The 72,089-nt window shown below is 44.4% G+C and overlaps 1 protein-coding gene across 1 annotated transcript; it reads left to right on the top strand.

The window, feature by feature from the left end:
* Nucleotides 1–14,190: 14,190 nt before the first annotated feature.
* INSYN1 (inhibitory synaptic factor 1) lies at nucleotides 14,191–61,128 on the top strand (the record flags this gene model as incomplete). Its single annotated transcript, XM_083371691.1, has 2 exons — nucleotides 14,191–14,352; nucleotides 60,427–61,128. The coding sequence occupies 2 exons, from the start codon at nucleotides 14,191–14,193 to the stop codon at nucleotides 61,126–61,128; spliced, it is 864 nt and encodes a 287-aa protein (XP_083227817.1).
* Nucleotides 61,129–72,089: the final 10,961 nt, after the last annotated feature.

The following is a 72,089-nucleotide window of genomic DNA, read 5'->3' as shown; positions in this document are numbered from 1 at the left end:
AGAAACTGGCCAACGTAGGGATGTTGCCCCATAGCCGACTCTCTACTGCCCTTCCCCATCCCTGTGCTGCATAATGCACAAATGCACAAATGCCAGGTTGTATCTCCCTCGCTTTGCACCAACTGTCTCTGCCTTCCAAGTGTGACAAGCAGCTCCCACACTATCAAAGGCTGGGCAAAGCTGTGATTAGCAAGCATGAGCTGGAGTTTATTGATGTGTTCCAGCTAACAAGGCAATGATGATGATAAATACGTTTGGCACCAATGGGCAGAGGTGGTGGGGGTGTAAAAGATCATACTGGAGACCTGTTTAAAAAAAGAATCAGAAAAATCTGTGGGAAACCACTGAGTGGAATTAAGGCAGACTCCCTGTGCAGAACTTCTGAATCAGTTACGAGATTGAAGGCAAAGCCAGAAACCAAGGGCTTCACTTCCATAGATGTTGTCAGCCCAAAAGCTCAATTTCCCGAAGAGATGGATTTTAATGACTCAATTATTACATAGTTAACCAATTTTAGTCACCATATCGTGAAAAAAGTTGTTGGAAAAATTTTAGAGAAGAGCAATAAAGAGGATCCAAGGCCTGGAGGCTAAAACATACGAGGAACGGCTGCGGGACTTGGGTTTGGCTAGTCTAAAGAAAAGAAGAAATAGGGGAGACATGATAGCAGCGTTCCAATATCTCAGGGGCTGCCACAAGAAGAGGGGGTCAAATTATTCTCCAAAGCACCAGAGGGCAGGACAAGAAACCATGGTTGGAAACTGACCAAAGAGAGAAGCAACCTGGAATTAAGGAGAAACTTCCTGACAGTGAGGACAATTAACCAGTGGGACAGCTTGCCACCAGAAATCGTGGGTGCTCCATCACTGGAGGTTTTTAAGAAGAGACTGGACAGTCACTTGTCTGAGATGATATAGGTCCTCCTGCTTGAGGTGGGGGCTGGACTAGAAGGCCTCCAAGGTCCCTTCCAGCTCTTCTCTTCTATTCTATAAGGTAAATTTATCCAGACTAACTTCTTCTGGCTGCCCTGCTCAGACATCTCAAGTCCAGAGCAAGCTGGGATTCCCCTGCGCTTAGACAGCATGTCCTCTACTATCTGAAAGCCCAACCAGGCTTGTATCTGCCCCCAGAGGACCCCTTCCGAGCTGTGCAAGAGTGGCGCTACATTTTTAACAAGGCAGAAGAGGCCAAAAGGATTCGACCCAGCTTCAGACTTCCTGCGTTGTGCATCTTTCATTTTAATCACCTTGGAAATAAATCCAAACTGCGCATTCTGGGATTTCTCCTAGCCTTTGCCCACTGGCGTAGGAAGGGCCGGCCACTCCACAGCCTTCAGCCCTCTGTTTTAACAAGGGCTAGCGAGGAAATTGGTTTCATCTGCCGCCTATCTAGCTTGTATACACTATTAAAACTCTCCTGTCTGTTTGTCACCTTTAATTAGCCAAAACGGAGCATCGCAGGACGACAATTTTTGGAGCAAGCTACTTCAGATGGTCTAATTTAAAGGACGCGCACAAGCTCCAGGACCTGTTGCTCCTGTGGAATTAAAATTTCAAGGATTTTTCAAACCAGTGTGATAGGAAAAATTGTGGGCAGTGCCGTATCACCATGCTGCTTTGGTCGACCATAGTTGTGTGATCGTGATTTCCAAGTCTTCCTGCCAGCTTCCCACAAGCAAAGTCAATAGGGAAGCCAGCAGGAAATAACAACAACAACAACAACAACAACAACAACAACAACAACAACAACAACAACAATAATAATAATAATAATAATAATAATAATAATAATAATAATAATAATAATAATAATAATGTTGGAAGGGACCTTGGAGGTCTTCTAGTCCAACCCCCTGCTCAAGCAGAAAACCCTATTCCATTTCAGACAAATGGCTGTCCAGTCTCTTCTTTAAAACCTCCAGTGTTGGAGCATTCACAGCTTCTGGAGGCAGGTTGTTCCACTGGTTAATTGTTCTAACTGTCAGGAAGTTTCTCCTTAGTTCTAGGTTGCTTCTCTCCTTGACTAGTTTCCATCCGTTGCTTCTTGTCCTACCTTCTGCTGCTTTGGAGAATAGCTTGACTCCCTCTTCTTTGGAGCAGCCCCTGAGATATTGGAACACTGCTATCATGTCTCCCCTCGTCCTTCTCTTCATTAAGTTTATTAAACTTAGAAATCCTTTCCCACTGCTTTTTCCCCCTACTCATGGTCATTCCATTTATCTCTTTGTTGTTATTTTAACCATTTAATCGTGTCTCTCTCTTGGTGAGTGTGTAGGCATGTGGGCTCCATGCGACTCTGTCAATCATAGCATCTTTCACAAGAAGCGCCTCTGAAGAAGAGAGAACTGAAGAAGCTTTTTGGATGAGTAGCAAAACCTCTTCAAGGGAAAACAAAGTGCCTTTTGAAAAAGCACCTTCGGGACAAGCCTTATCTGGATGACTGAGGATCTTCATAGACACTAGCACCCTTGCCTTCTCCGATGAATTTGCAAGCAGGACACGGCCCAAGTCAATCAGACATAGCCTTATGATTTTAGCTTCTGGTGATGTGTCTGTTTCTCTACTTTATCTCTTCTGGTGAGTAAATATTGAACAAGAGATGATCCAAAGGGTCGTAGGCGGTCTGGTTTCACTTAAAAATTAAAAAGATTCCCATGGAGAAGCTGGGAATTTCCTTTGCAGAAATGAAGCTGTGAACCCAGCCTGGCCAAGAGGTTGAAAGAGATACAGTATGTACATTGGGTTTTATTTATTTATTTTTAATCCAAATTGCCCTCCGGCTAGGAACTAACCAGCCTTGGCCCAGATAACCCTGTTTGTTTTTACTTCCATTTCCAGAGTTTGCATGAGAAAAACTCCATTGAACAAGAGCTGGGGCAAAAATCTTGAGTCTCTCACGCAGCCGGGTGATTAATAGAGCTTCTTGCTAAAACAAAAGGCCATTAAGAGCTTTTAATATTTGCTCTCTTTCCTCCCTGCGTACTTCATTTCATAGTTCAATGCAAATTCTATGTGTTTTTCCCACAGTGAAGAATTAATATAAGCGAGGGAAAAGGACGTTGGCTTTAGACTTCTTCCCTTTTGTATTTTGCAATATTCGCCTTCCCAGAATTTGGGCTGAGAATCACACGGCTCTTGGAGATGGCCAAAGTCTTATGTGCTTCTTCTCAACCATCACAGGTGAGGCCTCACGGTCACCCCAGAGAGAGCATTTATTTGCTTTGCCAGGTAAAATATCTTCTTTTCTCCTGAGGAGGAAGGGGAAGATACATTTATCTAAGGATTCAAGTAGAGAAGCAACCTAGAACTAAGGAGAAATTTCCTGACAGTGAGAACAATTAATCAGTGGAACGACTTGCCTCCAGAGGTTGTGGGTGCTCCATCAATGGAGGTCTTTAAGAAGAGACTGGACAGCCATTTGTCTGAGATGGTATAGGGTTTCTTGCCTGAGCAAGGGGCTGGACTAGAAGACCTCCAAGCTCCCTTCCAACTCTGTTAGCATTTCATTCAGTATCGCCCCATTTGGGAACATTATGTCTTAAAGACAGGAACATATACTTCAGGATTTTTCTCATCCTACCGCCGCGTCCCAAGGCCTTTGGAAGCCATCTTGGTCCAGACCAGGCAACTGACCTGCTTAGCCCAAGAGCTGGCAGACTGTGGGACCTATAGATTTCTGAATATTTGATGGCTACTGCCAACAGTTCATGGGATTGAGACCACCTAGAGGAGAGAGGGACCAGCTCTGATCAGCTTCCATCAGCCCTCATCCACAGCTACTCATCTTCTCAAAGTCCAGGGTGCAGGATTCTCCATATCTTTATGGAAGGAAGGCCTATGTTAGCATCCTTAGCATCCACAGGGAAAGGGCTGTTTACCCCGGGGAGGTAGTTCAGACAAGAACCACACCTAGAAGTAATATCTCTAATGTGAGATTACATGAATAGAATCTTGCAAGCTGAAAGCACACCTCCCCCTCCCCTTTACAGACCAGGAAATTAGGGAAGGTCTCTTCTGATGTCTGCCACGCCTACATTCCTTCCATAGGCTCAGCTGCCCTTCTCTGTTGTCTAGTCTGCAATTCTTCCAGCTGTCCCAAGGTGATTCCCATATGCCATTACAGGACCCCAGAAAATAGCAAACTATAATGCAACACAGCAACACACTTTGGCACGTTCCCTTTGATGTTCCCTAATCCACTGATTTTTCGGGAGCCCCTTCTGTCCTATTTGAATATTTGTGCAATACTCCTCAAACATTTATCGATGTTCCTTCCTTCCTGCCCACCTGCCTGCCTGACTTCTTACCTTGCTTTCCTCCCTTCCTCATGTTCTAATCCTTCCTTCCTTCCTTCCTTCCTTCCTTCCTTCCTTCCTTCCTTCCTTCCTTCCTTCAGGCCTCCCTCCCTTCCCCTTTCTCCTTCCTTTCCTTCTTCCTTTCCTCCCTCCCTCCTTTCCCCTTTCCCCTTCCTTCCTTCCTTCCTTCCTTCCCTCTCTCCCTCCTTCCCTCCTTCCTTCCTTCCCTCCCTCCCTCCCTCCCTCCTTCACTCACTCACTCACTCACTCACTCACTCACTCACTCACTCACTCCCATATAGAATTTGAAAAACACTGTTGCCAAAATGAAGTTTAATAAATTCTGGGATGGGAGAACTTCAACTGAAAATTCAGCACATGGGAAAAGACGAGAGAGTAACTCCCAGGGGAAGCTTTATCAGTCCCACAAAGCTTAGTGGAACTTCATTCTGATCTGGCAACCTAAAGATACCCCTAAGTTTGGGATTGTCACGTAAATGTAGGAACTGCTGCTGAATAAGCCCATTTGTATCAGGATTCACATGGAATTAAGATGCTCAGAGCACAGCTGCAGGGATCCGTTGTGCTCCTGAAGTTGAAATTGAAGTAGGTATGTCTACGCTTCCACATTTTTCAAAGATAATCTTCTGGGACTGGAGACTTGACAAATTCATGACAGAGTGACTGGCGTTGAAATACAAAATACGAAAGGGAGAGAGAAAGAGAGCAAAGAAATATATCACTCAACAAATAATTGTGTTTAATTAGAAATTATGCCTAGTCTAGTGACAGGTGGCAAAAGAATATGTGCAAGATTACACAGTGATGTATCAAGCGCCACAAAAAGGGAACGACAGCTGTGAAGGCAAAAGTATACCAGAATCCATCTTAGAGATATTGCTACTTTCAAGCATCTATTTTTACTCTTTGTTGTGGAGATCAGGATTATGCCTTCTGATGTTTTGAATTAATGTCCTCTGCTGGCTGGAAAACTAAAGTCTAAATCAGGGGTCTCTAAACCTGGCAACTTTAAGACTTGTGGACTTCAACTCCCAGAATTCCTCAGCCACCCCTTGCTCAAACAGGAGACCCTAAACAATTTGAGACAAGTGGCTGTCCAGTCTCTTCTTAAAGGCCTCCAGTGACGGAGCACCCACAGCTTCTGAAGGCAAGTCGTTCCATTGGTTGATTGTCCTCACGGTTAGGAAGTTTCTCCTTAATTCCAGGTTGCTTCTCTCTTTGATCAGTTTCCAACCATTGTTTCTTGTCTTGCCTCCTGGTACTTTGGAAAATAGGTTGAACCCCTCTTCTTTGTGTCAGCCCCTCAAATACTGGAATACTGCTATCGTGTGTCCCCTCCCCATCCCTAGTGTTTCTTTTCTCTAGACTGGCCATACCCAAATCCTGCAGCCGTTCTTCATATGTTTTAGTCTCCAGGCCTTTAATCATCTTAGTTGCTCTTCTCTCCACTTTTTCCACACAGCCCGGTTGAGAATAGGCCATGATTGCAAATAGGCCACGGCCCATGGGTTGAGGACCACTGCCATAAAATCTCAACATCTTTTTTGCAATGTGGTGACCAAAACTGAACGCAGTGTTCCAGGCGTGGCCTTACTAAGATTTTATAAGTCAACATAGCACAACTGGCTTTGTGCCATAAGGCAGTGGTCCCCAACTTTTGCGGCTTGGCCCAGCTTGGGAGGGGGGAAGAAGGGAACCAGGATGTGCGAGCCTTCCAAAATTCATGATCTTTAGGAGGCTTAGACAGGACAGATTTGGAATAGTATTAGTTTAGTTCTATATATGTACACAGATACACACACTCAAACAGGCAGGCGAGCATTAGTGCTATTGACAGCGTACAAATTGTGCTGTATTTTTGAAGCAAAGTCATTTGCTAATAGTATCCCAGTTCTAAGTCATCAAAAATCATTGGGACTCCATAAATAGCAACAGAATAAGGGCAGTGACAGAGGTTTCAGGAGGGCTAGTTGCCAACTTTCATTTTTTGAACAGCTGAAACCCAAGAACAGCTCTCCAGCACAATGTGTTTGAATTACGAGCAGTGTAAGAGTCACCCCCTTTGCTAACAACAATGCGATATTAAACAAACAGTTTTGATCAGAAACCCCTAGAGATGATTTACATCCCATTTTGGAAGTTCTGTGGCTCAAAACTTTGTCATGGAAATTGAGCTAAAGGCAGCTTACAGTCAAAACAGCAGCCAGAAAAGCCAATGCAATCTTAGGCGGCATTAAGCAGAGGGATAGAATCAAGATCACGTGAAGCATTAATACTGCTTTACAACACCTTGGTAAGGCCACACTTGGAATGCTGCATCCGGTTTTGGTCACCATGATGTAAAAAAGATGTTGAGACTCTAGAAAGAATACAGAGAAGAGCAACAAAGATGATTAGAGGACTGGAGGCTAAAACATATCAGGAACGGTTGCTGGAATTGGGTATGTCTAGTTTAATGAAGAGAAGGGCGAGGGGGGACATGATAGCAGTCTTCCAGTATCTCAGGGGCTGCCACAAAAAAGAGGCAGTCAAGCTATTCTCCAAAGCACCAGAAGGCAGGACAAGAAGCAATGGATGGAAACTAAGCAAGGGGAAAAGCAGGCTGGAGGTAGCATTTCCTAACTGTGAGAATGATCAATCAGTGGAACGGCTTGCCTCCAGAAGTTGTGGGTGCTCCATCACTGGAGACTTTTTAGAGGAAACTGGACAGCCATTTGTCTGAAATGGGATAGGGTCTCTTGCTGGAGCAAGGGTTGGACTAGATGACCTCCAAGGTACCTTTTAACTCTGTTATTCTATGTTCTAAATGCTTTGCCTTCCATTGGCATAGTTTTTGATAAAATGAGTTGGTTCTGTTCATATTACCCCAGAAAATTTGAACCATCAAACTAATAAGGATGATGATCAACCAGGAAATCTTCAACAAAGGATCTGATTGATTGAAGAATATACTTAACATTGAGTTCATCTTTGTTCCTCCCTCCCTTCCTTTCCCCTTCCTTCCTTCCTTCCTTCCTTCCTTCCTTCCTTCCTTCCTTCCTTCCTTCCTTCCTTCCTTCCTTCCCTCATCTAAGTCTCTTGCAAATGGTCTCTATCAAATTTCGTAACTAAGCATAGAAACTGACATTTAAAGACATCCCTGCCCTGGCATGGATGTTTATTTATTAGACAAAATATAAAGATCAGAGCCATTTAGAAACAAAAGGGCATTGAAGAGTTGGTGAACTGACCACACAAAGCCATCGAATCTACTACTCTGTTTAGCATAGATGCAGGGTGGGGATGCTGAAAAAAATCCTCTAACAAGCTCTCTACCGAGTCTCTAAACATAATGTAGTTATGCTGACACTACACACAAGAGTGATACAGATATTGCTCTGCCCCTATCAGCATCAAACAGATATTACTGAAATGTGCTCTTCTGTCTTACATTCTTTGAAGCCCAAGCTTGTCATGACTCAAGTTGAGATAAATCCAGCTTTGGTCACCACGATGTAAAAAAAGATCTTGCGACTTTAGAAAGAGGGCAGAGAAGAGCAAGAAAGATGATCAGGGGACTGGAGGCTAAAACATATAAGGAATGGTTGCTGGAATTGGGTATGTCTAGTTTAATGATGAGAAGGATGAGGGGTGACATGATAGCAGTATTCCAGTATCTCAGGGGCTGTCCCAAAGAAGAGGGAGTCAAGCTATTCTCCAAAACACCTGAAGGCAGGACAAGAAGCAATGGATGGAAACTCGTCAAGGAGAGAAGCAACCTAGAGCTAAGGAGAAACTTTCTGACAGTCAGAACAATTAACCAGTGGAACAACCTGCCTCTTGGAAGCTGTGAATGCTCCAACACTGGAAGTTTTTAAGAAGGGATTGGACAGCCATTTATTCACCTGCAATATCTGCAAAGCCATATCTCAGCCGACAGTCCTCCATTGCAAAAACTGGCCGAACCCAACCCTCTGCATGACACCTTGTTTATAAACTGCACATACATATTAGGCAAATTGCCTTCAGCTTCATGCTCCTTTTACTGCTTTAATGGTTTATATAAACAATTAACTGTATATAGTTGCTTATTTTGCACCAGCTGTCACTTTAAGTACCCGTTAGGTAGGCAAGAAGCTTTGCTGAGTCAAGACAGATGCAATTCCATAATCCTTTTTCAAATGCCTCTCTACCCCTCCCCCCACACGCCACAATAGGTTCAATATTGTGGATTTTATTGCTCGTTTTTTTTCTAGAAGGAGAGCCCAAAATAGCAAACTAACAACTAGCTTGCTGCCTTGTCTAAGCTCACCTGTAGCTTAGCCCTGGTAAGCAATTAATGTGTCTGATAATTTCACCCCAACAAAATGATCCTCGAGTATAGGACTCGGTGCGTTGTCTAAAAATGTCCACACCTGCCTTGGTTTGCCTTTGTCATATTGTATGTCTAAATACCCTGTGTACTTATTTATTTAAATCAATCAGCCCATTTCCCATTTTCATTTGTCTCCCATCCATCAAAATGCTTCCTGTCAGCTCCATTATTCAAAATTAATTTTGCACTCGGCAGATTATCGATTAATTTGCAGTGTGGGTGTTCGGCTATGAAACCTCCAAAGAAGGCAATGGCACTGAATTAAAATAATTAACCATGTTCACAGGTCCTCAAATTGGCCTCTCTGTTTATCTATCTAAACCTATCTATTTATTAGATAGATAGATAGATAGATAGATAGATAGATAGATAGATAGATAGACAGACAGACAGACAGACAGACAGACAGACAGACAGACAGACAGACAGACAGATAGATAGATAGATGGATAGATAGATAGATAATCTATCTATCTATCTATCTATCTATCTATCTATCTATCTCATCAATCTATAGTCATCCATCTATCCATCCATCTGTCCATCTATTTATTCATCCATCTATCCATCCATCTATATCTCAAATTGATCGAGTAGAATTAAGAAACGGTTATAAGTCAAGGACTACTTAGGATTTCCTGCTTCTTTGTCCACAAAAGGTTAGCTTGATGTTTCTTCAGCAGCTCCAGCTTAGGAAGTAACATCCTGATAGCTGAAGACCTCTTCAAAGGACTAGGGTTGGATGCCATCCTATAGCTTTGGGATTAGGATATGTGTGTGCGTAAGAGTGTGTGTGTGTGTGTGTGTGTATGTTTGTGTGTCTGTGTCTCTGTGTGTGTCTGTGTATGTGTTTGGGCAGTCTGGAGGGGGTCAGATGAATTCTCTGTGGTAGGGAAGCTCTGAAGAGATAGAAAGGGGGGCCAGAACGTGCCTCTGCTAACTGCATTCTTCCTTCAAGAGCAAAGCGCCCAGTGAATCATGTTCTAACAAAAAAAGAATCACAAACAAACATGGGAAGAAGAAAGAGAGGGGGAGAGGAAGAGAGAGTGTGGCAAGAGGACATAAAATGCAGCTCCCAAAACAATTTTGGGTGATTAATCCTTCCATGCTTCCTAGTCATCAGTTCTGAAAGTACAACCTACACTACAGAATAATAAAGACTCAAATCTACTTTTCAGCACTGCACATTTATGTGATCTTTCTCTTAGGAGTACAAATTGAATGAACACAAATATCCGATTACCTGTCCTGGTTTTCAGAACATTTTCAAGGCCATCCCTAGCCTGGTTTTTCATAACCTCCTGTACAGATGAAAACCCAGGGGACGCCATTGAACATCACATCCCAAGTCCCACCTGCCATAAATTAATTTTTGAAGGCTGCAACTCTCTGTTTCAGAAATTGATTAATACAGAAACAGCCTTTCTTCATCTGGGCGGGGAGATGTTTGAAAATACACAGACGTACGTACACACAAACATACATACATACATGCATACTGTCCCCAAATATCCTGTGATCAACAGTTATACAAAGCAGGAAAGCCTTCTAGACGTGTTCGTGTGGGGCCTCTGTAGAGTTTTGCAGGAGGAGGAGGAGGAGGAGGAGGAGGAGGAGGAGGAGGAGGAGGAGGAGGAGGAGGAGGAGGAGGAGGAGGAGGAGGAGGAGGAGATCACTCCATAAAAGGAAGGGAATGAGTGAAAGGCTTCTTCCCTTCTCTGGAAAAAAATCAGCGCCTAAGTGGACATCCCAGAATTTCTGACAGGCTGTTATTCTGAGTTCTCCCATCTCTGAAACAACATGACAAGGAACTGCAATGGTGATAATTATGGGAAATTGGAGTCAAAATAAATAGACAGATAGAATTGTATAATGAAGGACAGACACCTCAATCTTTAGTGAATGTAGAGCCAAATATCTCTGGATATTCCAGCAGATATACTTCTACCTGAATGAACTTCAGGGAATTAGCATTTTTCGATTGACTACTTTTCCATTCCGTCTGTGATATAAGGCTAGGATAGAAATAGGGATTCAGCTGTGCCATGTTTTCTGGCCACGTTTTCTAGGACAGCTGAGATTCAGCAATATCTGGGGTGCCACCCCAACATTTGGGGAGCCTGTCAGTTACATGCTGTGAACGCTATTAATGTTGGAGGTATGTTTCTGCAGTTCATCTTTTACCAGGAAAAAGAACGGTGGTGGACACAAAGAAGTAGACTTACTTTCTTGAAGCACCAAGGTGATTCAGAGTATTTTTATTTGTTATAATCGTTCCTCAACAGGAGGGGAGGAGTGGCAGAATCTGGGGGCAGAATTAAAGAGGGATGAGGAATCCCTACGTGGCTACAAGCAAACTAAGTCCAACCTCCTTTGAATTCAGTTGATCCTTATCTCACCCCCCCCCCAAGCAGGTGCTAAGCTTAGAACATTTCTTCGCGTGGGCATCAGTAGCAAAAAATCAGTTTAACTGGATCTTCCTGGGTGTACCTGATTTTTCCCCACCCAATTAGCTAACTGTTAGATGAGAAGTTTCTTGTCGGGTTTTGGAACATGTTTTAAACAGAGCAACCAAGATGACAAGGAAACTTTAAGAAGTTGAAAACTGTTGGGAGATGTTTAGCTTAGAGAAAGGACGACTCCATGGAGACTTCATAACTACTTGAAGGAGAGGAAAGCAAGAGGCTTCATTTGCAAGGAAGGCAATGTTGGTTGAAGAGCAAGAGCAAGAGGAAGGACAGGGGAACAAGAGCCTCAATGATGCTGGACCATGTTTAAATGGAAGCTGAACAGCCCTCTAAGGAAAGAGCTACAAAAGTGGACTCCAGCCCTGAGCAGGGAGCTAGACTAGATGCTCTCCAAGACCCTCCTCCCCCCCACACCCTTGCATTCTGCAATTCTATAACTCTATTAGCATACACAGCTTCCAATAGTACCTTTCCTAGCTACAATTGCAATTGTCTTTAAAACAAAACAAAACAGGGGAGCTTGGGGGTGGGTGGGGAGAGAGGTTTCTGATGCTTGCAGCTAACAGTGTTGGGTGGCAGGAGGTTCTGGCCCTTTAAATTCCACCCGTACTGCCAAGGCCCTGCCTCCCTTTCTGACACAGCACCAGCTTAGCATCTTGGAGCTGAGCAATCGTCTTCAAGCTGGCAGACGGTGAGGATGTCAAGAGGGAGGGGAAAGCCTCCAGTGCAGTTTTTTCCATCGCTCACTAGCAGGAGAGGAAGAGGAGGAGGAGGAGGAGGAAGAGGAGGAGGAGGAGGAGGAGGAGGACGGGTGTTGGGCAGCTGCGGCCGATGCAAGGCACTCAAGCAGACCTCAGGAGACCGGAGTGGCAAGAGGACCAGGGCAAAGGTGGTCAGCATCTACTGCCTTGCCTTCTAGCTGACCCTCCAAGCATCGGAATCTGGACACTGGACTTGCCTGGCTGTCACTCAAAGTCTGGGAGCTTTAAAGAAGACGTGCATTCATTCATTCTCTCTCTCTCTCTCCCCCTCTCCCTCCCTCCCTCCCTCCCTCCAGCTTTGCCCCAAGCACTTCTTCTTCTTACCATGATGCAAGCCGTGGTCTCCAAGAGCACCTATTGAGGGGTCCAGCAGAAGCGTCTCCCTCCCCAGTTTCTCCATCACTTGCTTGAACCTTCCAAGTTTGCTTCCAGTTGCTGTTGGGAGATCACGGAGCCTTGGCCTCCAACGTGTTAAGGACATGAACGGACTTTGAGATCCTCTTGCCCCAAGCTGGGAACCGTGGTCACCTGTGGACTCAAGGCCTGAGGCCGGTGAGCTGATAGGATTGCACCTTTCTGCTCTGCAGATGGCCAGGCTGTAAAGCCAGAGCTTCTGAACAGAATTGATTACTCTCTCCGGCTGGTTGCAAAAGGCAGGGTGAAATTCTTCACTTCTCCCTAACCCTCCTGAAAAGAAATCAGAAAGCAATAATTCGGATGTGTCCTCAAGAGCCAAAGGGTTAACCTGAGAAACTGTGGGTGAGGGTGGTTGTGTGTGTGTGTGTGTGGTTGGTTTTTTTTTTTTAAAAAAAATCTTCTATTTTTTTATTGGATGTATCTGATGCCTCATCACCCATGTCCACGGTTGCTTGGTCTTGGAAAATAAGAATGGGACCTGGGAATCTGGTTGGAATCCAAAGGTGCTCCCGGAAGGAAGAGCAAGAGATCCATTGAGTACGAAATGCGTTCCCAAGCAGCTGCTGTGGTTGTAAGTTGCCGCTTTTTAAAGTTGTCTTAGTGGATGAAAAGGGAGCTGATCTTTTGGACTTGAAAAAAATAAAATAAAATAAAATGGGCTATATCCACAGGACCTCTGCTAGGTCAGGGGCCCCAAAGGAGGAGAGCAGGTCTCAAAGTTTGGGTTGGGTGGTGTGTAGAAATCAGCACATTCACAGGTTGGGGCGGTTGAGTGTTGCCCATGCAGCTCAGGGTTTCCTCTTCCAGGTGGATCATCTTAGGGAGGAGGGCCTCCTCCAGAAGGGATGGCGTTTGGGAGGACTCAAAGGAGGAGAGCCCACAGGGCAGTTTCTGACTCGGGGCTGCCTTGAAACACAGAGCTGAACCCCACGGGGTGAGCAGAAGCTAATTCTTCTGGGAAGGAAGAAGAAGCAGGAGTCACCATGGGAACACCCCGTCAAGTTGAAGTTCAGTGATTTGGAAGGCTGGTGGTGTTCTACCCAAAGCCGTTTCTGGCAGTGCTAATTCCCCCCCTCTCTTCCCTTCTCTCTTTCTCTCACACTGCAGGAAATGGTGTGCAATACTCCGTGCTTCCAGCAACTCCCCAACGGCCCCTTTAAAGGCTAAACCTCCCCATGTTCCTCGTTTTTAAGGAGCTTCCTAAGATCTCAACAAGACACCTCCGAATCCTGGCCAGGCTGGAATTGCTGCATGAATCCTCTGAATTTGCCCAAGTTGTATGGATGGCAGTGGAAGCCAGCTACCCATGCAGGAGACTCTTGGGCAGCAGAGGTGGAGAAGGCCCTGAGAAAGGAATCAAGACCCAAAGTCTCCCAGGGATTCTCCCCAAGAGTAATGATGAGGAACTAGTTGGAGGTGATGCCCTCTCTGTCGGGAAGGGGAGCGTGGCATAGAGACTGGCAGGGACCACTGGCTTCTTTCTGCAGAGCAGAGCACAAATAACACACCTGAACCTATTTCTAAGCTCACGGTCTGTGGCATTCTCTCCCGAACCAGTTGGCAGACTGAGGGTGATTCCAAACCTTGGCTGCCTAGATGGGCAGATGGCCAAGTTGGAGGAGATGTATGTCTGTTGGATTCATCACCCCCTTGCTCCCATCCCATTCTCTCTGGCTTGGTTGGCCCCTTCCAGTTACCCTGGGGAGAACAAAGGATAGGAAGTGAGTGCGCTACTGGGACTTTCTGGGCAAGCGGGGAGCGTTAAGATGTGGAGATCTCCCCACCCAAGAGAGGCTCTGTGGAGGCACAATCTGGTTGGGCAACAGCAGAATGTGCAACATAACTCTGCCCCAGCTCCCCGGCACCCTGTGAAGAATGAACAACCGGGACTTGCAGGATAGGAAGCCCACTAACAACACAACAGACGGCCACAACGTTAATGAGAGGGAGCACATCCGAGGGCGCATGAAAATGGTGATTGGGCAGCTAGAAGGCATTCTGCAAGAACTCAAGGAGGTGGCGAAGGAACTTCGAGACGTAAGTGTGGTTCTTAATGCGCGTCTGAAATTGTGATGGGGGGGCGGGCGGGAAAGGACCTGGAACGAGGCTCTGATTGTGCTTTTGTCAAATGGTTGTGGGTAAAGAGGATTAGAGTGGCAGAGAAGTTGCAGGAAGTAGATTGGGCAGGAAAAAAAAGTGACCCTAGTTGTGTTGAGCTCTATCTTGCTCTTAACCCTGATTTGTCTTATTTCAGAGCTCTTGGTTGTTTGGGAGCATGTAAGAAGTTCCATGATTCAAGGGTGTGATCATTCCAAGGTGGCTGAAATGTTTTCTTGATGCACTTCTGACTTTTAGTCTCTGTTTTTCAAGTTGTGAACATGTTTCTTTGTCAAATATGAAGTTCTGGAGATCATTCCTGGGTGCATTGACCATTGTGGATACTATAAGATGGTGTAACTTAAAAATAAGACCAGAAAAAGAATACAACTGTTGGTTCAGTTGCCAATATCTTGTGAATGGATGGGGGTGAGATGATGGTCAAACATGGGCCATCAAGGTTTATGGAGTGGTACTCAGAAGTGGCCATACCTACCGTGCTTGGAATATAGTCTTTTTTGTGAAATTCTTGGTCAGAAAAGCCCTGTTTTTTTAAATCATGGCTAGAAGATGGCACCTGAAGCTTCCAAGCTGATTGGGTAGCATCACCAACTTAGCTGGATTCTAATTCTCTTGAGAGATGTTCTCTTGACTTTCCCTCTGGGATCAACGTGTCCTTTGTTCTAGATGGGATTTTTTCCACTTTAGCTTGTTTTCTGGAGATAGAAAGCGCACCTTAGCCAGGAAGAAGCAAAGCAAAGTGATCCAGTCCAAAAACTGCTAATGGGTTGATGGGCCTTGCAGATGTCCTACCAGCTCAACATCTAACTTGATCTCCATTTTGGTAGCCTCCAAACTAAAGTCCTTCCAGTTTCAAACAGCATTGTGTCTTTTGAAGAACTTGCTCGAAACAAGGGTTTGAAGTGAATTTCCTTAATTAGCACTCCAGGTCTTCCCCCCACCCCCCAAAAGCACATCTACAGCCCCAAAAGGAACAGAGGACCTTTGCTCCGGAATGGGACAACTTGCCGTAGCCAACTCGTCATGGGACAACTCACTGCAAAACAATTCAACAATTCCATTTAATTACTTAAAATACTTTAAAAAATATTATAATTTTTCTCATTCCCGTTTCATTTTGTCCCTCCTTGGGCATCCTTTCTTTAACAATTTTAGTCTACTATTTCTTTGATATTAGTGTAACTCTTGACCCACTGCGAGTTGCTTGTGGCGAGTTGTCATAAACCCCCTTTGCTCATCACTCGTTAAGTCTCAGCCAATATCTACTGGTTAAAATACACATTTTTTAAAAAAAAGTTTCCATCCTTGTCTCTCTCCCAATCACTGCAATAGGAGTTCAGCCTTCAAAGGAACTGATGGGCATATTATGGTCTGTCCTGTTGTCTTTGGGATTCTCAGTTCAGCCTCTATTCACAAAGAAACCAGCTGGGTGGAAGACAGAGACAGGGTGAGTGTGTGTGTGTGTGTGTGTGTGTGTGTGTGTGTGTGTGTGTGTGAGAGAGAGAGAGAGAGAGAGAGAGAGAGAGAGAGAGAATGTGTGTATATATGTGTGTACTTATCAGCCGGATTTCACAGTAAATTTCTATATATCTTATGGAGGAAACTGTGTTTAGGTCAGAATCCAGTAATACTTCCCTTATAGTCCAAGGATGTACAACTTTTGGAATTCCAAAAATCACTCTCTTTGAGTGGTGTCCTGGCATCGCAATCCTCAAAACAGGAGAAGCCAGGAAGGTAAACATCTAGAATGTGCTAAGGCCAACCCAACCCAACCCAACCCAACCCAAACTCATAATTGGATTGATATCAAGGATTATAATGGCTAAGGGTTAGGTTATCTTCAGCTGTGGGATTCGATTGCAAGATGACTCCGCTGACCTATGAATCAATTCTCTGTACTGAATTCAACAGAGGGCTCCTAGCAAATCACATGCTTCTAAACAAGTTTGGACATTGTTGTCCAATGGTCAAACTGAATTGAATCAAATTGGATCTGTTGTTTTTTTTTTAAAAAAAAATCCAATCCAGAATTAGAAGTAGATTGATAGGTAGCGACCTCATGTTTTCCTCTGTGCATCAAGATTTCTCCTTCTTTCACTTAAAGAATAAATAAATAAATAAATCTCAATTCGAGGTACGTTTTGGAGAGTCCCATAAATGTCATTCTTAGGGAACACATGAGTTCCTGGACCTTTTATTTATCTATGGTGTCTAGCTCTAAATAGGCATTTTCCTATTTCTTTTTTTTTTAATTTGGGACCCTCAAGTTGTAAAATATATTCCCACTTCCTTACTAAATTTCCACAGCTTCTTCTTTCCTTATTTATCAGGGGTTTTTTTAAAAAAAATCAGTACAAGTTAATATTATATTAGTTAGCACCATTAAATAGATTTCTGGCAAAAAAACCCAAAACCATAGACTTCTTGGAGTCAGATTTGATCCCTGATGACTCCAGAGACATGTTGTTTTCATAGCAGAAACCTAGCTGCTTTCTTCAGGATGACCTTTCAGCTTCTCAGCCTAGTTTTTAGGCAAAGGGATCTCCTGGAGATGTCTCGCCCAAGTACTAGCATGGTCCAACTCTTTCTGGAGGTTTTTAAGAAGAGACTGGACAGCCATTTGCCTGAAATGGTATAGGGTTTCCTGCCTGAGCAGGGGGTTGGACTAGATGACCTCCAAGGTCCCTTCCAACTTTATATTATTATTATTATTATTATTATTATTATTATTATTATTATTATTATTATTATTATTATTATTATTATTATTATTATTATTATTATTATTATTATTATTATTATTTCTCCTTGTCTCCTCCTCCTCCTCCTCCTCCTCCTCCTCCACATCCTCCTTCTGCCAAAGTCCCCCAGTGCCTGCCAACTGGAAGGGTACAAACCACTTTACAACACAGTAAAAAAAAAATCAATAGGAAATCTAACTGTTAAGTGCAACAATATTCACTCAAGGCATCATCATGATAGGAACTCCTGCAAGAAATAAAACAGAAGCAACTCAGAACTGAAAGACACACAGCTGCCTGAAATGAACTCCTTTAGTTCAGAGCTACTTAAAAGGCTTTCAGCGGTCAGGAGGCTCAGGGGTCTAAAGGGGGGGGGAAATAACAGAGGAAATTAAACCTTGACTATCTTTTCTCCGTCCAATAATACAGGCATTTAATAAAAGCTGGGATGACTTTGTGTACCCTCATGAGATCACCCTGCCTGTGAAGCAAATGAGGACATCATCATGCAAAGGACAGAGAGAACCCCACTGCGCACATGACGTGGCATGCAACCTCACATAGATTCCATAGTTCATCTCATTTGTGCATGACGCATGTGACATCACGTCTCCCTTGCCCACATGAGCATCCAGGAATGGTGCTATTTCTACCATTTCTCCTAAGAGTGACTTTTTATGGATGAGGCATTGCCCAACCCTTCCGAGGCAGAATAGCAGAGTTGGAAGGGACCTTAGAGGTCTTTTAGCCCAACCCCCTGCTCAAGCAGGAGACTCTATGCCATTTTGTCTAATCTCTTCTTAAAAGTCTCCAGTGTTGGAGTACCCACAACTTCTGGAGGCAAGTCGTTCCACTGATTGATTGTTCTCACTGTCAGGAAGTTTCTCCTTAGTTCCAGGTTGCTTCTCTCCTTGATGAGTTTCCATCCGTTGCTTCTTGTCCTGCTTTCAGGTGCTTTGGAGAATAGCTTGACTCCCTCTTCTTTGGGGCAGCCCCTGAGATATTGGAACACTGCTATTATGAGTGTGGTAATCATCTAGAGAAGTTTTTCTCAACCGTGTCAACTTGAAGATGTGTTGACTTCGATTCCGTGGCTGGCAGGAGAATTCAGGGAGCTGAAGTCCATAGATCTTCAAGTTGACAAGATTGAGAACCCTTCTCTAGATCTTAATGTTTCGATTCCAGCCTGCCAAAGGAACAGCAGCTCTGGCTTCTTCTGTTTGCTACCAAAAGTGACAAGAGGGAAGGCCTCAAGTAAAACAAGCCAAGTTTAGCTTCCCTGTGATTCAGCAATTAAAAATTTTCCGGGACTTCCTGCAGCAACAGGTTAAAAGCAGGTAGACAGAATAGATGTTTGGTTGGTTGGTTGCCTGGTTACACAGAAATCCTTTCCTTGCTGAGAATTCAAGAGTCTGAGCTCTAAGGAAACGGGCTAGTGCACGCTCAATTTGCCAGCATCTCTCTAGTCGTCTTCACAGGGTAGAAAATGTAGACTTTTTTTTGACTGTTTCCTGCTCCTCCAGAGACTCTTTAATATGCAGGGGTGCCCAACCTTGGCAACTTTAAAACTTGTGGACCACAGCTTTAAGACACAGCTCCCAGAATCCCCCAGCCAGCCATGCCCCCTGCTTTAATGCATTTTGACCCAGATGTTGAAGACCCACTCGTCACCTCTTACGACTCCTAGAATCTTCCCAGAAATACTGGCATTAGCTCTGCCTGCTTTTGGGGGGCAGCCTTCAGTGAATCTTCCAAAGGCAGTGTTGATCCTCAAGCCGGTTGAAATTAAGCTCCTCTGCCAGAAACTATGGTTAACTCAAACTTCGGTATGCTGGAGACAACCCACCCAGCAGTGTGGGTCATGAAACTGGCTTGCTTCTTCACAATTTGAGCTTCTGATCTCTAGGTCGTTGGTTTTTTTTGGGGGGGGTGTGCTTGCAAGGTCAGGGGGAAAGAGACAATCTGACGGCTGACCCACTGTGGCTGGTCATGACTGCCAAGTGTAGCTGATGCTCGCCAAAAGTCTCAGAGGTGAAAACTACGGCTTGTTCTGTGATCCCTTTGCTGATTATGTGCATGTTGATGAAAAGATGGCAAGCAGGGGAGTTAGGCTGGTGGCTTCAACTGTGCAGATGGAGCTCAGTCCTTTTTTACTTGCAAGGATCATGCAATTGCAGCCAACATCTGGATATTTATGTCTCCCTCTGCAGATTCTCCTTATCACACGCCTTGGCTGCTCTCCTTCCTCCACCTGCCGTACATTGAAAGATATTTAAAAATCACTTTTTCAAACCCCTTTAAGAATAATGAAAGAAAGCAGCCGAATCCCCACGGCATCAGGCTGCTCCTCTTCCAGACATTGCCCTTAAATCCACAAATTGTTCACTGAAGGCAGAGTTGTGCAAGCGGCAGGTTGTAAACCTCCCCTCTGGCAAGGATTTAGAGTTCCAGGTGCCTTCTCTTAAAACTGCTGCTAAATTTGAGCAGCTCAGTGATGTACTGCTGAATTCATATCTCCCTTGAAGTCGTTCTCTCCCTCAGCTTTTGTTCAGCTTTTGGGGCCCAGCTGAGATCAATGGCTGATTTTTATTTTATTTTTTGATCTGAGCTCTTTTGTTCGGTCTCCTAAAGAAGTGCTACCACCACAGTCTCTCCTTCCTGATACTCGCTTGCCCTTGGTTTTCTTCCCCTCCCTTGTCCTGCAACAGAGTCGGAAGGGACCTTGGAGGTCTAGTTCTCCTCCATCCTGCTTACTGCTTCACCAACCTCCTTCTCTTTCCTTAGGTCATCTTGAAGGCCATTTACAGTCTGTCAACCACTCCAAAATTTGGTGGCCGAATGGTCCTCTTTGGGAGGTGTGGTTGGGGATTGTTGGGAGATCTTGCTGAAGATTAAACGTGGGCTTGAATGTGGTGTGCCTTCCAAAGCTATTCTCCATTCATTTCCACCTTGAACATTTCCCAAATGTAGACCTTAAATATCTCTCTCTCTCTCTCTCTCTCTCTCTCTCTCTCTCTCTCTCTCTCTCTCTCTCTCTCTCGCTCTCTCTCTATCTCTATCTATCTATCTATCTATCTATCTATCTATCTATCTATCTATTATCTATCTTTCTATCTTTCTATCTTTCTATCTATCTATCTATCTATCTATCTATCTATCTATTATCTATCTATCTATCTATCTATCTATCTCTATATCTATATCTATCTATCTATCTCTATCTATCTATCTATCTATCTATCTATCTATCTATCTATCTATCTCTATCTATCTATCTATCTCTATCTATCTATCTATCTATCTATCTATCTATCTATCTATCTATCTATCTATATCTATCTATCTATCTATCTATCTATCTATCTATCTCTATCTATCTATCTCTATCTATCTATCTATCTATCTATCTATCTATCTATCTATCTATCTATCTATCTATCTATCTATCTATCATCTAAAGGCTGAAAAAAATATCTCTGTATCACCCAACAGGCTTCCGTGACTCTCCATAAGGCGTGGAAACAAGCTGCAATATTTATTCCCAGCAATGTTTTTTGGGGTCCCTTATGCCTGCAAGGATGAACCCCTGCTCATAAATTACCTCCCAGTGTTGCTGACAGCCTGTTCGCTGGCCCTCAAGTGTAAATGCAAACTTGGAAGGGAGCTTGCTGCTCACCTAGAGCAAGGGGCAAACTTGCTATCCATTAACAGAGCCATGAATCTTGGCTGCCTTGAAAAGCACGTGATCCACAGCTGTTCTGGTGGAAGTCCAGAATGAGGTGGGCAAGTCAATTCTCCAAGGTTACAGGTGATAACGCCAATGTTCCTCCACTTACCGGTCATCCTGAGCAGTAATAACAGGATTGCCACACCCTGGTCACCTCTGAAGAAATTGAGGAACCCATAGCAGGTGTTACCTGTCCCGGTTTAAAAGAGGTGTGCCGCTCCCGTGAGTCAGGACTAGTTTATGATGGTTCTCCTGTGGGTGAGCCAGAAAACTCACTGAAGCTAGTCCCTAAAGTGCTTTTTCCTAGACACAGCTGGACTTTCTGCTTTCCCTTCAGGAGATTTCGTTTCTCATCCAAGAAGCTTCTTCAGTTCTGACTGAATGGTGGGGAACGGAAGGATTTCTATTCTTGGCAGACTCCTGGTCATTAGCACTCCCTCTGAGAATTGTTGAGGCCACTTGGAGGTTCACACGGGCCCTCAGAGTCACCTGGATAGTGCAAATGGGTGTGGGACTGATGAAAGCACTATGTTGTAAACAGGAGAGAGGTAGTGTCATATCCCTCCTACCTACCCACCCCCAGTCAAGGAGAGAAGCAACCTAGAACTAAGGAGAAATTTCCTGACAGTGAGGACAATTCATCAGTGGAACAACCTGCCTCCAGAAGCGGTGAATGCTCCAACACTGGAAGTTTTTAAGAAGAGACTGGACCGCCATTTGTCTGAAATGGTATAGGGTTTCCTGCCTGGGCAGGGGGTTGGACTAGAAGACCTCCAAGGTCCCTTCCAACTCTCTTATTCTGTTGAAAGAAGGCTAAACAAAAGGCTGCTTCTTGAAAAAGCACCTTTGGGACAACCTGGATGACTGAGCATCTCCGGAGTCATCTCCCAAACTAGGTTTTTCTTTTCAGGTGCTGTAGCTGCTTTTTCCAAGTCCTCTGAGCCGCTGGGCTTCTGGCCCTCTAAGGGGAGGGCTAACTGGTTGGCTTTGCAGCTGCCTCTCGACACCCCAGAGGAAATGAACAGGTGTGAAACTGGAAAGCTTTTGTTAAGTTTCCTCCTTCCCTTCAGCAATAGACCAGTGCTGTGGAAAGCATCTGTCCGCTGGGTTGTTGTTGTTGTTTTTTTCCTGTTGGCTTTGTTAACATTCCTCTTATTTATTTATTTTTTACGGTGTGAAAGGAAGGGGGATTATTGCTGCTGCAGAACCTGCATCAGTTTGAGGCAGCAATTTTCTCTCCTTGTTGTCAGCACCTCACAGCGACAGAAGCGAAGACCGCCACCCATGGCCTTCAGGCTGAAGGCTTGGAGAGGCATTGGGGGAAACAACGGCAGTATCAGAAAAGAAATGGTGTCTCCGGATTCAGATGCAATTATTTTTAAAGTCAGATCCGGCGTGTAGCAGAGGGGTTCTCCTCCTATCCTGGATTCAGGAGGATGGGGGGAAACTTTGTCAGTCCTACCAAGTATTTTTTCCCCTTTTTTTCAATGTTGTCACCAATAGTTAAGGACCCATTTCATGGATGCCTCTCTTTCAGGCCAGGTGTTCCATCTCACTTCCTTGGTTCATCACCCACTTTCCTTTTCTCTGTAATTTTTTTTATTGAAAAGTTTTTCAATACATTTTATCTTTAACAAAACAACCCCTGTAATTTCATCATGAACCGTATCTTTTTCTTCCTATTGCAATCGCTTAGGCTCTCAGGGACTTGAGATTCCTTCTCCAGAAGTCTGACATAGGAAGCACGTATCTTAGTCTTCCTAAGGGGAACTTTGTAGCCATTGAGCCGTGGTGGCGCAGTGGCTAGAATGTAGTACTGCAGGCTAACTCTGCTGACTGCCTGGAGTTCGATCCTGATCAGCTCAAGGTTGACTCAGCCTTCCATCCTTCTGAGGTCGGTCAAACAAGGACCCGGATTGTTGGGGGCAACAGGCTGACTCTGTAAACCGCTTAGAGAGGGTTGTAAAGCATTGTGCAGTGGTATATAAGTCTAAGGGCTATTGCTATTGTTATTGCTCTATCTATCTATCTATCTATCTATCTATCTATCTATCTATCTATCTATCTATCTATCTATTTATCTGGTGGCACAGTGGTTAGAATGTAACATTGCCCACTGCCAGCAGTTCGATCCTCTACTGGCTCAAGGTTGACTCAGCCTTCCATCTTTCCAAGGTCGATCAAACGGGAACCTGGACTGTTGGAGAGCAGGATACTGACCCTGTAAACCACTTAGAGAGGGCTATAAAGCACTGTGAAGCAGTATATAAGTCTAATTGATATTGCTATTTGTTGTACTTTAAAGAGCAACCTTTGACAAAGTTAATTTTTTGACTACCTTCCAATATCCGTTTAAGGCCTTCAGAAATTATGGGTCTCTTCTTTGAATCTCTTAACTAAGGCTTCCCCCCGCCTCCCTAATTCATATACATTTTGTATTTCCAAGATGTGTTCCTGGTAGTGACTCTTTAGTCATAGATTAGTCTTGGAGTTCTGACTTAGTAAATTGTGTGTATGTGTGTGTGTGTGTGTGTGTGTGTGTGTGTTATTCTGGCACACTATTTGTACTATTGTGATGGAAATGTGCATTTTCTAATGAGCTCATTCATTCTAGTCTCCCAGGAGAAGGGAAATAGAAATGAATTCTGTAGATTGATAGTCTAGTTTTGGCCCACAGGACTTTCCCTCCCCCAAAGCGATACCAAAAAAAAAAATCAATCAGGTATCTGCTTTGTCTTAGCAGCCTGGTTCTCTTTGGAACATAGAACACAGAATAACAGAGTTGGAAGGAACCTTGGAGGTCATCTAGTCCAACCCCCTGCCCAAGCAGGAGAGTCTGTGCCATTTCAAACAAACGGCTGTCCAGTCTCTTCTCGATATTTGGGGCAACTGCTCTCAGTATCAGCCAGCTTGACCACTGATGAAGGATTGGAGAGCTGATCATATCTGGAGAGCTTCAGGTTGCCATCATCCTGGTGTATACCTTTAACAGGATTTATTGTGTTACTTGAAATCAATAGAAGACCAGAAGTAACCCGGCAGCACCTTTTTCAGACCAACACATTTTATGAAAAAGCCAAAATATTAGATTTGTTAGTCTGAAAAAAGCTCTTTTACAAAATCTGGGTTGGGATGGCTAACCGCTTGGTCACCTTCAACTGTTGGACCAAGATACCAATCTATGGAAGTCAAAAACCATGGACCTTTACTTGGAACTCAGAATAATAGAATTGGAAGGGACCTTGGAGGGCATATAGTCCAACCCACTGCTCAAGCAGGAAATCCCATACCACTTCAGACAGTTGCCCAATCTCTTCTTGAAAACCTCCAGTTTTGGAGCATTCACATCTTCTGGAGGCAAGTTGCCCACTGGTGAATTGTTCTCACTGTCAGGAAATTTCTTCCCTAGCTCTAGGTGGCTTCTCTCCTTGATTAGTTTCCATCCATCACTTCCTATCCTGCCTTCAGGTGCTTTGGAGAAGAGGCTGACCCAGTCTTCTTTGGAGGGAGCACTGTAGCATCCCCTCTGCTTTCCATCCCTAGACCGGCCTTTCCTGCATTACAAATCGCTTCTGTCTGCAATCTAATCTCTTATCCCTTGTTCTCCTTCAATTCCCCTCCAGCACAGGGTCACTTTGAAGGCTGACATTCAGCTTCAGAATGGAAAGCTCATTAATATTAATCTTGTGTCCCTCTGGTGATTAATTTATCCTCTTGGCCACCAGGATCCATTCCTTGCCACCGTTGCCCTTGCCTGTTTTCTCTCTCTCTCTCTCTCTCTCTCCCCATCAATTTCTATTTTAGAAAACCTCTGTACTTATTAGGATAGAGCTTTGTCTCCATTGCTTAATAACTCCTATCACATCCTCATCACTTCTGGCAGTGGAGATCAAAGCCAGCAGAACAGCACAGCTGGAGATGAAATATTGACCCAGAGGCACACCTAGGTAAAGGTAAAGGTTCCCCCACACGGGCGTGCTAGTCATTTCCGACTCTAGGGGCCGGTGCTCATCTCCGTTTCAAAGCCGAAGAGCCGGCGCTTGTCCGAGGACGTCTCCATGGTCATGTGGCCGGCATGACTAGACGCCAAAGGCGCACGGAACGCTGTTACCTTCCCACCGTAACGGTCCCTATTTTTCTACTTGCATTTTTTACATGCTTTCGAACTGCTAGGTTGGCAGAAGCTGGGACGAGTAACAGGCGCTCACTCTGTTATGCGGCACTCAGGATTTGACCCACCAAACTGCCGACCATCAGATCGACAAGCTCAGCATCCTAACCCACTGAGCCACTGCGTCCCTAACCAGGATATCATTATTTTCCTAAATACTTGTTATGAGAGCAAAACACTGGGCTTCCACCAAAAACCTCTCCCCCATTGAAGTCATTTTCCCAGCCCGTAACATGATTAATAAACATCCAGTCCACACTATTCAAAGATGGTCTAATCCAGCAGGTTCTTAATAATGAATGATTAATGAATGATTGTCCCAGGATAATATTGCAGGATCCAATCTGGGCCAGTCACTTGGCCACAGGTTTATTTTTCTGAGCTTCCGGACTCATGCTGGAGCTCATCCTCAGGGAATTTCTGTTTAGCAGAATGTGTGCTTTAGACTATTCTGTGTGTGGTATTTATGTGGTGCCTGGTTGCATTGCAGTGTTGATGGCTGGCTATTAAGTTGTTGGCTGTGTTTCCTTGTGCTGCTCAACCCTCACTTCCTAAGTACTAGATAAGCTGGTGGTAAATCAGCACTCCTGTTGACTGACAAGGGGTCTATTTCCCAGGCTTCAATCATTTCCCTGGCTGTTTTTGATCCTGCTTGTCTGACAATCTTAGTAGTTGCAAAATTGAATCTATGTTCATTGAAATCTGAGGCTACCAATGGGTTCGGGTTTCTAATAACTTCTTTGTTAACACATTACCATTAACTGGCTGTAAGTTGAGGGCCAGTATCTGATTTTTTAAAAAATAATATAAATGATGCTGCACTTCAGTGGTTAAATGGTCTAGACATCGGCGTTTGAATTTAGATCTTTTTAACATTTATATTTTATTGTGTTTTACTAATCTAGGTGAAACATTAATATATATATTGCTAGTCCATGTGTGATATGCCCTACGCTAAGTAAATAAGTGATAAATTCATTAACACATGGTTGCCATCTGAGGCAAAAATTGTTATTGTACAGACCATGATGGAAGGATAATGAAATAACCACCGTAGAAGATTGGATTATAAAATTGATGGAGCTCGCAGAAATGGCGGAGTTTGTTGACCAGTTTGGTCAGACGAAAAACGATAAAACTTTTTTTTAAAAAAAAAGAAGACTGGAAACGTGGATTATTCGTTGAAAGCAGGAAAGTTGGAATTGATTTGGGGGTTAAAAAGGGTGAAAGAAAAAGGGGAAAGAATAAGATGGCAATTAGGGAATAGAATTGAGGAGTAGAAGTCATGATTCTATGTTTTCTTTCTTGCTTTTTTCATTTTCTTTTCTTAATCTTTCATAATTTTGTTGTATTGAGCAATTCTAGCAAAACATATCTGTTTCCATCCATGTGTGTCTAAACAGATCATAGGGCTTAAACCTGGAGCATCATTTAGGAGATTCTTCCGCATCCTTTGTTTTTCCTATTTGTTGTGTTTGAGGAAGAGTTCCAGAAAATGCATCCTGTTGTGCTCTTTTCGTGGCCACCATTGCCCCGTCAACAGATTCACAGTGGACACCGCCCAATTTATGACAGCCCAAGTCACCCTTTTCCTGTGCGATGGTATATTTTTCTTTGATACAATGAAGGGAACATCCCTCTGTTTTGACAAATGTTTTCCTCTAGGAGACCAAAGTACTCCTGGAAGAAATTGTGACAAGCTGATCACAGCAGACATATCTGAAAGGAAAAAAAAATAGAGTCACAATTTATGTCCCACATTTCAAAAAAAAAAAATATTGTCAGCTCTTTAGCCTGACAATTCTCCGGCAGCCAACCTGTCAAAGATGTGGGTCATTAAGTGAAGACAAAAGAAGAACGCCGTTCTTCCCTTGGTCTATCTGGGGTGGCCGGAGAGCACATGCAAGCATTTCTTGCATTATTGGTGTGTGTGTGTGTGTGGGAAATGGATGAGAAGGTAGTGAAAGCAGAGGAGGGATGGAAGGAGAACCAAAATGGAGCAAAGGCAAGATTTACGTCAAAGAGGGGGAAAGGTCAAGCGTGGAAATGGGCAGAAAGAGCAGTCCTTCTTCTTTGGCTCTCTTGTTTCCTAAAACCGGTGTTGGGCCGCTTGGCAAAAGAGTTGAAGAGACAGCAAGGTTATTGGGAAATCAAAAGGTAAGTGCTTAGCGTTTTCCCCCCGATTTGAGGCCTACAGACAGAAATCCTGAGCGGGATAGTCCTCCCTCCGTTACACCCTAACCCTCTCTTCCTTCAGAAGCTGTGGGTGCTCCATCACTGGAGGCTTTTAAAAAGAGGCTGGACAGCCATTTGTTTGAAATGGGGTCTCCTGCTTGAGCAGAGGGCTGGACTAGATGACCTCCAGGACCCCCTCCAACTCTGTTATTCTATTATTCCCTCCCTCCCTCCCTCCCTCCCTTCCTTCTAGTTATTCCTTCCCTCTCTCTCCCTTCCTTCCTCCTTTCCTCAGTCCCTCCCTTCCTCTCTTTATCCCTTCCTCCCTTCTTCACTCCTCCTGTTATTCCCTCCCTCCCTCTCTCTCTTCCTTCCTTGTTCCCTCCCTCCCTCTCTCCCTTCCTCCCTCCCTTCCTTCCTTCTTCACTCCTTCTGTTATTTCCTCCCTCCCTCTCTCCCTTCCTCCCTCCCTTCCTTCCTTCTTCACTCCTTCTGTTATTTCCTCCCTCCCTCTCTCCCTTCCTTGTTCCCTTTCCTTCCTTCCTCCCTCCCTCCCTCCCTCCCTCCCTCCCTCCCTCCCTCCCTCCCAGTAGGTTGATCAAGAATCCCAATAGGAACATAACCAGGCTATATCTGATTTCAATGCCCATCTGTTTCAAAGCATTTCACGGAACACAGGCAAATTTCAGGAAGAGAGGTGGTTCCTCCCCCCCTCCCCGAATGGAAGAGAGTTGCCCCCCATTTTTCTTCCTCCTCTCTGGCTTGGAAGAAGCCCGGAGACCCCCCCACCCCCCAAAGCCTCTCTTCCCACTTTCCCCTGGCCAGTGGTGGGGTTCAGCCGGTTCTCACCCCTTCGGCAGAGCCGGTAGCTAATTTTTTGTTGCCCAGGCCCGGAATGGACTTCCGGAAGTGGCATCCACACAGAGAACCGGTTGTTCACCTGTTTGAATCCCACCCCTGCCCCTGGCCCTGGAGCCTTGGCCTTCTCGATGAAAGCAGCCTTGCTTGACTTTGCTCAAGGGGAAAACAGCGCTTCGGGCGCCCGGATTGACCGAGCAAGCTTAGCATCCCTCCGCCAGGCTGCCTGCAGTCTCCCGGGGGGGCTTCTTCAGGCTGGAGTTTTCCCAGCAAAAGGCAGCGACTTTAAAGCAACCACTACGGAGGAGAGGAGGGACGAGGTAAACCAAGGAAAGACACAGCAAGCTGTTTTTTTGGGGTGGGTGGGTGGGTGGGTGGGTTGAACCGTCCCCTCCAGCAATTTTCCCTTTGATCTTCTTGAGAACCAGCCTCTGGCATCACGCCCTCTGCTGGAGGTGGCGGGAACTGTTCCAGTTCTGCCCCCCCCAGTTTCCTCCCCCCCCTCCGCTTTCCCACTGCCGACATTGATTCAGTTTCTCCTTTTGCTTCAGTGACAGGCCTCTCTCCCAGCTGTTGCCATAGCGATTGCAGTGACCATGGCACGGAGCCTAAAGCAAACATCAGTTCTTTCGAGCCATATGATTTATATTCCCGGTCTTTCTCAGACGTGTTAAATACAGGATCTTAATTGACTCTTTCCTCTGAAGTCAGATTAATTAAAAAAAAAGACATCAAGCTTCCAATTTGGCAAAGGTTTTTGGATTTCAGTTCTGGTATGCTCCTTCTTCCCTGCCTCCCTTCCTTTCCACCCCCTATTTCTCCTTCCTTCCTTTCTTCTTTCCTTCCTTCTTTTTTCCTTCCATCCTTATTTCCTTCTGTTGAGAGAAAAAAATCTTCATCAGGGTCCGGTCCAAGCTGGGAACAAACAAAATGGAGACTGTTTAGAAAGAAGTTTGCAGTTTACTGAAGAGCAGAGCCAGACAGCAATGTGGCTCTGGGGAAACTGACCACATGTAGCAGGGGGTGGTGGGTTTTTATCCCTTCTTGGGTTTTTGTTTGGAGTTGTTCCTGTGCCATGAACTTTGACCTGAGTCTGTGTGTGCCTGATGGTGGTGGGTTAATCGTATTATGTCCCAAAGGTCATATCCTGCTTCCCTGGGGCTGGGGCTGACGGCTATGTCCTAGGTTGGATTTTCTTGGTGTGAGGGATTGTTGATATAGGGTTTCCTGCCTGAGCAGGGGGATGGACTAGAAAACCTCCAAGGTCCCTTCCAACTCTGGTATTCTATTCTATTCTATTCTATTCTATTCTATTCTATTCTATTCTATTCTATTCTATTCTATTCTATTCTATTCTATTCTATTCTATTCTACAATCTGTCTATTCTATTCTATTCTATTCTATTCTATTCTATTCTATTCTATTCTATTCTATTCTATTCTATTCTATTCTATTCTATTCTATTCTATTCTACAATCTGTCTATTCTATTCTATTCTATTCTATTCTATTCTATTCTATTCTATTCTATTCTATTCTACTCTACTCTACTCTATTCTATTATTCTGTTTCATAATTTGTTATCTATTCTATTCTATTATAATATTTCATAATTTGTTGTTTTATTCTATTCTATTCTATTCTATTCTATTCTATTCTATTCTATTCTATTCTATTCTGTTCTGTTCTGTTCTCTCTGCTCTGCTCTGCTCTACTGTACTCTATACTCTACTCTACTCTATTCTATTCTACAATGTCTATTCTATTCTGTTCTACAATCTGTCTATTCTATTCTATTCTATTCTATTCTATTCTATTCTATTCTATTCTATTACAAAATTTCATAATTTGTTATTCTATTCTATTCTATTCTATCCTATTCTATTCTATTCTATTCTATTCTATTCTATTCTATTCTATTCTATTCTATTCTATTCTATTCTATTCTATTCTATTCTATTCTATTCTATTCTATTCTATTCTATTCTATTGTCTACAAATGAGATCCTTTAGATGGTTGGTTATCCTGTTTCTCTGGGACTTTTTCTTCTTCTCATTTTACTTGAAGGACAGGGCCACCTCTTCGATCCCAACCAGCCAAGGTCAATGGGGTTCCTCTTTTCAACCCAGCTCTTCTGTCACCTCCTCTTCTATTCTTGGGAGATTCCCCCCTCTTTTCTTTTTTCCCCCCTGATTTGCCTGCAGCCGTCTCTTCACCTCTGCTGCGTGTGCTTCTGTGTATATAATTAGGTTGGAGAGAACTTGCCGTACTGTAGCGTTGTGGGTAGAGTAGCCTACTGATCTCCGAGAATGAAGGCCCAGCATTGGCTCCCAACTCCAAAACCCCGAGTTTGTGTGGGAGAAGAAGGTGGAAAATTAACCCAGTTCCTCACCTGTTTAAAATGTACAGAATAAATGTCTCCTGGTCTTTACACACACAGCTGTCTATTTTTGCCTGCTGTAGGCTAGCAAAAGTGATGCCAGTCTACCAAAAAAGAAAAAAGAGAAAAGAAAAGATAGGGGAATTCCATGGTCTCTACTGACCAAGAATAATCCCAGTTTTCATTTAAAGCATGGCTCCTTTTGCGGGACATGCAACTCCAAACAAGGGAAGTGTTGTTTGACCTGTCTCTAATTTTCATTACTCGTGAAGGGCTGCGAAGCTGTGTTATGCTTCTCTTGTAGCTAGCTGAGGTCTTACAGAAGACCAGGTGACGATGCGCTTCCTTCCAGATCCCCAGTAGATAAACAAAATCAGAGTATCTTTGTTGATCATAAGGTGAGGGGGTGAACCTAATCCCCAAAGCCCCTGAAGGCAGGACAAGAAGCAACAGATGGAAACTAATCAAGGAGAGAAGCAACCTGGAACTAAGGAGAAACTTCCTGACAGTCAGAACAATTAACCAGTGGTACGACTTGCCTCCAGAAGTTGTGGTTGCTCCAACACTGGAGGTTTTTTTTAGAAGAACAATCATTGGTCTGAAATGGTATAGGGTCCCCTGCTTGAGCAGGGGGCTGGACTAGAAGACCTCCAAGGTCCCTTCCAGCTCTGTTATTCTGACCATCTTAAAATGAGCCTAAGAATGTATCAAGAGTTCTTGGAATTATGGCTCTTTTTTTTCTGCCTCTCTCCCATGGTTCCAGATAAATTCGGACTCAGTGAAATGAAGGTGCCGTATCACCTTTAGGTATGAAGATGTTCGTTACTAGGAAATGCTAGTCACATGTCATGTTAAAATACTTCAGAATCCATTGTGTTCGTAGATGCTTTTTTGACTGCTGCAGCCTAATGTTATGTTGATGTTCTATTTTGATGATAGCCTTTCCCCCCCCCTCCAAATTTAGACAGTTGACTTTTAGCACAACTGAAAGATTGCTTGTCCCACTGAGGTATAGAATGGAGGTCTACACTAGGATGGATTAGAGCATGAAGTACAGTAACATGTGGGTATCTTCAAGCCAATCCAAAAAAGACTGTCTCAGTATTGCAAAAATTGTAGGTGTACCTATGGAAACTCTCAGTCGTCCAGGTCATAGTTATCCCAAAGATGCTTTTACACAAGGCAACTGGTCTTTCTTGTTTTCCTTTGAAGACATTTGGCTTCTCATCCAAGAAGCTTCTTCAGCTGAGTTGGATGAGCAGCGAAACGTCTTCAAAGGAAAACAAGGCCTCGTGAAAAGGCATCTTTGGATAAAATTGTAGGTGTTTCTTTTTAATGCATCGAGTAGACTTGGCACCCCGTGATAAGGAGGGATAGCCTGTCGCATGTTCTTAGAACATAAAACTAGGAGTATGAAACCATTTCTCGTTTATTATTTAGGGAATAATGGAAAGGATCTTGTCTTGGCACTCTGTTCCTTTAAGTAAACCATTTTTTCTCCCAAAGCAAGCTTTATGAGAAGGTGCGGGGGGGGGGGGGGGATGAAGACACTGTAGTTGTAGGAGCAGAGATGAGAAAAGCAACCCCCGTTTCACCTGGTAGGAGGAGAGGAAAATTAAGAATCCCTCCGTGACCTTGCCTGCACTCCCATTTTGCTCAATGAAGTCTAATCTATTCTGAACAGAATTTCCCACGCAGCCCGGACGGTGTTTTATTGAAGGGCAGATGGTGACTTAAGGACATTGTGATGTAGACTTGGAGTTAGCAAGGAAGCCACCCGGTTGAGGCAATCAGTTTGCCAGCTGCCACGTCGGATGCAGTTTATGGGAGGGAAACACAACCCAGGGACCACTAAGCTGCAAGCCATATCCCACCACTATTCTATTCTATTCTATTCTATTCTATTCTATTCTATTCTATTCTATTCTATTCTATTCTATTCTATTCTATTCTATTCTATTCTATTCTATTCTGTTCTGTTTTGTAATTCTATTCTATTCTATTCTATTCTATTCTATTCTATTCTATTCTATTCTATTCTATTCTATTCTATTCTATTCTATTCTCCATTCCATATTCTATTCTATTCTATTCTATTCTATTCTATTCTATTCTATTCTATTCTATTCTATTCTATTCTATTCTGTTTTGTAATTCTATTCTATTCTATTCTATTCTATTCTATTCTATTCTATTCTATTCTATTCTATTCTATTCTATTCTATTCTCCATTCCATATTCTATTCTATTCTATTCTATTCTATTCTATTCTATTCTATTCTATTCTATTCTATTCTATTCTATTCTATTCTATTCTATTCTATTCTGTTTTGTAATTCTATTCTATTCTATTCTATTCTATTCTATTCTATTCTATTCTATTCTATTCTATTCTATTCTATTCTATTCTATTCTATTCTATTCTTATTTCATTCTGTAATTCTTTTCTATTCTGTTATTCTATTCTATTCTGTTATTATTTCATTCTGTAATTCTATTCTATTCTATTCTACAATGTTCTATTCTATTCTATTCTATTCTGTTCTGTTCTGTTCTGTTCTGTGCTGTACTATTCTATTATTATTTCATTCTGTAATTCTATTCTGTTCTGTTCTAAATGATTATCCAATCCCTTCTTAAAGACCTCCAGTGGTGGAGCACCCACAACTTCTGGGGGGTAAGTCGTTTGTTCCATGGATTAATGGTTTTAACTGTCAGGAAATTCTTCCTTTTCTCCAGATTAATTTCTCCAAACCCTTAAATAAACTTGACAAAAGGTCAAGTCATAAAAGGGGCACTTTGACCCCCAGTATCAGCGGGCACCAATCCGCAAGAAGAGGTTTTTCCTGGCTTTTGAGGACTTTGCGGCTGGAACCAAGTCCCCATTTGGAAACGTTTGCCTTGACAGACCACATTTTGCAAGCTGCAAAATGGACAATTTGAGGGCTGTTGACCTGACCCCAATCTTGTTACCTCCCGGAGACCTACAGCATGGATCTGGGGCCAACTTGGCCTTGATGCAGCTCCTTGCTGATGGGATCAATGGAAGAGAGTTTTAATTGGGAAGATTAACAGGAGGAAGAACAACTAATACGAGTTTGTCTGCAGTTACCAGCTGCCTTTGTGGTCTGAAGCTGATTTTGGCAGGTCTCCACGTTACTTCTTGCTACCGTGGCTGCTTCTCAATTTTGATAAAATAGGTCATAGGTAGCACACCTGGTTGCCTTCGGCCTCTCAAATTACAATCCCCATTAGCCCCCCACACACACACACACATCAAGCATGGACCATGAGCAAGGGGCATGGGAAACGTAGTCCCTCAACAATCTCCAAGAAGATTGCAAAGCAACCGCCCTGTAATAATTTCATGTATTTATTTATATGCTTTTCATACTTGATTCTCTCCCTTGGTGTTTGGCTAAGGCAAAATAACACTCATTTATCCGCAGCTCAAAAGAAAAAGGACCATTTTTGGGGGGGGGGGTGTAAAAAAAAACACCCAGGGACAAACAATGCTTTTACCTGCTTGTAATATGATTAAAAAAAAAGAAAAGTGAAGCAAGATCAATTTAAGTCCAACTCACTCCCAAGAAGAAGAACCAGAATTGAAGAACAATAACATTAAAAACAGATGCAAAGAAGCCAGAAGACACAGAACTAAATTGAGGTACAGGAGCGTCAAGGACAAGGTGATGGCTGATCTAATTGACCTACTCTTTGATGTACAAGCTTGGTGGGCAATCTTGAGGCAAGGTTGATTACTGCAAGAACCAAAACGAACATTCAGCCATCCCGCTTTATATAACAAAGGCATGCAAAAGTCTCACGCGTGCAGTAAATTGTAAGTAAAATAAATCTTACGCATGTAACAAATAATGTGAGCCTCATGGAGATAGTAAAGACAAACTAACTAAGATCCAACAGGCGGGGTGGCCATGTTAGTCTATATCAGGAATAACAGAGTTGGAAGGGACCTTGGAGGTCTTCTAGCCCAACCCTCTCCCTCCCCATCCCAGACAAATGGTTGTCCGATCTATTTTGAGAACCTCCAGTGATGGAGCACCCAACAAGGTGAGGAAGCATGTCCTTAGTTCCAGCAGGCATCTCTGACCAGCTTCCATCCATTGCTTCTTGTCTGAGCTTGGATTTTTTTTGTAGATGTTTCATGACCCAACTAGGTAACATCGTCAGTCCTAGAAGGGAGAAGAGGAGGAGGAGGAGGAGGAGGAGGAGGAGGAGGAGGAGGAGGAGGAGGAGGTCCTTGTTGTTCTCTGAGCTTGGATGTTTTCTTGTAGACATTTCATGACCCAACTAGGTAACATCGTCAGTCCTAGAAGGGAGAGGAGGAGGAGGAGGAGGAGGAGGAGGAGGAGGAGGAAGAGGAGGAGGAGGAGGAGGAGGAGGAGGTCCTTGTTGCTCTCTGAGCTTGGATGTTTTCTTGTAGACATTTCATGACCCAACTAGGTAACATCGTCAGTCCTAGAAGGCAGAGGAGGAGGAGGAGGAAGAGGAGGAGGAGGAGGAGGAAGAGGAGGAGGAGGAGGAGGAGGAGGAGGAGGAGGTGGTCCTTGTTGTTCTCTGAGCTTGGATGTTTTCTTGTAGACATTTCATGACCCAACTAGGTAACATTGTCAGTCCTAGAAGGGAGAGGAGGAGGAGGAGGAGGAGGAGGAGGAGGAGGAGGAGGAGGTCCTTGTTGCTCTCTGAGCTTGGATGTTTTCTTGTAGACATTTCATGACCCAACTAGGTAACATCATCAGTGCTCTGAAGGAGTGGGATTTGCAAGCCACTTGCATACAAACATAGAGCAAAACTCCCACTCCTTTCCAGCACCAGCAGTGTTACCTACTTTGGCTAATGAAACGTCTGCAAGAAAACAACAGCATTATGACATCCTCGGTTCTCTAGCCGAACTCGGTGCAAATGAAGACCGCGAGCAGCTAAAGAACGGGCAGCCACGGCTTCACATGGCGGAGAAGAGATAATAATAATAATAATAATAATAATAATAACACCCATGGCTATTAACTAACACATTAAGGCGACTTCCCTAAGCACCAACGGCTTATCTAATTGTTTTTACGCAGTCATTACTGTAGAGGGATAGAGGCAAGGCTGCCTTAATGGGAGGGCCAAGAAATAATCTTGTTTAAAAGCTGGGGGAGGCGGGGGGGGAGAAAAATGAACTAGGCCAGACATGTCAAACACAAGGCCCGGGGGCCGGATCCGGCCCGCGAAGTGGTTTCATGTGGCCCGCGAAGCCATCCTGGAAACAGTGAGGAAACGGCCCCCACTGCCTTGGCCCTGGCCCAGAGACCCTCCTCCTGCCAGAGACCCTCAGATCTGTCCCACTCCTGCCCAGGTCCCCATAGGCACCTTTGATGCCAACGATGTAGAGCTGGCCACGCCCACCCAGTAGGCCATATGCACTCTAGCCACGCCCACCCAGTAGGCCACACCCACCCAGGCCACACCCACCCGGCCCCCTGAGGGCAACCGCAATGCTGATGCGGCCCTCAATGAAATTGAGTTTGACACCCCTGAACTAGGCTGTGGCGTTGCTCATGTCACAAACACACACCCGGCATTGTAGCATGCTATTGACACTTTGCAAAGTACCTCATTTTCATGAACGTGTACAGGTAGGTCCTCGGATTAGGGCCACAGCTGAGCCCATAATTTCTGTGGCCGAGGGAGACAGTGGCTAAGTACGGCAAATGTTTGCCCCGTTTTACGAGCTTTGTTGCCACGGTTGTTAATTGAATCGCAGCACTTATTCGGTTAGTCACCCGGTCGTTAAGCGAACTCGGCTTCCCCCCGTTGACTTTGTCAGAAGGTCACAAAAGGGGATCACGAGACACACACCCCGCCAGGATGCGGCTTAAATAGGAGCCAGTTGTCCAGCATCCAAATTTTGACCACGTGGCCACGGGGATGCTGCGACGGTCGTAAGGGTGAAAAAACGGTGCTAAGCCCCTTTTTTCAGCGCCGTTGGGACTTCGGACGGTCACTAAACAAACGGTTGTAAGTCGAGGACTGCCTGTGTCCCTCAGCTTTCCATCGTATGGAATCACTCGCGTCATGACTCGCCTCTGATTAGAGGAGGGAGGATATTTTTACCTACGGCCTTAAATCTTAAATAAGATTCCATCCTGTTTTGAAGGCTTTTAATGCAATCCACTAGTCCTTAACTTATAACCATTTGATAAGTAACCATTTGAAGTTACAACAGCACGGGGGGAAAAAGCGACTTAGGGGCGTTTTTCACACTTACGACCGTAGCAGCATCCCCAGGGTCACACGATCCAAAATTCAGGTGCTCGGCCACTGACTCATACTTATGACGGTTGCAGCGTCCCGGGGTCCCTTGATCCCCTTTTGTGACCTTCTGGCAAGAAAGTCAACAGGGGAAGCCGGGTTGACTTAACGACTGTGTGACTAACTTAACAGCTGCAGTGATTCGCTTAACAACGGTGTCAAGAAAGCTCGTTAAAGGGGGCAAAACTCAGTTAACAAATGTCTCACTTAGCAACTGAAATTTGGAGGCTTAACTGTGGGTCGTAAGTCAAGGACTAATTGTATTGTACGGGTTGCAGACAAGATATGGTTGAACATATAATTTTGTAAAATATTACATTATGTATGATTTCTGAATTCCAGTGAGGCTAACAGGATCCAGGAAAGCTTTAGCCATTTTATGGCAACTGATTTCTTCTTCAATATCATTGTTGTTGTTGTTGTTGTTATTATTATTATTATTATTATTATTATTATTATTATTATTATTATTATTATTATTATTATTATTATTTTGCTGCGCCTGCTTTTTTGGATCTTGGTGATTTGTATGGCTTTGGTTTAATAATATTGGGTCTTGCTCTGCTCACCTCAGGACTGGGCAGATTCCATCACGTCCGGTGTGTCTCCGGTTCTTTGTTAGCACCAGGAATTGAAACACCCCGATTGTGGAGTCCTTGAACAAACTCAGAGAGTCCCCAAGACACCCCTGTTTGACTTGGAGCCACATATATATTCTCTCCTGTTGACACCTTGATCATCCTAGAGGAAACAGGGAGTGGCCTTGGAGGAGAAGATTAAGAGCAGTTACCAAGGCAACAGTCAGATAAGAGGGGCTTGAGTCCAAGCCAAGAAAATCTCTCAGATAGCTCCTGAAAGAAAAGAAAAGAAGAGAGAGAGAGAGAGAGAGAGAGAGAGAGAGAGAGAGAGAGAGAGAGAGAGAGAGAGAGAGAGAGAGAAAGAAAGAAAGAAAGAAAGAAAGAAAGAAAGAAAGAAAGAAAGAAAGAAAGAAAGAAAGAAAGAGGGAGGGAGGGAGGAAGGGAGGGAGGGAGGGGGGGGGGAGGGAAGGAAGGAAGGAAGGAAGGAAGGAAGGAAGGAAGGGAGGGAGGGAGGGAGGGAGGAAGGAAGGAAGGAAGGAAGGAAGGAAGGAAGGAAGGAAGGGTCTTCAGACTTGCTACTATTACTGTCACAGTAAAACCCAAAGGTGCTTTTTCAAAAGCAACTGGGCTTTGTTTTTGCTTGAAGACATTTCACTTCTCATCCAAGAAGCTTAGAGAGAGAGGGAGGGAGGGAGGGAGGGAGAGGGAGAGGGAGAGGGAGAGAATACCAATTGGCCTGCTAAGTGCAGCGGGAAGAATCAGTTTTGCTGTGCAGAGTGACAGGTTAACAGAAGGCTGGACAGGATTCCGGCACCCATTAGCCAGCGGGAAAGAAAATGCCCTGGTGCCAGATCTTTGTCCGCAGGTCATCTTGAGGACAGAAGAAAGCAAGATGTGGGCAGGGGGGGTTCAGAGTTCAGAGACTGATCAGAGGAACCGTGTAGAGCTCTCCGTGGGGAGACCCAAATCCAGCGCTTAGCCCACGGAGTCTGGTGTAGAGAACCTGGATAAGTAGGGTGGATGAGCTGCCTCGTGGAGTTGGCCCAGGCGGTACTCCTTCAGGAGCAACTCTCAAAATGTGGGAGCCAGGAACCCATCTGGAATTCCTAAGTGTAGATAGGAGCCCTAGATCTATATCTCTTCCCTACCCAGTTACACCTAGACCGAATCATAGGGTCTCAGGGGAGTGGACTAGAAACCAGGAGACTGTGAATTCTAGACCTCCCTTCAGCATGGAAGCCAGCTGGGGGACTCTCCAGTTGTTGGCCAGTTGTTGTTGTGGAGAAAGCAGGAGGAAGGAGTATTATGTTGAGTTGATGGGAAGGAGGGAGGAGGAGGAGGAGGGAAGAAGGAGAAGGAGGAGGGAAGGAGGAGAAGGAGGAGGGATGGAGGAGGAGGGATGGAGGAGGAGGAGGAGGAAGAGGAGGAGGAAAGGAAGAAGGAGGAGGAGGAGGAGAAAAGAAGAAAGAGGAGGAGAAGGAGAAGGAGGAAAAGAAATGCTTTCAAGCAATACTTAACAGAACTACCTCAATATCTGGAAAAAATGAATTTATCCAATCTGGATACCCTGCAGAACTGTCCCCTTCCCCAACTGCCACCATCTCCCCTGAGACCCTATGATTCGGTCTAGGTGTAACTGGGCAGGGAAGAGATATAGATCTAGGGCTCCTATCTACACTTAGGAATTCCAGATGGGTTCCTGGCTCCCACATTTTGAGAGTTGCTCCTGAAGGAGTACCGCCTGGGCCAACTCCACGAGGCAGCTCATCCACCCTACTTATCCAGTTTCTCTATTCCCAACCACCAAGGTACACAACCTTCGGTGCATGGTGAGGATTTGGTGTGGGTCTTCGTGGGGGTCTCTGGGCTGGTACGCTGAGCTTGCTTTTCCTCCCCTTTGCACCAGTCTTTTGCTTGGCTGCCTCTAGCACAATTTCCCAGCACAATTAGCTTTTAAAGCTGTTTCAGAAAGGCAGATCGGCAGCACCAGCCAACTGCGGCTACCGTACTACTCCGGGGTTACGTTTTATTGCATCGTTGTCCTTGCTCAAGCCTTTTGAACAGCTCACCAGGTGCAAGACGAATGGTAGACTCTCTTTCATCTAACTACTAATCTAGTTTAGATTTCCCCCGTGGCTAGGCTCCAGCTTTTGTTTTCATCTCTGCCCCTTGAGTTGTCAGGCATAAGTTCTCTTTACCTTGACATTTGGCTGCCAATAATGCTGGGGGGGGGGGAATGATTTTTTTTTTAGGTCCCACTAGATGGCAACAATGAAGGGAAGGGACGGGAAAGTGCCAACTCTGTCCGATCTAATTTAAAAACAAAAAATAAACAAAAAAAGATGTTTTGATGGACAGGCAGTGCTGCAAATAAGGTAGTCCTCTGCTTTGTGAGTCATTAGAGGTGATGATCAGCATCTTTCTAAGAAAGAGGCTTCTGGGATGTTTTTCTCTTGAGAATTTCTAAATTTCTTTGTTTTTCTTTTTTCTTTTTAACTATCATTATTAGTGCTACTGCTAATTTAGCGCCTTCAAGTCATTCTTGATTTCTGATGATTGGCTGGAGAAGTTCTTGCAGGTTTTCATAGAAATTGTCTTCCTCCTACGGTTGAGAGAGAAGGACTGGCCCAAACTCACCCAGCTTGCTAGTTGTCTAAGGTGAAACTAGAACTCCCCGTCTCCTGGCAATTGCCGCAAAGTCACCCAACTGGCTTTTGTGTCTAAGGCGGGATTAGAACTCATCGTCTCCTGGTGATTGGCCCAAAGTCACCCGGTTGATTTTTGTGCTAAAGGCAGGACTAGAACTCACCGTCCCCTGGTTTCTAGCCTAGTGCCTTAAAGCTACTACACCAAACTAAGTCCTCAACTTATGACTGAAATTGAACCCAGTCATGAGCTGTGGCGGTCGTTAAGCAGGTCTCTCCATGCAAGCCATGTTCTGAACCAGGCTCTTTTTCATCAGACTGAATTGATGGGGGAAATGAAACCAGGTTTTTCTTTACAGATTCCTAATTGGCATGATTAGAAAGTGTGTTGTTGTAAATTGATCCCATTGTTCATGTGGCCTAGTAGAGTTGCACTAAAATGTGATAATTCTTCATAAGGGTTTCATAAAGGTTTTTTTTTTCCTGGTCCAACTGAGATTGTTAAAGATGAAAATTGAAATACTCTAATCAGTTTTCTACCACTGAGTCCCTCCCTCCCTTTTCCCCCTTCTTCCCTCTCTCCTCCCTTTTTTCCTTCCCTCCCATTTCTTCCTTCCCCTTTTCTCTTCTTCCCTCCCTCCTCCCTCCTTTCCTTTTCTTCCCTCCCATTTCCTTCCTTCCTTCCTTCTTCCTCCCCCCCTCCCTTTCTCTCTCTCTCTGTCTCTGATCTCCTTCTGACTGCTCAGTCGGGTTTTATATAGTGTTGCTTTTAATTTTGCTTTACATTTTATTGCACACTGCTTTTCCATATTTTTTTTACGAAGAGCAGTATAGAGATTTTATATGTCCAGCAGCAGCCATTAATTACAAGTGATTGGTGCACTGTTATTTTGGCTCAGAAATTGCATACAAATGCATATGTTTGGCACAGTTGTTCCCCCCCCCCAAAAAAAAAATACATGAAGGAATATTTCTTGTCATTTCTTTTTCGTCGCTGAATGATGCAGAGACTTAACTGAATTACAACCGATCCGTGTGAAGCTGAAAGAGACCAGATTTATACAACACACACACACACACACACACAGAGAGAGAGAGAGAGAGAGAGAGAGAGAGAGAGAGAGAGAGAGAGAGAGAGAGAGATCTGCATAGAAGCTTCTATTTGCATTCAGATAGACATGAATGGAAACCCCTTTTATATTTCCCCATACAGGAAATTCCTCCCTGTGTTCCTCTGACTTATAAATTTAGACGTATCTCCAGCAGCAATTCCTCTATTTCAATCTTGAGGGGGAAAAAGGGACCGAAACCACAAGTGGATCTTTAAGAACCCACATAACACTGTGATTTTTTGCTTAATAACTGGGATGTCAAAGGTTGTAAAATTGGCCTGCATTCACTTAACAACCATCTCAATTAGCGATGGACGTTCCGGTACCAGGGATGGTTATACCGTAACTCAAGGACTATCTTTGATCTTCTGACTCTTATTAGTTCGTCAGGCGCTGTCCAGGGTCCTGAATTCTGCTTCAAGTGTTTTTCTTTTAATCCTTCAACCAGGCAGAGAATAAGCAAGGATGGGAGGACTGTGCGCAGCTCCGTCTCTTTTCAGCGTTCAGTCTTAGTGTGAGCGATTTACACCCCCTACACAGGGCTTTTGTTAATGTGGTTTTGTGTTGTTGTTGTTTTTTTGCTCCAGTCTCTCTGTGCCACAAAATCCTCAGTCTGCTTTACAATGAGTATGCCAACATCCCTTTGTTTCCTTCTCATGTGAATTGCAGCTTCCTCTTTGCAAAATATCCCTCTTTCTCCTCCTCCTTCTCCTCCTCCTCTTCTTCCTTTTTTTATCTTCTTTGACAGGGCTGTTTCTGTTTCCCACCTGCCCCCCCACCCCCTGTTCCCTGAGTTTTAACAGGGTTTTATATTCTGATGTGGCCTTTTAAAAATAGCTGCCTAGTTTTTGGTTTCCCTTTTCCTTACTAGAAACCATTTTATCGACGTTCTTCTTCTCCATCGCTAGCACGTTCCTCTGCAAATTGGTCTCGCAGATGGAATCAAAGCTAGCGTAGAGGAGAACGCCAACATTCAGACACATTTATTTGAGTCTGGGAACTCTAATCTCTCCGTGGCCTCTTTCCTACTTGATCCGGCATTTTTCCATTTGTGGGCTGGACAAAATTAAGTTGGATGCCTCTCCCCATTGTAAGAAGCCCTGCTGTTTTAATCCAAGCTGGCCATCAAGATTAGGCCTAGAATTTATCCTCGTATGCAATTTGCCTGCAATTTTCCAATGCACGAAATTTCAAACGCAGTTTCTCCAAATGCACATCTGATTAAAAAAAAAAACCTCATCGCAAAACTGGAACGCGTTGGATGCCAAAGGATAAATGGTATTCCAGCTTGCATCTCCGTTCAGAAAGGGCCGTTTCGGTGTCTCCACATAAACATGAAATTCTGATAGATTCCTGCCTGGCCCTCCTCTTGCACATTGCTGGTTACATTGTGACTCTCATAGACTTGGCTAGATTCCTCTCTTGGCTTGGAACCATAATTGTATCATGTTAGATTAGAGCATGGAAAAAGGATGGTACACTTGGCGGTGGATCAAAGCCCAGCACAGGAGACTAGTCTTTGGATGCTTGAATGGAGCCTTCGTTGAAAACATTGGGAGCTGACCGGGCTCTTTTTTGACCGTCACCTGGTTGGGGACCTGATTGTTCCAGGTGCTGGGCGTGGGCGGTGCTCAATTGCGCGGACTCATTTTTCAAAGCATATTTCTGCAAGGCAGATGATTTGCTGCCATCTGTTAATGCAGATCAGATTGTAGCCTCTTGGGAGGTCTGTAATCCTTTCTAATTACTTCTGACCTCACCAGCTCTTGTGGACCTGTTTGCCAGCCTCCCTGCAGTATCAGCCTTGCCCTCCCTCCCTCCCTCCTTCCCTTCCTTTCTTCCTTCCTCCCTTCCTTCTTTCCTCCCTTCCTCACTCCCTCCCTCCCTTCCCTTCCCTCCTTCCTCACTTCCTTCTTTCCTCCTTCCTCCCTCCCTCCCTTCCCTCTCCTCCCTCCCTCCCTCCCTGTCATTCCCTTTATTCCTTCCTTCCTTCCTTCCCTTCCCTTCCCTTCCCTCCTCTCCTCTCCCTCCCTCTCTCCTTCCCTGTCTTTCTCTTGATTCCTTCCTTCCTTCCTTCCCTTCCTTCCCACCCATCCTGCCTCCTTCCCTGCCTTCCTTTCTTTCTGTCATTTCCTTCCTTTCCCTCCCTCCCTCCCTCCCTCCCTCCCTTGCCTTCCTGCCTTCCCCTTTCTTTCTCCTCCCTCCCACCCTCCCTCCCTCCCTCCACAATTCCCTCCTGAACAATGGTTCCTAATCATGTTGTACCTCCACAGCCTTCCTCAAACCGTGGAGACCATTCTTTCGAGTTGGGAACCCTGAACTAATCCTAAATCCAACGAAACAAGCAATCCATCAAACAAGCAAACCCAATTCTAACCTGGAGGTTTTCGATGAACAGCAACAACCCAAAAAACCAACAACAACAACCCACATTTTTAGGCTACGGTCCTCTTGTGTACCTTGGAGAAGGGAGCCATGGGGAAGAAGGTGGTCTCTTGGCCAGTGCAAATGGGATGGGATGCTTCCAGCCAAAGCAGATGGTTCCAAAGAGAATGAGGAGCTAAGCCACAAAGGCTTTTGTAGGTAGCAACCAGAGTTTTGATTAGGATCTGGAAGCCGGCTGCAAGGCCCCAGTGCAGCTCCACCAGACCAGTGTTCTCCTGCTTACACCAGCTCACACCAGTCAGGAAGGGGCAGCTGTGCCTTGCACCAATTGCAACTTCCAGAAGGGCAACTCCCCCCAAGCCAATAGCAATGGTCAAAGGGCGAGGCGATAAAGGCACAGGTTACAGCACCTAGAATTGCCCCAGAAATGTCCCTTTAACTCAACATTTGGGTTCGGGGGATGGGGTGGGGAAGTTCTCCCCTTCAGCATTGTCTCATCCGCCCGATCAGTTTTTAATCTTCTCCAGCTCAGCTTTGGGCAGGATTGGGAGCAACTACTCTGGACCATCTGTACAACCGCGGGTTCCCATCCAAATGAGAAGCTGTTAGGAATAAGCTGAGCGGGGGGGGAGGGATGCTGGCATTTTCAGATCTAAACGATGATGGGAGTAAGGCTTTATGTCTGCTACATTTGCTTCCTAATGCAATATGGCAAGATGATGTTTCGGACTAGAGATGTAATGGAATGGAGTGAAAGAAAATAATAGAATAGAATAAGTTGCAATTGGAAGACTACAGTATTTACTACCTTTGATGGGCAACCGAGGGAGATAAGAGTGGGAATGGGAATGGGAATAGAATAGAATAGAATAGAATAGAATAGAATAGAATAGAATAGAATAGAATAGAATAGAATAGAATAGAATAGAATAGAATAGAATAGAATAGATTGGAGTGGAGTAGAGTAGAGTAGAGTAGAGTAGAGTAGAGTAGAGTAGAGTAGAGTAGAGTAGAGTAGAATAGAATAGAATAGAATAGAATAGAATAGAATAGAATAGAATAGAATCTTTATTGCAAAATAGAATAGAATAGAATAGAATAGAATAGAATAGAATAGAATAGAATAGAATCTTTATTGCAAATAGAATGGAATAGAATAGAATAGAATAGAATAGAATAGAATAGAATAGAATAGAATAGAATAGAATAGATAATAGAAGAACAGTGATTAATATTCATATGTTACTGATATGTAAGGGTGTAGGTCTATACATATGTTGTATATAGTATGTTTAAATATGTGTTACATATGTGTGCACTTTGAGAGCAAGCAACTCAATTTCATTTTTAATGTGTGCCATTGTGCCCACAGTAAAAAAATGACAACAAAGGTTCTCTATCTATCAAAGTCTCACACCTCATTGAAAAGAAACATTACATTGAGCCTGCTCCGTGTGGCAACTGATGGTGGAGGAATCCTAAGCTGTCATAATCCGCAGCTATTTGAAGGATCATGGAAGATATTATGATTGGACTGGGTGGCCAAATCCAGCAGGATCTATTAAGGATTTGGATCACCATTCCACACCAGAAATTCCTTGGCCCTGTGCCTTCTTTTCCCAGAGCATATGGCGAGCAAGGTCAGGAAATCTCCATTTATGTCTGACTACAACCAGGGGCCAAGAAGCTGGTTGGATAATTATATCCAGGGGACGTAGAGTTATTGGAGCCAAAATCAAGAGAACTTGGAAGTTGCTGGCAGTCAGCAGATCCTCTGTGTGTGGCTTGTTCAGAACACAAATGTATAAATATCAAGATGAGCTAAACTCAGGACATGCTTTTATTCTCTCTCTGTGTTGTGTGTCTATTTCTGAATGAAAAGCGAGCTTTCTGCTGGTACCAAGGAAGGAACAGAAGGGGAAAGGAAAGGAATGGAATATTATACTTGACAACGTTGCATTTTGGTGCAAGGATACAGCTAGCATATGTCATCCTTAGCTTTAAAAAAATCCTTACACAGCCATGTGTATTTTTTTTAAAGAAAGTATTTCTCAAAATAACTCTATTGCATACATAATGATGTTTAGGGGGCTTTTTTAAAAAATGGATATTATAAATAATCTTAAGCATATAAAAGAGAGATGAATTTTAAAAAGTAGTTTATTTCAGGCACTTGTTTTAAAAGCAGGTTTATGGTGAATTTCTTTCTGGTGAAGCATGCAGATCCTTCCTTCCTTCCTTCCTTCCTTCCTTCCTTCCTTCCTTCCTTCCTTCCTTCCTTCCTTCCTTCCTTCCCTTTTCTCTTTCCTCCCTTTTTCCTTCCTTCCCCTTCCTTCCTTCTTTCCTTCCTCCATCCTTCCCCTTTCTCCTTCCTTCTTTCCCTCCTTCCCCTTTCCTTCCTTCTCCATAGGAAATGTGATAGACTGGAATAACAAATGTATATGTACAAGACTTCTATTGGACCCAGATCTAATTAGATCTGCACTCTGCTATTTACCATTCCTGCAGAGGCTGCCAGATCAATGCTATTTGAAAATGCACATTTGGTGAAGCGAAAATGTTCCACAATGTCTATTTGAAACATGAGATTTTGTGCAAGTATTTCACACAGAGGGACGCAAACTAAAACCACACAGCATATTCAAAACGGATGGGTACATTCTGATGAATGAAGCAATATGAAATTGACAGAGAGGGCCCACCTGTAATGATATCATATATGCCATGAGCAATGATGTGTGAGAATGACCTCGGGAGAACATGTGTGTGTGTGTGTGTGTGTGTGTGTGTGTGTGTGTGTGTGTGTGAGCCACAGCCAGGGGAGGGATCAGGGAAGAGGCAGCTTAGCCCTCAAAAAAAAATTATAGGCATGGTGAATGGCTCAGGAGAGACACTCCCTAGCCAACTTTGAGACTTGCAAAATTGTGGTTGTGGGAATTGGGTATGTTTAACGAAAAGGACTAGGGGTGACATGATAGCAGCCTTCCAATATCTAAGAAGAGGGAGTCAATCTATTCTGCAAAGCATCAGAAGGCAGGACAAGAAGCAACAGATGGAAACTAATCAAGGAGAGAGAAGCAAGCTAGAACTAAGGAGGAATTTCCTAACAATGAACAATCAATCAGCGGAACAACCTGCCTGCAGAAGCGGTGGGTGCTCCATCATGGGATATTTTCAAGAAGAGATTTGGACAACCATTTGTCTGAAAAGGCATACGGTTTCCTGCTTGAGCAGAGGGTTGGACTAAATGACCTCCAAGGTCCCTCCCAACTCTGTTATTCTGTCAATGTAACCTTACAATAAAATAGAATTAGTCCACAGGGTCATGCTTCCTGTCTGGGCTGCCTCACCAGGCTGTCCTCAATCTTGCAAGTAGCAAAGTATCTGCCCCCTCCCTCTTTGTCTTTACACCAAAGTAGGGAAGATCCCTTCTCAGATGTTTGCTATGTCCACATTTTTATTTTTATTTTTATTTTTTTGGGGGGAGGGGCTAAGCTGCCTCTTGTCTGACCATCCTCCCCCCACCCCCAGCTGTGGCTCTTCCACGTCTCCCAAGGCCATTCCTACATTGTGGAATGGCACCATGGTGCCAAAATGGCAGAATGCTATCCTTGCACAAAGAACAAGAACGCTGTGACTCAAAGCAATGTTACGACGCTTAAGATGTTCCTCGTCTCCCTCCCACGTTCCCGGATGCCTCCCGTGTGGCACAGCCTGATCTGTCCACTCTGAGGACGAAGGCTATCTTACAAAGAGGAGAATTGAAAGAAATGCAGTTTCCCCTCTGAAGCCGGGGCCGAATAATTTCTTGCTACCTGCTAGGTTTTTTTCTCCGACAAGCTATAGTTGGGCATAAAAGTTACCGCTGGCTCAGCTGCGGCTTCGCTGGGGATATTGAAGAGAGACATTATTCAGAATTGGGTTTGTCTTTCTAATTCCTTCCAGGCCCACAGAGTTGGATAATGCTTGCTTTTCAAAGACATTCTCCCCTCTTCATCAATGCAAGGAGAAATTGGATAACGCCTCCATTGAGACAGAGGCACAATGCCGAGGCAGGATGCAGCCATCTTCGCCTTGGACGGAGCATATGGAATAATAGAATAACAGAATTGGAAGGGACCGTGAAGGTCTTCTAGTCCAGCCCCCTGCTGAAACAGGAAACCTTATGCCATTTCAGGCAAATGGCCATCCGATCTCTTCTTTAAAAACCTCCAGGGATCAATCAATGAGAATCGAGCTGGAAGGAACCTTGGAGGTCTTCTAGTCCAGCCCCCTGCTCCAGCGGGAAACCCTATAACATTTCAGGTAAATAGTTGTCCAATCTCTTCTGAAAAACCTCCAGTTTTTCTAGTCCAGCCCCCTGCTCAAGCAGGAGGCCCTATACCAGGGGTAGGCAACCTCGGCTCTTTTATGACTCATGGACTTCAACTCCCAGAATTCCTGAGTCAGGAATTCTGGGAGTTGAAGTCCATGAGTCATAAAAGAGCCGAGGTTGCCTACCCCTGCCCTATACCATTCCAGATAAGTGGCGAACCAGCCTCTTTTTAAAATCCCCCCAGGGATAGAGCACCCACAACTTCTGAAGGCAAGCCGTTCCGTTAAATAACCTGAGGCCATTGGGGATCATACAAAGAATTTGGCGTAGTGGTTAAAATGCCAGACTAAAAACCAGGAGAGTACGAGTTCTAGTCCTCCCTTAGTTATGGAAGTCAGCTGTGTGGTTGTGGGTCAGTGTAAACACTGGTTTTGTTGGCATCCACCCAGCTGGCTTTCATGGCTAAACCAAGACTAGAACTCACAGTCTCTCACTTTCTAGCCTGGCACTTTAACCACTACTCCGAATGGTTTGTTTCCTAAATGTAAGGTGAGAATGGCCTTGGAAGAGTGGACAGAGTCCCAGCAAAGAGAGTGGTTGTGAGTCCACAACAGGGAAAGGGTTGGGGCAAAAGACTCAGAAGAGACCTTTCCCTAGTTTTGGGATTGTAAGGGTGTGCAGGAAGGAAGGGGTAGAAGATACTTTCAAACATGCAAGATGGATATCAGCCTTACTAGACAGGAAGCACAACCAAATGAGTTATTTCTACTTTACTGTAAAGCTACATGAGCAGAAGGGGGCACAGCAGTTAAAGATGCTCAGCTGGTGAGCTGGAAAGCTAACAGCCCAGGTTCGAGACCCAAGCACCGGGCAACGGGGTGAGCTCTCGTCCCTTGCTCCAGCTCCTGCTCCCCTAGCGGTTTGTAAGCCTGCAAATGCAAGTAGATCAATAGGTACCACTTCGGTAGGGGAGTAACAGTATTCAGTGCGTCTTTGCCGTATAGCTTTGCTGGCCACTTGACCACAGAAAATGTCTTTAGACAACGCTGGCTCCCTCAGCCAAGAAATGGAGTTGAGCACCGCCCCCTAGAGGCAGAACAGGGAAACCTTTACCTTTACCTTACACATGAACAGAATCTTGAATGTTTGAACATTGCTTCAAATGTTTCTCCCAGTGCTTAGCACTGCTGCTGAATGCGCAAAGAACGCAGCATGAAGCTTAGCTCCGTGTTGTGCATCAAAAGATCCATTGTGTTCTTTGACGTCAGAGCATTGTACCGTACTGGAGGCCCCACCCAGCCTTGCAGCAGAAGTTCACCCAAGCATCGTTCTCATGTAAAAAAAATGTTCAAAGCAGCAGCAGCAGCATGAACAAAACGGTGGTTCACGATTCCCACATATTCTTTTTAAGGTAATTTTACAACACATGCAGATATTTTTTTTACAACAGTGTTTGCTTGCTTGCTGGTTCCCAAGTGGCTGAATTAATTAATTAATTAATTAATTTGTAGGCTGGCCAGCTGCAAACCACTCTAGATGTCTTTCCAAAATTAAAAAAAGCACTTCTGTGAAAAACAAAAAAATATCCCAACAGGAGAAAAGAATAAACTACGACATGCCACAAACATCCGTAAAAACTCAACCATACAAGGGAACAAATGCATCTTTCCATCCTTGCATATCCTTTAGCAGAGAAAATAAATAAACACATAGCAGATTGGCTTTTGATCAATTAAAAGAAAAAGGCGCAAAGCTTTTCCTCCAGGCTTCGGTTGAAATTACCCAAAAGGAAACACAAAATAGGTCAGAGGGAATTACGAGTGCCCAGCTGCTAATGTGTAATGCTTTTTGGATATTAGACTGGGTGAGATGTACATGCAATTCAGCAACGCAACCAGAACTTGTATTTTATTGTGACAGTTGGAATGGAAAGAGCTCAAAGAGAAGGGCTTATATTTCCTCTGCGTTCCTTTAATAGATGTCCACAGGCTTTTTCCGAGGAGTTTTTGCTGTGTGCCTGATCACCTTTTCATCTTCAATATTACTTCTTTGGCCAGGCTACAAGCAACACACATTTGAAGCCATGATAGAAATGAATGTTATTCCACTCTGATTGACTGGCCTATCCTAGGTCTTCAATCATTTGCTGGTGTCCAGGGCAGACTTTTAACCTTTTGGTCACCACAATGTAAAAAAGATGTTGAGACTCTGGAAAGAGTGCAGAGAAGAGCAACAAAGATGATCAGGGGACTGGAGGCTAAAACATATGAAGAACGGTGGCTGGAATTGGGTATGTCTAGTTTAATGAAGAGAAGGTTAAGGGGAGACATGATAGCAGTGTTCCAATATCTCAGGGGCTGCCCCAAAGAAGAGGGAGTCAAGCAATTCTCCAAAGCATCAGTAGGCAGGACAAGAAGCAACGGATGGAAATTGATCAAGGAGAGAAGCAACCTAGAACTAAGGAGAAATTTCCTAACAGTTAGAACAATTAATCAGTGGAACTACTTGCCTCCGGAAGTTGTGGGTGCTCTAAGAAGAGATTAGACAACTATTCGTCTGAAATCAAACAGTTTCCTGCCCGAACAGGGGGCTGAACTAGAAGACCTCCAGGATCCCTTCCCACTTTGTTATTCTGTTAATCCCAACACATCTTGGCAGGATTTCAGCAAGTATGGTTAGTCCTTGACTCACAAATACATTTAATAGTTGGCTATATTTAATAGCCAAGAAAATTGCAGAGACTTGTCCAGGCATTCTCCAAGAATCGGTCATAATTGAACGAGGAAAAAAAATGGTTATCTATGCTAGTTATTACTTTATAGCATTAAGATTATTCACTGTAAAATGTATTTCATAGGCTTCTTTTGCGGTTTTCATTCCTGCCCTCTGTCATTTGACTTGAATAATTTTATCTTTACCGCCATTTATTCTATTGAGATGACTTTTTTATTTGTATTTCTATTTTAGAGTAATGATGGAGTTATTAATTCTCTGCTGGTCTGTGGCCAAAATAAAATGGATTGATGGGTCGTCTACCGAAAAAGACACAGTCTGTTTTCTGAGGGAGATCCATATCGTCTCAATCAAAAGCTTCATTGCAGCATTGGGTAAAGCTAGAATTAGGTGGCCCAAAACAGGCCAATTTTGCAACACTCACCCTGATTTAGTCTCTTTAGGCTCAGCCATTGGACAGCTGAAATCCAGGGTGGTTGCATGTAGGTGCTCTATTCTTTTCTTTCACAGACCAACCAGTGTCCATCACGGGGGGGGAGGCCTTTAGCCTGACCCCCTATTTTTGAGATTCCACACAATTACAATAATGGCATAAATGCTCGGTCTTCTTTTGTGTGGGGACACAATAGCCAGAATTACAAGCTGGTCTCACAGCTGCAAACTTTCTTTGGCTGCCAATTTTTGAACCCGATTTCTCGTGCACACCCAAAGACCTCCAGCAGCTGGAGCTTATATCTTCTACATTGGTCCAGAATTATATTTCACGGTCTCCATAGCATCAACCCTGCCTATTCACAGGAGTCAAAGTGGTGGGGTGATTAAGGTGCTGGACTACAGCTTGAGAGACCCAAAGTTAACAGAATAGCAGAGTTGGAAGGGATCTTGGAGATCCTCCTGTCCAAGCTCCTACTCAAGCAGGAAACCCTGTACCATATCAGACAAATGGTTGCCTGATCTCTTCTTAAAAGCCTCCAGTTTTGGAGCACCCACAACTTCTGGAGGCAGGTTGTTCCACTGATTAATTGTCCTCACTGTCAGGAAGTTTCTCCTTAGTTCTAGGTTGCTTCTCTCCTTGATGGGTTTCCATCCGTTGCTTCTTGTCCTGTTTTCAGACGCTTTGGAGAATAGCTTGACTGCCTCTTCTTTGGGGCAGCCCCTGAGATATTGGAAGGCTGCTGTCATGTCTCTCCTAGTCTTTCTCTTCATTAAACTAGACATACCCAATTCCAGCCACCGTTCTTCATATGTTTTAGCCTCCAGTCCCCTGATCATCTTTGTTGCTCTTCTCTGCACTATTTTTAGAGTCTCGACATCTTTTCTACATTGTAAAAAACCCAGGGATGTCTCTGGGATCTCTGCAGAGTCACGCAGGTGCTCTGCTGAGCCACGATCCCTGTCCAAAGGCAACACCCTAGGAAGCGCGTCCCCATTACCAGGAAAAATGTTTGGAAGGAGAAAAGCTTCCAAACTATCAATGTTGGCTCAACTTTAAATTTGTTACCCCAGACATCCTGGCTCCTGGCACCTACCCAAGGTAGCAATTTTTAGACGCAAATAGACATTCTCTATCCCTCAAGTATGGAAATGCAAGCTGGAACGAACTCAACATTCACATATACACATCCCACTTAAACCTTCACCATGTCATGTCAAGCCCTTGACAAACTACTTTTCTGAACTCTGGAAGTAAAACCCACCAAGAATTTTGAAATCTAGTGACTCACTCACTGAGTGGGAAGACAGGCATAGCTGATCAGAATGTTTGGCAATTAAATAAGATAAGAAGGAAGTGTTATGTCGCAGCATCCCTTTGGCCTTTTCTAAGTCTGTTTGGAAAGAGCAGGAAATGCCTACATTCAAGGCTATGACTCTACCACGATATTCCCAGTTAGTCTCCACCCTGAAGTCCCGTGTTGTCAGGTGAGAAGAGTCAGGACCACACATTAAGTTCCAGTTAAAATGAATTATTGCTCACGCCTATACTCAAGAATCTAGTCCAGACATGTCAAACTCACGACATCACATGACGTTGCGTGACGTATCGGAACTTTTTCTCATTGCCGGCAATGGGATGGGCGCGGTTTCTCCGTGACGCTCTGGCCCGCGGGCCGGCAGTTTGACACCCCTGATCTAGTCAAAGCTCGGCACTAAATTGGAGCTAGACAAGAGTTAATGAGATTCAAGAGGGTTGGACCAGGATCGCTTCTGGGAACATAATGATTCCAGGCTGATCCCTCTCTTGACTCCACCTCCAGGCTCTGCCTCTTCTTCTCCTAGAGGCGTGGAATTGCAGCTAAGGGTTCTGAAACCACTCTGGCATTATCAAGAGTGCTGTGCATCGATAATTACGCTGCATTTCCAAAACCGGTTCCGCATCACTCCTTCTCATCAGCGAGAGCTAAAAGTGTGTGGAACACGTGTAATTGTTCTGTGGATGATTTTTTTTTCATATTACCAACCACCTGACTGCAAGTTTTAACAGCCCCAGGCAGATGAACGTGTTCCGTTTCCCTAAGGAAATCATTCTTTCAGTTCCAAGTTCAACCTGCTCATTTTCATACCCCTAATGAGTTTCATCTTGCCTTTGAGCAGAAATGAATATTCAACGCCACCTTTGGATGCAATGAATTTCCCACAGATGCTTGGCAAGGAGTTGGGTTGGGGGTGGGTGGGCGCTGAATGCAAATGCCAGGTCTTTGGGGGTCACTGGTGAGGAAGCTGAAGAACTGTAGAGGGGGTGTCAAATATTTGAGAATCTGTGGTGGCTCAGTGGGTTGGGATGCTGAGCTTGTCGATCAGAAGGTCGGCAGTTTGGCGAGTCGAATCCCGAGTACTGCGTAACAGAGTTGAGCGCCTGTTACTCATCCCAGCTTCTGCCAACCTAGCAGTTCAAAAGCACGTAAAAATGCAAGTAGAAAAACAGGGACCGCTACGGTGGGAAGGTAACAGCGCTCCGTAAGCTTTTGGCATCTAGTCATGCCGGCCACATGACCACGGAGACGTCCTCGGACAAGCGCTGGCTCTTCGGCTTTGAAACAGAGATGAGCACCGGCCCCTAGCGTCGGAAACGACTAGCATGCATGTGTGGGTGGGGATTTGTTTCACACAGGCTGGTGGAATTTCCTGAGGCAAAAGTTGAAGGTTAGCCTTGGACCAGATTTGTCAATTCCTTTCTCTGTCCAACCTGTTTTGCAGGGTTGATCTGAGGATAAAGTAGGAGGAAGGGAGACCGAATATTGTCTTGAGGTCTTGGAGGAAAAAAACCAGAATCAGAATAGAACTGGAAGGGACCTTGGAGGCCTTCTAGTCCAGCCCTGTGCTCAAGAAGGGAACCCTATACCATTTCAGACAAGTGGCTGTCCAGTCTCCTCTTAGAAACCTCCAGTGATGGAGCACCTGCAACTTCTGAAGGCAAGCCGTTCCACTGATTGATTGTCCTCACTGCTAGGAGGTTTCTCCTTAATTCCAGGTTGCTTTTCTCCTTGATTAGCTTCCATCCATTGCTTTAGTTAGAAATAAATTGATTAGGATTAGTTAGGAATCAGAATTAGAAAAAGTAGGGTATAACCTTCTCCTTTTCTTTTCATTCTCCTCCTCCTCCTCCTCCTCTCCCATCATCATCTTCACCATCATCCAGATTCTAGAAGAAAGCAAAGCTGCTAACTTCATTCATAACAAACTAATCACACACACACACACACACACACACACACACACACACACACACACACATTATCTCTCCCTCTCTCTTTTGCACGTTCACCTCCGGAAGCTATCTTGTTAAAAACAACAGGTAGTCACTCTTAGTAATTTTTCAGGGTTCAGCTGCTTTGCCAGCATCTCTCAAAGTGGGATCTTGGAAGTGGGAAATCCTCAGAAACCCTGATCTGATCATGCTTAGCTTTTCAAGATGAGCAAAGCCATCCAGATGTGAATCCCTAGCCAGATCCCATTTTTACATCCTTCTGCCTCCTTGGGGAAGCCCCTCTATTTCATTTTCCTTCCCAAAGCAGCATCCTGTCCTCAGCTCCATGGTCATGCCACCGTTCCTCTCCTAAGAGTCCCTTCTCCCAGTGCTTGTAGCACCGTGCAGTGAACGCATGAATATTTATTAACCCAACCAAATGTGTAAGGACATAAGTAGGCATTCATTATTCAACATGACAAGGGCAGCTAAATGTGTTTGTATTCAGAGACCCGAGTGGAAAGCCGGGCAACTGTGGAAGTCTGCAGACAACTCAGAAGGTTTTGTGATCAAAGGCTGATTTTGAAAAGCTGCAGAGGTTGGACGCTCGAGTTTTCTTATAAGAAAAAGCAGAGAAGGCAGTGCTAACGGAGAAGAGCATCCTACTAGATCAAGGCAAAGCTGAAGCAGAACAGAAAAACAAGGCTCTTTGCTCTGCAAGTATTACTCGGTAGTAGTAGGGTGCCTCAGAACATGGAGGGTTCACGAGACCATACGTCAGGGAGGTGGTTCCATCATCCCCTGGAAGACTAGAGTTAGCCTCTTTATGTTTGACTAATCAGAGACAGAAAGACTGGATTGTGTTCACCCGACACAACATGCAAAGCTTGCTAGTGTTCATTGAGCTTGCTTGTGGATGTGTAACTTAGGGTGTTGAGTGAATTCAGCTCACTTGGATAGCATATGGTTCAGTATGTCATGAAAATGCAGATCCTGGATTCATCCTGTATCTGTGTTTAAGAATGTGGGGTGAATGAAGCCACATGGCTAGAACAGAGAGAGAGAGAGAGAGGAGGGGAGCACGCACTGAATAGACACACAAACGAATATGCAAACAAGAAAAATGTTTACATGTGATGAGTTGTCTTGCAGCTATATTGTCTTGACGTCATATTAGGGGACATCACACTCTACGTTGCTCCCCTGAAGAATGTTGTGATGGAAACTCCAGCTAGATTGAAGGGAGGCGTTGAGAGGGGGTTAAGCAAAGAGTCCTTGCACTGGAGAAAGCAGAACAGGCCTGAATTCCCCCCCCCCCCACAATCCTTGAAGCCTTATCTGACCGTTCCGAAGGGAAGGCAGTCGGTCTGGTGAGATTCTTGTAACAGAGGTGAGTGGCAGTAAAGCTTCTGCTTAAGACTACCAATGAGTGGCCCTGATTGCTTGCACTTGACAAATGTGATATAGGCTGGACAGGAGGAAAGTTTTGGCATCCTAGAAGTTACGAGTCAGGATGGACCTTAGAAATCGTCTCATGCAGTTCTGTATCCAATGCAGGAATTTGTACCTACAGCATCCTCAATAGGTGGACATCCATCCTTTATTTGGATACCAACAATGAAAGGAAATCCACCACCTGGGAAGGCAATCAATTCTATTGCTGAACCACTAGGAAATTCTTCCTGGTGTCCAGCCAAAAGCTGTTTAGTTTTAATGTAAGCCTATCGTTTCTGATCCTATCTTCTGGAACAGCTCTGAATTATTCTGCCCCATCTTCTCCATGACAAGTCTTCAAATACTGGAAGATAGCCATTAGGCCTCCTGGCATTTTTTTTCTTCTTCTCCAGACTAAAGTTAGCTGATACTTCCAACATTTTCTCTTAAACTTTCCATTTTCAAGTTCCTCATCTTCTCGGTTATTCTCCTCTGGGCACGCTCTTCATCGTCAATGTCCTTCCTACAATGTTGCATCCAGAACTGGGTGCAATACTTCTACTCTGATCTGTCCAGTGCACAAGAAAGAGTCTGATTAGCTCTATGGAAGAACGTGGCCTGTTCCAGAAGCATGACCACCTCGACGATGCAAAGCAAATCATCGGCAAGGGGGGAAAAATGGTGGTATTAACTGCCTGCGTACCACCGCACAGAACTTACGGGATCAACCCATTTATAACTTTGCTCAGTAAAATCACACAACAGTCAGACCACCCAAAAAGTTCCAGAAAGCCCAGCTAAGAAAACCCAAGATTAATAGTAACCAGGTTGGACATATTGTTAAGCTGCCAGGTTTCAGCTGACCTGCGTAAATAAACTCAAAGAGTTGGACGTGGTGTCCTTCTGATGTCCATAGCCTTTTGTAAAGGTAGTCTTAGTGGGCAAGCCTTGCCTTCAAAACAGGCCTCTTACCTTTGCAGATATTTTAAGTTTCCTTGTAGGATTTAGGCCAAGACCTTCCTTGGTTATTCAGACCTTATTTTGTGCCTTTGCGTTGATCTATACTTTAACAGACTGAAATTTGGTTAATTTTTATCTGCCATCTGCTGTTTCAGTAGTGCAGAAACAACCAAGATCACTGCGGCACTAAAAAAAAAAAACGAGAGAGAGAGATTTATTCTAGCAGAAGATTTTGTGTCTGCTCCATCCCATGCTGGAAAGATCATCCTGGGTTGAGATGGAAGTGCGAATGAATCCCTTCTGAAATTGCTTCTCTGCTCGTTTGCATCCTGGTTTATGTAGAGATTCTTTCTAACTTGTGCTGGCAGTCCTGGGGCTTGGTGGAATGAATTCTCCCTGTGATTGCTTTTAAGATTCATTAGAAACAATCTGTCATTTTTGACCTTTTTTAATAGGCAGAACGGCATATCTCTGTGTGTCTATTGGTAACCTGCATTCCTGTGAGAACCCTTTTTAAACAGCCTTTTTTAAAGATACTTTTTCCCCCTTTAAATAAATTCCTCTAATATATGCAGTATTAAAATGCGAGGGCCTCCAGAGAGACAGTTGAATGCCACGTTAGGAAAGAATGACTCTTTTTATGAACGTCTTCCTCTAATCGCTTATTTTTGTGTAGATTTTTATATGGATGGACACAAGGGGAGTCAGTTCAGTCCACGGTTAGCTTTTGACAGATCTCACAGATCCAGCCACAAATTATATTTTTGTTCTTTTACCTTCCTGCTCTCTGGGTGTCGGGTAAGGGGACTCAGTGGGTTAGGACGCTGAGCTTGTCGATCAGAAGGTCGGCAGTTTGGAGGGTCGAATCCCGAGTGCCGCGTAACAGAGCGAGCGCCTGTTACTCGTCCCAGCTTCTGCCAACCTAGCAGTTCGAAAGCACGTAAAAATGCAAGTAGAAAAATAGGGACCGCTACGGTGGGAAGGTAACAGCGTTCTGTGCGCCTTTGGCGTCTAGTCATGCCGGCCACGTGACCACGGAGACGTCCTCGGACAAGCGCTGGCTCTTTGGCTTTGAAACGGAGATGAGCACCGGCCCCTAGAGTCGGAAACGACTAGCATGCATGTGCAGGGGAACCTTTACCTTTACCTTTTTATTCTGCAGAGAATAATTATGTTTCAGTACCATGGACAGCTCAACTTGGGGGAAATTAGAGAAGGTCTATGGGACAGATTTAACAGAATAACAGTTGGAAGGGACCTTGGAGGTCTTCTAGTCCAACCCCCTGCTGAAGCAGGAGACCCTAGACTATTTCAGACAAATGGCTGTCCAGTCTCTTCTTAAAAACCTCCAGTGTTGGAACACCCACAACTTCTGGAGGCAGGTTGTTCCACTGGTTAATTGTTCTCACTGTTTCTCCTCAGTTCTAGGTTGCTTCTCTCCTTGATTAGTTTCCATCCATTGTTTCTTGTCTTGCCTTCAGATGCTTTGGAGAATAGGTTGACCCCCTCTTCTTTGTGGCAGCCCCCCAAATATTACCATGCTATCCCTCGTCCTTCTTTACATTAGACTAGCGATGCCCAGTTCCTGCAACCGTTCTTCGTATGTTTTAGCCTTCAGTCCCCTAATTATCTTTGCTGCTCTTCTCTGCACTTTTTCCAGACTCTCAACACCTTTACTTAAATACTTGAACCTGAGATTTACCTTAATAGAAGAACATGAATAAGAAGAAGACAATTCCCTTCCATTGGTAAAATGTGAACCTTTCCCTGCCAATAATGGTGATGATTAGGTCACCCACCCACCCATTATGAAAATCTTTCACCGCCGTCTTACAGAAGAGCTGCATTCTGTCTCTTCATCTGAGGCCTTTAGCTTGCCTTGACCAGTGTTGTTGTTGTTGTTAGTTGCGAAGTCGTGTCCGACCCATCGCGACCCTATGGACAATGTTCCTCCAGGCCTTCCTGTCCTCTACCATTGACCAGTGTAGCTATCATTTAAATTCTCTCTGATGCTTCAATTAATGGCATAACTATATTCTCCACGGTAGAGCAGAAAGCGATACGCTGCGACTTTTTCTTTTCATCTCTCTCTCTCTCTTTTCATTTTGTAGCAACCCACAGCTCCTTTTTTAAAAACAAAAACAAAATACAAACAGAAAGAAGAAGAAAGGGAATCGGTTATTGGAAGCTTGGCATTCTATGGTGATGAGTATTAATGTCGAGATTGATTTCCCCCCCACCTTCATTTAAAAAATAGATTCTCTTGATGAAGAGACATTGCCTCTTAAAGCATCTTGTACCAATAAGCCGGTGCCTAAAATATATCCCTTTTTTTCCCCTCCTTTCAATGAAAACCTTTGCCATGTCCATTCCTTCGTGTCAGTGTGGCGCCACCCTTCTCTTTCCCTTTGTTAAGAAGAGAGCAAAGCCGCGATGTTGAGGTTGGAGGCATATTTTTTGCTCTCCTCTTGAAAGCGTACAAGATTTTCCCCAAAAGAAATTCTTCACGGTCAAAATGAATTTGGTCTGGGTAGGCTCAAAGCGATTGTTGAAAGCTTAATTCCTGCTCTAAAAAGCCATCGGCTCTGCATGACCTTACGTCTCCCGTCTTCTCCGTACACTGGAGAGCAGAAGAAGGCTGGTTAGAAAGCCACAAGGCTGGCGTGGCTTCCTCACAAGGGGGGCTCTCGTCCTGTCCCAGGATTAGAGGAGGTGGGGAAAAGGGAAAGTGATGGAATAACCACCGTGAATCGAGGCTGGGAAGGTCATGCTTTTTGCGATGGGCTCTACAGGTCATCCGATGCGCTAGGACTACGGTGCTCTGCTGTCTGGTTAAAAAACTGGGTGTTGCAATCCAAAAATAATTTTAGGGAAACTCTTTTTTAAAAAATTTATTTCATTTTTATCACTTTACAAGAAACTCAAGGGGGTGAACATACCTAATATTCCTTCCTCTTCCTATTTTCCACACAACAGCGGCCCTGTGAGGTGGGCTGGGCTGGATAAGAGGGACAGGCTTAAAGTTACTCAGCTGGCATTCATGTCTAAAGTAGGACTAGATCTATCTTCTGGTGATTGGCCCAAAGTCACCCCGCCGGCTTTCATGCCTAAGGTGGGACTAGAACTCTCCATCTCCTGGTGATTGGCCCAAACTCACCCAGCCAGCTTTCCTGCCTAAAGCAGGACTAGAACTCTCCACCTCCTGGTGATAGGCCTAAGGCCACCCAGCCAATGTTTATGCCTAAGGCAGGACTAAAACTCTCTGTCTCCTGGTTTCTAGGGCAGCACCTTAACCCTACACCAAATTAATAGTTTAAACGGAGGAAATAAGTAGTAGGATGCTCTTTCTTGAGCCCTTATTAGTGCTTACCTTTCCGACTTCATCTGATTTTTAAGCCTGAAGATGGGTGTTGTTGTTTTTTTTAATGAAATGAGCTTTCTCCAACCTGATGCCCCTTCCCTTTGAACAAATTGAACCACAGGTCCCGTGAGGCTTGGCCAAAGGGGCTATTAGCCTGTTGGCTGGCAACAAGAAGAATTTTGGTCCAAAGCTTCTGGCGCTTGTTTGGGATCACATGGCCCCCTACATTGAAATGCATGAAATTAAATTGATTTGAAGTCTCGGCCTTGCCGAAGGTTGCCGAGGACCCTCTCCATGGAGTAGGGAGGCCGTGTCGAAACAGACTGAAAGCGGGCGAAAAGGTTGCTTGCGGAGATGCCCAACGCTATTTATTCTGTGGGTCTTAACCAGCTCCTCTTTCTCTCTGCCCATTAGGTGGTCAGCCAGATTGACAAGTTGACCTCAGACTTTGAGTTTGAGCTGGAGCCCGACGACTGGACCACCACCACGGTGAGCAGCACCTCCAGCAGTGAGAAAGGGGGAGGCCTGTTTGACCTTGGGCACCTGGATTTCATGACCTCGGACATCCTCTCTGACAGCTGGGAATTTTGCTCCTTCCTTGAGGCCTCCACCCCTTCCGATTCGGGCGATGGGTCGGAGCAGCAGCAGCAGCAGCAGCAACCACAACCACAGCAGCCGCCAGGGCACCAGCCTGACTACCAGCTCATGAATGGTGGTGTGTTGATCTCCAATGGACCTCGGATCGAAACCCCAGACTCTTCCAGCGAGGAAGCGTTCAGCTCCGCACCGAGTCACAAAACTCAACCTCAGAGGACGCCGGGCACCAGGGAGAGGGTGCGTTTTAGTGACAAAGTCCTCTACCACGCTTTGTGCTGTGATGACGATGAGGAGGCGGACAGCGGGCCCCTTCGGGACGATCCTCCGGAGGAGCCCCATGAGACAACTCAGAAGGGGGTGTTAGTGGCCAAGACGGCAATGCGACGGTCCCCTCACCTTGACAGCGGCCAAGTCCGGAAGTTGACACGGAACAGCGGCACCCAAACCGTGTCGGACAAAAGTACTCAGACGATTCTCCCTTACGTTTCGAACAAGCAGAAAATCAGCCACAAAAACTGAGGACCAGCCGGGGAAGGGTGGGCTGGGCTGACGAGGAAGCTGCGGTGAGAGAGATCTATAAACAGATAGATAAGTTTCTCTCTATATTTAAGTCAATAAATAATCACGATATGATGAAAAAAAAATGGAAACGGCATATCATCTAACTACCTAACCACCAGGTCAAGACTCAGGGAATTTAAATTGTTTTGTTTGTCAAATGTCGTGTTTCTCCCGGTCCATGCATTGCCTATTTATACATAAAAGGAAACACACTCTGCCCCGCTTCAAGTCACAAAGATGAGGAAGAGTAAGATCCACAAGCTCCTCTAAGTTTTTCAAAATAGCATGTTTTTGACAAACTAGCTTTTTCCTCCCCTTCTGCTCCCTGGTTAATGGTTGCCTGATCCTGACTAACGTAGAGGAATTGAGTAATGGGGTGTGTGTGAGAGAGAGGGATGGATAGGGGTAGATTATGGATGGAGATGGATGGATGGATGGATGGATGGAGATGGATGGATGGATGGATGGATGGAGAGAGAGATGGATAGAGGTAGATTATGGGTGGAGATGGATGGATGGAGAGAGAGAGATGGATAGAGGTAGATTATGGATGGAGATGGATGGATGGATGGAGATGGATAGATGGATGGATGGAAGGAGAGGGAGATGGATAGAGGTAATTATGGAGGGAGATGGATGGATGGGTTGAGACAGATAGATGGAGAGACAGAGAGAGATGGATAGAGGTAAGAGTATGGATGGAGATGGATGGATGGATGGAGAGACAGAGATGGATAGAAGTAGAGGATGGATAGAGGATGGATGGATGAAAGATAGATATGGATAGAGATAGATTATAGATGGAGATGAATGGATGGGTGGAGACGCAGAGAGAGAGAAATGGATAAAGGTAGATTATGGAAGGAAATGGATGGATGGATGCGGACAAACATATAGATGGAGAGAGAAAAAGACTATCTCTAGGTCAGCTTCCATCTCTGATGATGGACCAGAATCTGTATGCCCTCACCTGTAGTCCAACACCTTCACCATTCCTTCACACTGACTCACTAGTAATTCATTAGTCATCTATTTAATCCTATCTCCTTTCTGCTACACTAAAAATTATATTTTGGTGCAATCTGTGAAGATTGTTGTGGATGTGTCTGGTCTGTGAAGCCCATCTGGGACACACACACGCACACGCACACACGCACACACAAACACACATACCAGTTATCTGTTTATTCTGAAAGAAACATAAGACTCATCTTCTCCATAAGTAAGTTATTATGAGGGCGGGGGGGGAGATTTTTAACCTGGATCACACCATTTAGAGCCTCCATTTTGATTGTTTGGACTTCCTGCTCCTCTGCAACCCACAGAATTCACACAATCTGAAATCATTTGCACCCTAAACTCTCGTTAGGTAGTCTTTTTTTTTTTTTAGACGGCGGGGGGAAAGGAATATCTGGTGCGTGTTCCTATTTTAAAAGTAAACAGAAAGCTTCAAGCAGAATAGGAGGATCCTGCGGAAATAAAAGTTCCCAACGCAGAAAGAACTCTTCTTTTGCAGTCTGCTGGTTTCCTCTTTCTGAATTGGTACCTCTCGCTGAGCGGGGTGGGGGGGGTGGAGGGTGGGGTGGAGAGGCTCAAAGCGAGGGGAACTAAAAGGGAAGTCGCAAATTGGGTCAGTAAGTGACAAACCTCTCCTTCTTTGAGCTTTTTTTTTTAAAAAAAATATATATATATATTCTAGGATGATAAACTGTCACCACCAAGACCTCCCGTGCTTATTTACTGCCTCCCAACTTCAAAGAGTTTTTCTGAACTGTGTTTATTTAAGGCTGGAACCTCAAAGTGAGGGAGATGCCTCCTGGCATCTGTTTAGCATTACTTATTTCCTGATGTCTGCTTTATTATTTATTTCCTGGCCTTCCGATGCATCTACAGCAGTCCCGAGACTGGCCTTTTTTTTTTTTTTACTCCTTCCCCCCTCGCTAACCAGCTGCCCTTGTCCGGCCAACAGCGAGCGACACGGAACAGGACATCCTGCTGCTGCCATTTTGACTCCCCCTTCCCTCCCATCACACTGCTACAGCCCAACATCTCTGTCATTAAGTGAGACATCGGCGGTTTCGCCTCGCCCCAATTAAACTGCCTTCCTTGCAACTCTCGGTAAGCGAATCGCTGCGGTTGTTAAGTTCGTAACGTGGTTGTTCAGCAAATCTGGGTTCCCCTGCTGACTTTGCTTGTCAGTAGATCGCAAAAGGGGGTTGCGTCACACACACACACACACACCCCAGAGACCCTGAGACTGTCGTCAATAGGAGTCCAAAGAGTCCGAATTTTGATCTCTTGACCCTGGGGATGCCGCAACGGTCATCAGCACGAAAAAACCTGTCCTAGGTTATTTGTTCCCCGGTGCCGTTGTAATGAAACAAAAGGTTGTAAGTCGAAGATTACTTGTACTCTTAGAAGGTGTTTTTAAAAAAATCTGTAATTATGTCTTCCAACAATTTTGGTAATTGGTCTTTTTTTTTTTTAAAATTCCTAACATCCAAGGTTTGATTTCTTCGGTGGCTATCAAGTTGCCAGCTAGATAAGGATAGTAATATTGTAGAATCTGGTAAGCTGGGCCTGGTTCTTGTTACAGATTGTCTCCTGGTTATTATCTCAACCCTGAATCTCGCCTTTCATTTTGATGTCTCAAGCCAAACTCTCACATTTTCCCCTGATCCCAAGTTGTAATCCATCTTTGGGATGAAATCAGCCATGCTCGTTCATGGATTTTTAAAGAGTTACCTTTAATAAGAATCTGATTTCCTGCTATGCCTAATTTTTAAGTTCTTAGCCTTGTTAACCAGGTAGCAATGGGGTGTTTTAAGATAGAAAAATGCCACTCATGCCTTTTATCACTTATACTTTTTATTGACCAGCAGGTGATTTCGTGCAAAATCTTATTTCTGTTTTTCTTATCCAGCTTATCTACATGGTCAGAAATCATTTATTTACTGACAACAAAGCAATATCTCATCTTCAGGCAGTTACCAGACCCAGAAAGAAACGCAAAAGAAATGAATCCTTCTTTGCCTGCAGGTGGAAGAAATTTGAAGAAAAAACGAAATCTAATATATAAAAGCCATGTTGACAAGGAGAGGCTGATGGAGGAAAAAAAATGGAGCCGCAGCTTTTTAAGAACAAACAAACAACATATCAAACCACAATCTCTTGCAGGCTCAAATGTCAAAAACAAAAATAAACTGGGAGGATTTTCTCTTCCCGGCACTTAGAAAATAAGCTTTTGGGAAGAGCTTTCGTCTGCTTCGGAAAACAAAATTAACTGGGACGTCCTTCTTTTATAAGAATATTTGTAGCTCAGGGTAGAAATGAAGGGTCCTTGGTGCCCTCTGGGCTTTGTTATTTTCTTGCAGATGTTTCATTACCCAAATTAGGTAACATCAGCAGTGCTAGAAGCGAGTGGAGCAAGCCACTTGTATTTAGACAGAGATCAAATCCCACTTCCTTCTAGCACTGATGATGTTACCTAGTTGGGTGATGAGATGTCTGCAACAAAACAGCCAAGTTCAGAGAACACCAAGGACCCCATAGTCCTCCTCTTTCACTCTGCAAACCCTTCTCCCTTCTGGCACTTATGATGTCGGGTAATGAAACATCTGCAAGAAAACAACCAAGTTCAGAGAGCATCAAGGACCCCATAGTCCTCCTCTTTCACTCTGCACACCCGACTCCCTTCCTTCTAGCATTGATGAGGTTACCTAGTTGGTAATGAGACGTCTGCAACAAAACAGAGAGCACTACATCCTTCTTTTTTGAAACACTAGTCTTGTTCAGATGATATGCTAAACCATCTAGCTGTTGGAGGTAGTAAAAGGTAAACGGTAAAGGTTCCCCCGCACATGCGTGCTAGTCATTTCCAACTCTAGGGGCCGGTGCTCATCTGCGTTTCAAAGCCGAAGAGCCAGCGCTTGTCCAAGGACGTCTCCGTGATCATGTGGCCAGCATGACTAGAAGCCAAAGGTGCACGGAACGCTGTTACCTTCCCACCGGAGTGGTCCCTATTTTTCTACTTGCATTTTTTACGTGCTTTCGAACTGCTAGGTTGGCAGAAGCTGGGACAAGTAACAGGCGCTCACTATGCTATGCGGCACTCGGGATTCAACCCGCCAAACTGCCGAACTTCTGATCGACAAGCTCAGCATCCTAACCCACTGAGCCACCGCGTCCCTAAAGAATAACAATGGAACAATTAAGTTCCCTTTGGCACAAAAGCATCTTTTTGCCATCAAGAGACACAAAACAGGTTGAGCCATGATGCTAGGATGTGGTTTTATTCAACCATGCTTTACGATATTTAGCAATATCGTAAAATGCCATTTTGGGGGACTTGCCCTACATGTTCAGCGAGAAAACACGTTCACACGCTAGAGTGGCTGTTTTTACCCATGATGTATGAATCCATCCATCTGTGAGAGAGGCATAATGTCATTTATTTATTTTTTTTGCTTATGGGGATGAATGAAACCATAATGTGGTCTTATACCTACTCTTCTGCCTGGCAATAAACCTGATCTATGGGTCTAGTATTGTAATTTGCATGGATTTTATCTTGAAACAGCAAATAAAACATTTGCGGCAGCCAAAAGAATGAGAGAGAAAAGAATAATTGGGGCACACCAACCCCTAGCATGAGCTTAAATGGACTCCAGAAGATGGTAGAGGACAGGAAGGCCTGGAGGAACGTTGTCCATAGGGTCGCAATGGGTCGGACACGACTTCGCAGCTAACAGCAACAACAACAACCCCTAGCCCAACATTTTACACCGAATTAAGCTGTTGTGGGTCCTAGAAAGAGCTTCCTTTTTTTAGCCAACAGCAGCTTTATGAATGGAACAATGAATCTAAGTGACATTGTTCAGATCTATATTTTAAACAATTCACCCACTGCTTTCTCTTTCAAACTAATATGCAATCCGAGATGGCTATCTCTACCTTTTTTAAAAACAACAACAAAAATCCCCATAAATTTTACTGCTATCCAACCAAACCGTATGTGTTTATTTCCTCTGAGTTCTGAAGGACTTTTTCCTAAGCTATGTTTATTGAAGACGCAGCTTTGAAATCCGACAGATGTTTCCTAACATCTGGTTAGCTCTTATTTTCTCCTTTATGGCCTATCATTCATATATACACAAGACATACAGACATGCATATCCATATTTATTTTATTATTCATTTATTATTTATCCAATTTATGTAAGGCTGCTGGGTCCATAATGTTTATCACTAAAAACAGCAAGGAACAATATAAAAATGAAAATAACGATGAATATCTAGAGGAGAATAAAACTTCTAGACCAGAATTCTTGGACGAGAAGCAAAATGTTTGCAAAGGAAAACAAGAAAAAAAGAAAATCCAGTTGCCTTTTGGGGAAGAAAAAAAACCAGCACTTTTGGGAGAACCATGGCCTGGATGATTGAGAATCTCCATAAACATCTAGTCCAGTGTTTTGCTGCATGGGGGCTAGAGAATTCTGGAAGATGACGTCCATACATCTTAAACTGGCCAAGTCTGAAAAATTTAGGCTGTTAGGCGATTTCAGTGTCCCGAGGGGATCACGTGACCCCCTTTCCTACAAGCGAAGTCAATGGGGGGAGCCAGATTCGCTTAACAACCGTCGTACTAACTTAATAACGGCAATGACTCACTTAACAGTTGTGGCAAGGAAGGTCGTAAAGTGGGGCAAAATTCACTTAACAAACGTGTGGCTTAGCCACAGAAATGTTGGGATCCATGGTGGTCGTGGATTGCTTGTCACTGGAATTTGCCCAACAACCAAGCTCCCTCACACACACATCTCCACACGCCTCGTACATCCAAGCCTCGTACATCCTTGCTCAGCTGCTACGGAGATTCTCCGCCCTCCAGGTCACGGTTGCCCCAAAGGTGCTTTTTCAAGGGGTGACTGGACTTCCTTGCTTTTTCCTCGAAGAAGTTTCGCTTCTCGTTCGAGAAGCTTCTTCAGCTCTGACTGAAGACTGAGCCAGAACTGAAGAAGCTCCTTGGATGAGCAGCGAAATGTCTTCAAGGAAAAACCAAGGAAGTCCAGTCACCCCTCAAAAAAAAGCACCTTTGGGGCTACGAAGAAGCATTTTATCCACAAGACCAGGAACTGTCTTCCCAGGCCAAGGTTTATTTACGTCAACTTTATGGCAGTTTTCCTTGCTCTGTTTTGTAAAGGTTAATGCTGCTCAGTTGTTAGCTTTTATGGAGAGAATGAAATAAAGCGGAGAATGTATATATATCTCTCTCTATAATATAGATAGACCTAATAGAAAAATGGGGGGGGAAAGATGCCAGAGCAGCTATTATCCTTGGACTTTTGTTTATCCCAGTTGGCTGGTGGAAGTCAGACATAAATCAAGACTTCTCTTCCCAACCTTTGTTCATTCTCTCTACCTACTTCCACCTGAGGTGAGTCAGAGAGAAGAAAAAACTTTATTTATGCATTTGGCCAAATCATTTTTACCTGCCTATTCTACCAAAAGATGTTCTGATGCAGTTGATCATTCAGTCAGTCAAAACAAGAGAGAAGCCCATTCTGTAGATGACATCTACTATAAAGAACCCGAAGGAACAACCTTTACGTGGACATGGCCAGGGCACCATAGCCTAAGGCACAACATCTAAAGAAGGAGGACTGGAGAAGGAGGAGGAAGAACATTAGTTTGTGTGGTTCTCCTCGCCCAAACATCCCAGTTTACGCTCAAACAGTTGTGTAAAGTTGGCTGGGTGGAGTGATAGCAGATGATTGAATATCACAGTTAGGCGGGCACGGTTATGACGCTTGTCTGGAGATTAGGGAGTCCCTGTTGGAGACCAGAATGCTGCCCTGGGTCAGGGGGAGCTCCCATCCTTCATTCCGGCTCCTGCTAGGGACATGTAAGGAGTCCCCTCCTGGATGTTCCCCTGGACAACAGTGATGTCACCAGGTAATCTTTCAACCCAGAAGCGAGTTGGTGCTTCTGACATGAAAATAGGATAGGATAGGATAGGATAGGATAGGATAGGATAGGATAGGATAGGATAGGATAGGATAGGATAGGATAGGATAGGATAGGATAGGATAGGATAGGACAGGACAGGACAGGACAGGACAGGACAGGACAGAATTATAGACTAGACTAGACTAGACTAGACTAGACTAGACTAGACTAGACTAGGAATAGAATAGAATAGAATAGAATAGAATAGAATAGAATAGAATAGAATAGAATAGAATAGAATAGAATAGAATAGAATAGAATTAGAATAGAATAGAATAGAATAGAATAGAATAGAATAGAATAGAATAGAATAGAATAGAATAGAATAGAATAGAATAGAATAGAATAGAATAGAATAGAATAGAATAGAATAGAATCTGGAAGAGACCTTGGAGGTCTTCTAGTCCAGCCTGCTGCTCAAGCAGGAGAACCTATACCAATTCAGATAAGTGACTATCTAACCTCTTCTTAAAAACCTGTCATGTTTGAGATTTGAATCTGGTCTTCTTTGTCCTCTTTTGACCTTCTAATTATGACTCCTGTTTCTCCATCTCCCTGGCAGAAGAGGCACCAAATGCAATATTTACTACTACTACATAGTTCAAATGTCCCCAACTTAGTTGTAATAGCAGCCACAGCCTGACCTTTTCTTTAAAAAAAGAACCATTAAAAAGAGCTTCAGGAAAAATCATAAAGTCCATCTTTATTAGCTCATAGTCTTGGTAAAAATCATGCATACACAGAAGGGCTAAACGCATCATAAAAGATCTCCAGAAGATCTACCAAGGGACCCCCAACTTTCCTTGTCTCCCAGCAGGATATAAATTAAAACCTTTATGTTGCACTTTTTCCGAGTTAATCACGGCTTGTTTAGTAGGGCAGCCTTCTTGACACTCTAGCAAAAGGATGGCAAGCTGTTCTTCCCCCCCCACCAAAAAAAAGCGAACAAGGGTCAAAAATAACTCTCACTCATCATGGAAAATTGATTGTTTGGCATTAGGGCTAAATATAAACTCTCATCAACCATTTTTTAATCTCTCATATAATTATCTTCATATATGTCTGTGTGTGTGTGTGTGTGTGTGTGTTTCCACTTCCTGATTTGTTGCTGGTGAATTGATGCCTGCAACAAAACTTTTCTTTTTCTCTATTTGCCACTTGTGAAAATGAATATTTAAATTGATTTAAAGCTTTATCCTCATTTAATCTGTTTGCCTTTGCCTTCTAATTTCCTGCTTTCCTTTCAGCTTTGCATTCTGTCTACACCATTATCTTTCAAAAAAAAACAACAGCAACAACGACAACAACAAATACCCCACTATCCTATGACTGCCGTTAATAGCAAGAACATGACATTTGGGCAGTCCTGGGCCCTTACAAAAACCGATTCGTTTCAAGTCTTCCTTTCTGGGGAAAGAAGAGAGGGAAATGCAAGAAGAATGGAGACTGGAGGTTTTCAAGAAAAGATTGGACAACCATTTGGCTGGCACGGTATATAAGGACTCCAGCCTTGGGCAACGGGGGTTGGACTAGATGACCTCTAAGGTCCCTTCCAGCTCTATGAGTCTATGACAGAGAAAGACAGAGAAGAACAGTCTGCAGGCCACATCCCGCTGGCTTCCCTTCTCCTATGACCTCAGGTGATCTTCATTTGACACCCAGGAGAAAGAGAAGTTTTGCTTTGCTTTGCTTTTAGTCATCTCTACTCTGGAATGACCTGCCCTTGAAATAAAACAAGAGCCGATTTGGGTATGCCAAGAGCATTCCTGGCCTTTGAGAGCCCATTATGGTTCTGCCAGACTAAGTTTGATAGTTGTTATAGCTAGGCTTTTATTATGTCTTCTCGGGTATTTTATGTGTTCTATCATTGTACTGTAATGCATTCAAATGTATTTTTAATTGTACACCCAGGAGTTGCACGGCTTGGCAACTGAATTTTAAATACAGGGAAATCAGACTCAAAAACACGCCGATCCGTTTAGCAAAGCAGGTAGGAGTGGGAGCACTTTGCACAATCTGAGGGCCCTTATGTGGGTGAGTTCGGCCGAATGGTTATTCCGAGGGAGCGATAGCAGGAAAATCGCAGCATCCTTCCTTAGGATCTCACCCTTCCCTTAATAGCCTTTAGCAAACCTTCCCAACTCAGCCAGGTGAGTATCAGACATCCTACACGGCAATAGACGACTCAGACCTTTCAGAATTCTGCACAAAGCTCGCAACGGAGGTGTCGGAGTACCTGGGCTGGTTTTAAAAAGCGTTTCTGTTATGCCTCTGAGAGACGTGGCGATTTGCGACAGGGGCGAATATCTGTGGCTCCAGTAGAGGCGGAGGGTGGAGGTTCGTTCTCTGAGCTGGTGGGTTGGTTTCCGAACGTTGTTGCGTTACCAGGCTGGGTAACAGCTTCAGTGGCGTTTAGGGGTTCTCTGCGTCGGTGTTCTTCTGTTTATAAGGGCTTCATGTGGTCAGTGGGTCTTGGGCTGGGGAGGTCACGTCAGGTGAGGGTCACCTCAGGTCTGGGTCTTGTGGTGGGTCTTGTGATGGGTCAGCTGTGGGTCACCAGTGAGTGTCTTGTGGTGGGTCTTGCGATGGGGAGGTCACGTGGGGTCAGGTGAGGTCATTGGGAGGTGAAGTGCTCTTTGGGGGGGGGGGTTGCATGGGTTGGTTGAGAGTCAGTGCTCTCTCTTGTTGATTTGACTTCCCAGAGGCTGGTTGCAGGTCAGTGTGTCTCTTGATGGAATTGCTTGTGGAAACATGATGAGGTTACCTAGTTTGGGTCATGAAACGTCTGCAAGAAAGCCGCCAAGCTCAGAGAGCACCAAGGACCCCATAATTGTCCTCCTCCTCCTCCTCCTTTCCCCCTCCTTTCTCCTTCTCTTCTTTTCCTCCTTCTCCTCCTCCTCTTCATCCTCCCCCCTCCTCCTCCTCTCCCACTCCCTTCTAGCACTGATGAGGTTACCTAGTTTGGGCCATGAAACGTCTGCAAGAAAGCCGCCAAGCTCAGAGAGCACCAAGGACTCCTCATTTCAACCCTGAGCTACAAATATTCTCCTTTCATGGGTGGGGTGGGGGGACTGGGGGGAAAGTGTGTAGGACATGGAACCAGATATGTGAGTTTAAAGAATGTTGCCTGGTACATTGAGACATTATTCACTCCTCCTGTTACGTTATAGCATCATTAACTGTGAAGAATGGAAAAATGTGAAGAATGGTTATAGTTAGAGATGATCATAGCTGCAGGTCTGCAGGGCTTAGCCTTACTTCAATGCTTACATCTTGGAGCCATTAACATTAAAGAGAAAGTCGCCGGATGAGCTGTGAATTAGACGGGCATATCTTCTCAGCAGAAGATGGGGGAAAAAGGTGAGGTGGAAAGAAAAACAAGGGAAAGGGGGAACCCCCCCCATCCTGGATTTTAAACTTATAGCAATAGCACTAGCAAGAGCCCTTAGACTTATATACCGCTTCACAGCGCTTTTACAGCCCTCTCTGAGCGGTTTACAGAGTCGGCATGTTGCCCCTCAACAATCTGGGTCCTCATTTTACCGACCTCAGAAGGACGGGAGGCTGAGTCTACCTTGAGCCGGTCAGGATCGAACTCTTGGCTGTGGGAAGAGTTAGCCTGCAATACTGCATTCTAACCACTGCGCCACCAGGGCTCTTGGAACACATTGCTGGCAATTATTTACATTTTCATCTTGCAAAACACGTTGGCAATTGCCTCATATTTGCCCTTGTAAGGATGCTGTGAAGTAGGTGATGTCATTCCTGTTTGGCCAAATGTGTTTTTTTTTTCCTAAGGTGGGGAGGAGAGGAGGGGAGGGCAGGAATGCAGAGGAAAGGGAAGGGAAGGGAAGGGAAGGGAAGGGAAGGGAAGGGAAGGCTTTCTGTAAATCTGTCCCATAACTGGAGTT

This window comes from Vipera ursinii (assembly GCF_947247035.1).
Source record: "Vipera ursinii genome assembly, chromosome: 11".
NCBI classification, from domain to species: Eukaryota; Metazoa; Chordata; class Lepidosauria; order Squamata; family Viperidae; genus Vipera; species Vipera ursinii.
The sequence above is the reverse complement of the archived record's forward strand: the minus strand, read 5'-3'. Positions and strand labels throughout refer to the sequence as shown.